The following is a 72,089-nucleotide window of genomic DNA, read 5'->3' as shown; positions in this document are numbered from 1 at the left end:
AAAACGTAAACCTACGTGATGTATGGCAAAGGAAGGAGGGTAAACATAGAAATGATATGGTCCATAGCAAGAAGATATAGCCACTTCTTTATGTTTGTGAGGATTGGGATGCAATCAATCAATCAATCAATCAAGCATTTTTTAAGCACAACTTCTCACCCATAAGGGTCTCAAGGCGCTGGGAGGGTTGGGGTGGGTTAGCAGACCCCAGTCCATCAAGGAGGCGGGGGTCTGTCGAGGAGCCAGGTTTTGAGGTCTCTTGCGAAGATGGGAAGCAATGTTATCTGTCTGAGGTGGGCCAGAAGGGCGTTCCAGGCTCGGGCCGCGAGGAAGGAGAAGGAGTGGCCTCCCGATCTGGTCTTTCTGGTGCGGGGGACCACAGAGTAGGAGAGCTGGGCTGATCGTAGGGTCCTCTGGGGTGCGTGGAATTTGAGGTTGCTGTTCAGGTATGCTGGTCCGGTGTCGTGAAGGGCCTTGTGGGCATGGGTGAGCATCTTGAAGGTGACTCTAGCTTCAATGGGGAGCCAGTGGAGTGTGTGCAGGTGCTGAGAGATGTGTCAGTGTCTTGGCAGGTCAAGGACCAGTCTTGCGATGGCGTTCTGGATGTTCTGTACCTTGCGGTGAGTTTTTTGTTAATTCTGGCATAGAGTGCACTGCCGTAGTCGAGTCTGCTGGTGACCAGGGAGTTTTTCTGTGTTCTAGGGGGGTCCATTTGAAGTTCTTACATAGGAGGTGGAGGGTGTGGAAGCAGGAGGGCGAGATGGAGTTGATCTGGTGGTCCATTTTGAGTTCTGAGTCCAGGATGATTCCCAGGTTGCGTGCATGGTCCGTGGGGGTGGGTGGGCTTCCAAGGGCTAGGGGCCACCAGGTATCGTTCCATGCATTGGGGTGTAGGCTCATGATGAATACTTATGTTTTGTTGGTGTTTAGTTGTAGGCAGCTGTTTTTCATCCATTTGGCGATGGCTTCCATGCCTTCTCAAAAATGGTGTCTGGCGGTGTTGAGTTCATTGGATAGGGAGAGGATGAGTTGGGTGTCATCTGCGTATGACACTGTAGGTTCTGACGATGGGGGCGAGCTGTGCCATGTAGACGTTGAAGAGTGTAGGGCTGAGGGAGGACCCCTGGGGGACTCCGCAGGTGGTAGGTGTAGGGTCCGAGAGGAAAGGGGGAAGTCTGACACACTGCATTCTGCCAGAGAGGAATGAGTGGATCCAGTTGAGGGCCTTGTCTTGGATCCCTGCGCCGTGCAGTCTGCGTATAAGGGTGCGGTGAGAGACTGTGTTGAACGCCTCTGAGAGGTCAAGCAGGATGGGGACTGATGTTTCTCCTTTGTCCAGTAGTGTGCAAATGTCATCTGTTGCAGCGAGGAGGGCGGTTTCCGTACTGTGGTTTTTGCTGAAGCTGGATTGGAAGGAGTCGAGGATGTTGTGCTCTTCGATGAATGTGACGAGTGGGCTATTGATGGCTTTCTCAATGACTTTCACTGGGAACAGGAGCAGGGAGATGGGTCTGTAGTTTTTGAGGTCGGTGGGGTCCGCCGAGGGTTTCTTCAGGAGGGGGTTGACCTCGGCGTGTTTCAAGTCATCGAGGAACTTGGCAGTTGCCAGGGAGAAGTTGATGATGTGGCAGAGCATGGGTGCAATGGTGTCAGCGGCTCCGTTAAAAATGTGGTGGGGGAGGGGTCCATGGGGGTACCGGATTGGATTGACTTCATTGTCTTCAGTGTGTCTTCAGTGGTGAGGGCTGTCCAATTTTTATAATAACTACTTTGACAGACAGAGACCACAGATAGCAGAAGCCCTGGATATATCCATCCAGACTCAGTACTACGCATTTTAAACCTCTGGGGATGTTTTTAGTAGGTGATCTCATTGCCCACCACTGTTCTTTGTATGTAAATCAGTATGTGGGATGTTGGACTCAATGGGGGATACCCTGGTCCATTTCTGATACAATGATTATGGAAATGTTTAAATAATGTATTTCTTCAAATTTAATCTTAGGATGCTAAATGGCTCTGGGGATGATGAGGCAGATTTAGCTTCCACTTTATGAGAAATGCATGTACTTCAACAAAAGATTATATAATGATTTCAGTTATTTTAAGTACTGTTGAGGTCTTAGAGACTCAATTTACAGGGTACAGTGACCATGGGACCTTAATATGTAGGTTGGTTATTTGGAAACAAATTAAAAGTTGTCCAAAAATAGGTTTTAAGCCAGTTTCAGCTACAAAAAATGGGTACTCTATTAAATTGGATAAGGTGCACCAGTCAAGCTTGCTTTCTTTTACTATGTACTGTGCCGAAAAGGACAAGAGGTGGCATTGTTTTTAGACCTGCAAGCTGAGGCTGCAGAGATTAGTATGGCATTTGCTGCTATCACGACCAATATTAGGAAGTCTTTGTGGTGTAATTGTCGTCTAGTCAGTACCCAAATTAGGAGCTGCACCAAAGCTCAGGCAGAGCTACATAAAGGCTTGCACACCAAGCCTGGAGTGCCGTCATTAATTAAGATTGCACAAATACATTATATGTCAACACTTGAAGCCATAAAGGAAGAGATCAAGGAGGCAGCATTGGAAGCACTTTACCAGGCTAGCATTGAAGATATACATGAAAATAAGTGGATTGAATACTTTTCTGCTATATTTATCAACCAGATTTTGTTTCAGCCCAAAAGTGATAGTGAACTGAGGGAGTTGGAGGGTCAGAGTAAACCCTTAGTAGTCCAATTAAGGGAGGTGCAAAGGGCCTGAAAGAGAGCAGTAAGGGAAAGGCACCGGGCCCGGATGGGTTCCCCCTCAATTTTTTTTGCAATTGTCAAGAGTTATGGTGCCACTAATTACCAATGCAATTGCAAGGGTTAGCCCAGCCCCCTCGTGGAAGGTCTCTGTGACAATCCCGATATTCGAAAAAGGAGAAAAATCTAGAGGACTATTTCACTCCTAGAATTTACAGTGAAGGTTATAGAGTGAATTCCATTACATAGATTAAAGGAATGGGGCAATTCAGACAATTTATTTATTTATTTATTTGTTTGTTTATATAGCGCTAGAATCGACTCCCGAAGGAATATCTCTGCGCTTAAGTGGACTCTGAGGGGAGGTTGAGGATCCTGACGTACTTAATAGGTACAGAACAAGAAGGTCTTTAACAATTTCCTGAATTTTGCATGTTCTGGGCACTGTCTGAGAGAAACAGGAAGTTTGTTCCAGAGGCGCGGGCCAAGGTAGGAAAGGGCCTTCCCTCCCAATCTTGCCCTCTTTATGATTGGTACTTCAAGAAGATATTTACTACTGGAGCGGAGAGCACGTGATGTTGTATAGGGTATGAATTTCTCCACCAAGTAGGAGGTGCCCAGGTTCTGTAGTGCCTTATGAATAACGCAACAAGTTTTAAACTTGATCCGTTGGCGAATGGGCAGCCAGTGGAGCTTCGCCAACAGGGGGAGTGAAGGCGACCTAGGTGGCGCATTCAGGACCAACCGTGCAGCTGTATTTTGGACTACTTGTAGTCTGCTGAGTAAGGTGTTATTAGCTGAAATCAGCAGCCCATTACAGTAGTCCAAACGGCTGAGTACTAGAGCCTGGAATAGGGTTTTACGGGTGGAATCCGGGAGTAACGGAAAAACTCTACGGTGTAGTCCTATTACATGGAAGCAGGAGCCAGCTGTCTGAGTAACATGCTCTTTTAGGCTAAGGGCTTGATCTAACCGGATACCCAGGTTTTTTACTACATGCTTGAGGACAGGGTTGGGGCCCAGATCTGATGGCCACCATTTAGGAGTCCACAGAAGGGGGGCCTCGCCAAAGAACATCACCTCTGTTTTTCCCACATTGCATTGTGAAAAGTTATTTACCATCCACTGCGATACAGCTCGCATTCCATTAGAGAAGGCCAACTGGACCGCAGTTGTAAGTTTGCTGAATGTTATGTTATGTTATGTTATGTTATTTATTCATTTTTATAGCGCACGGCTACTCAAAAAGAGTGTCCCGGCGCTTTTCTTGGAGAAGGCAAACAAGCTGTAACATAATAACATAACACCAAATGAAAGACTAAAAGAACAGTAAGCCAGGAGTTCAAGAGAGAGCGGCTACTGAATAAAAAGCCACGTTTTAAGGCCTTTCCTAAAAGCCAGCAAGCTAGTGGCTCCCCGCAGGGCCAGCGGCAAGGAGTTCCATAGCTGAGATGCCAGCAATCCAAAAGAGCGCCCGCCAAGGCGCGCTTTCTTTACCCGAGGGACAACAGCAAGGTGCAGGGCTTCTGACCTCAGAGACCTGGTCGGATGATAGAAGACCAGTCTCTTTTGGAGGTACTTAGCTCCCCCCTTGTGAAGAGCTTTATAGACCAAGGTAAGAGCCTTAAAGGCGATCCTCTTGCGGATGGGCAGCCAATGTAACGTTGCCAGCAAGCCCGAGGCACTGGAGCGCCTACTAAGGCCGAAGATTGCCCTGGCCGCGGCGTTCTGCACCACTTGAAGGCGCTGCAGCAAGTACTCTGGAAGGCCCAGGTAGAGAATGTTGGAATAATCCAACCTGGACCCAATCAGAGCCTGAACTGTCAGCGTCCTATGTTCCACGGATAACAAAGGAAGGAACCTCCGCAGCATCCTGAGGATGCCAAAGCACATACCCGACACCCCCAGGATCTGAGATTTCAGGGTTAACCTGTTATCCAACTTCACCCCTAAATTCTTTGCAACCTGAGAGGAGCAGGATGGAGGGAACATATCCCGTGGCCACCAAGTCTGCCAGTCAGGTTCGATGTCACACCCAAAGAAAAGTACTTCGGACTTGTCGGAATTGCACTTAAGGCTGTTTAGATGGAACCAATGAAAAACAGCCCCAAGGCAATCCCGAATACTCTCCCCATCAAAGTCGCCTCCTCTCGTACAAGAGAAGAGGAGCTGGGTGTCATCCGCATAAGATACGATCTGGGCACCATGCGACTCCACCAGTGCCGCCAACGGGGTCATAATGATGTTAAAGAGGGTCGGGCTCAAAATAGAGCCCTGAGGGACCCCGACTCCCAGAGGCGGCATCACGGCGGAATCAGGCGGGGCCCAGATCGTTTGCCGGCGGTCGGCAAGAAAGGAGGAAAACCAGTCGAACACCGTCCCCCGTATGCCTATCTCGCGAAGTCTTGCGAGAAGACCATCATGGGGAACGGAATGGAAAGAGGAGCTGCATATCATTGGCATATGAAATGGGAATAAGCCCGTATGTCCTCAAGAGATTGGCCAAGGGGGCGAAGTAAATGTTAAATAGTGTTGGGCTCAGGCAAGAGCCCAGTGGCACTCCCTTGGTCAATTCTGGGGAAGCCCAACGATACGAGCCTAGGTTGACACTCTGCGAGCGACCAGACAAAAAAATTCTCATCCTATCATATTCCCAAATTAGCTTAAAAAAAGGTCTTGTCACAATTAACCAATGCCTGAACTTGAGCTTGTTGATAGGCAAAAACACTGCAGTTTACAAGAGTTCAATTTTCCTCTCCTTTATGGACCTATCTGCAGCTTTTGACTGCGCATCTCACTCAAAACTATTGTCTATTATAGTGGAGTTAGGAGTAGAAGAAAGCATTGTCAATTTTATTAGACAACTATATAGTGACGCTAATGCTTGTGTTCCATATAGCAGAAATAGCAAATGTACTAAATGTTTCAGAATCAGAAGAGGTGTCAGACAAGGGTGCATACTAGCGCCTTCACTATTTTCTTTGTATACAGAGTGGAGATTGCTTTAAAGATGAGAGCAAGGGATGCCAAATATATTGGAACATGCCCTCTCTCTATTCTATTATATATGGATGATGCAGTGTTGATTGCTTGAACAGGGAGAGAGCGGCAAGGGTAATCGATGATTATGTAGCTTTTATGCTGGATTTGGACCCAAAATTTAATGAGACCAAAACTTATACTATGATTTGTGGGGCAAGCCCAAGGAAAAGGCCTGCTTGTTTTATTAACAACATTAAAATAAGTGAAGTTGTTTCATTTTCTTACCTGGGTGTCCAGCTCGGTAGTAAAAATGCATGGAAATCTATGCTGTTAAACAGGCTTTCGATGTTTGCGAAGTCAATTAATGGTCCTTATAGCTTCGTAAAAAAAAGTGAGATCTAAACCAGTGAGGGAACTTTCAAGTATGTACGCTAGCAAAATGTGTGGGGACTGCAACTTATTGAGCAACTTTTTGGGGCATGGCGAATGCTCAAGGAATCTAATGTGTAAAATAGTTTCCTGAAAAATGTATTGGAGGTTCATTTAAGATGCTCTAACAGCATCTGCAACAATGAACTTCAGTGCCCACTACTTTTTGGACAAAATTAATTTGTCCCCCCTCATACACTGACAATCCATTTGTATTCGAGAGGCAACCATTCTAAATAAAGTAGTCTTAAAGGACTGTCAGGATTTGCATACAGCTTTATAAATTCCGTGGTTAGCCTAACACTGTGAGGAGATCAGGCTCCTGGATTCATTCACAACACCAAAAACATATCTGAATATCGATAAGGACACTTTAAAACACTGCCTGGAACAGACTAGGGCTAGAAGATGGGAGGTGGACAGTGCTAAGCCCTCAGTGATTGCTTATAAGTTGCTGCATTTCCAAGAGGGCCCTCAGTCTTATTTATCCCTTATTCAGAATGTTCAGCAACATTTTGTTTTAACTAGATTTTGTTTTAATATTTTACCTGTATTTTTGGGCTATTTCAATAAATGTTACACACTGCTGGATTTAAATGTTTGCCCTTGCCATGGAGTATACCCCTAATCTAATTTGCATATTGTATTCTTTTTAATTTTTGATGACAATCCAAGAAGAAAATTTGTATCACCGCTTTGAATTATTTTTACACTTAGACAGTGCAAACCAGCTTTGCTGCTTCTGCAACAGTTACACTGCCCCAGACATGTATTGCAATGGCCTCCTTTATTTGGCAGATCCTAAAGATCTGGAAATGTGCAAGATTATACCATTGATATAGTTTGATATAGTTGTGTTTATAATTATATGATTTTAATAATGTATTATGGGTATCTGTTTTTATATGTATTGACAGATTGTTTCTTAAAGCAGACATCCGTGAGGTGCGAAGTTTGTATTTTTATGATCCTCCTGTGCTTTTCTGCAACAGATATGTATCAAGTAAAGAACTTTTGAATTGAATTGATTGATTAAGGAACATGGAAGATAATGGAGATCAGGACAAGGAGCCTGGGAGTGTTGTGAGCATAGGTGGTAGGACAGCGGTTGGGAATGTCACAGTCTATTTGCCCCCAACCTCTTATGGTAATTTGGTTTTATTCTCTTGCTGTACAAGATCCTGGTGATGAAGAAACCCTAGGTCCAGAAGCAGAGAGTAGTGTGCAGGAGTCAGCTGAAACTAAGTGTGACAGAAGTGGAGGGTCTAAAAGCTATCAGCAAATATTAAAAACTGGTTTTCCATTTCTGAGACAAACGAAAAGGAATAATATGGGGTCTGCATTAAGTTGTAGGAAAAAATAGACAGCCTAACCCGACCAACGTACCGAAGTGTTGGAAAAAACAGTTCAAGAGCTAGTACAGAGGCTAGCTCCAACACTAAAGAGATTCACTGATTAAAGAAGAAAGGAAAAGTGCCCTTGGATAAGATTGAAAAGCTTGAAAATAATGCAAGATGTAACAACATCAGAATTTTAAATATTGCAGAGGGGGTAGAAGGAAACGACTTGAAGCTCTTTATAGTGAATCTCCTAAAAGAAGCTCTGCTGCAGACAGCCTCCACAGAGGACCTTATGCATGAGATTCAGAGGATACATTGGTAAAATGTTTGTCATATTCTGTAAAGGAAAGGTTCCCAGCATCTAAGAATCTCCTGATTTGAGATAATACCTTTTCTATGAGATCTGATAGCTCATGCTACACTAAAGATGGATAGTGGGATTTGTATAAGCGCATAGAGGAGTTGAGGAAACATGGAGCTAATGAGCAACTTAGATTCCCAGTGATGCTTAAAGTCGTGTGTGACAATAGAATGCACAACTTTGCCGAACAAGAAGAGGTTGAAATGTTTATACAGTACATTAGATGGTTGTATGATTTTACAACACATTCCGTTGTAACGCATGCCTTTACCACGCATGCGTTACAACGGAATGCAGTCACCACGCACATCCTTTACTACGAAAATACCTTTTACATGCATACTTTTACAACGATTTTTGTTGTAAAAGTATGCATATAAATGGTATTTTCATGTTAACGGATTTTCACCCTAAAAATTAACTTTTTTATTTTTACTCTCCGCTACACCACCCGCTCATTCCTCCTTACCTCTCCTCTCCTTGTTTTGCCGTGGTGACGTTGTACGTCATTAAGAGGAAGCAGAAGTGTTTTTCCGTTTCCTCTTAAGACGCTGTTCTCCTTCACATCTTTTTCTTTCACAAACCGGTGCGTCTTTTTCTTTTTAAACCCATGCTTTTATTTTGTGGGGGGGAGACCCCCAAACCCCCCCCTATTTTTTTTTTACTTTAGCACACATGCCTTTACTATGTTTTTCGTAGTAAAGGTATGCGTGGTAAAGGCTTTTCATTGTAACCACGCATGCGTTGTAAAGCATGCGTGGTTATGGTGTGCGTGGAAACAGCTGCGTTGTAGTGGTCGTTTCCCACATTAGATCAGGTGGGGGAAAGCATTCAGAATACATGTTTAAAATTATGATAAGTCCAGGGAGAGAGTACAAAAAGGCATAGTCTATGAATGAATGAATTCTTTATTTGTGTGGTTACTTAAAACCATTACAAAATACAACGTTAAAAAAAATACTTTTGGGGTGAAAGAATAAATATATGTGCAGGACATTAATAAAGTCACTAAATTACCTACTGGCGGTCGCCAGTAGGTATATATAGTTAGGATTTTTTCTCTATGGGTTTTTTGAAAATTCTATGTCTAATAACTTTGGCGTTTGTGGACGGAATTGGCTGAAATTTTCAGGAAAATGGCACATTTTGTTTCTGAGCAGCCCTTGAAAATTTGGGGGGGGTTCGTCAAGGGGGGGCCGAGAAAAAAGGGGGGTCCCAAAACGTGTTTTTAACATTGAGTTTTCCATAGGGCGGTTGGCCTCACTTTTAGCCCGAACGGCTGAATGGATTTGCACGAAACTTGGCAAAATTGTAGGGACTGGTAGCCCGATGTGCCTTTTGTAGGTCTCAATATATGTGCTCCAGTGGATTTTGAGAAATTAACGTTTAAAAAAAGATATATATCTGTAACAGCGGACCGGGCAGCGCTCTGGTTCGCGGACTTTTCGCGCAACGGAGCTTTGTGAAGCGAAGCTGATTGGTTCTCCGGCGTCTGTCAACATTCCAAACAGTCCGTAGCGGCCGCCATCTTGTCTCTCGGTAGGATCGAGAGACAAGAGGAGGTCAAAACAAAGGGGGAAATAACTATAAGGGGGCATAGTAGATCCTCGCTGACCCCCTAGGTTTGATGTGGAGGTTTTAAAAGGGCCCCGCGGGGCAAAAAAAAAACAAAATAATAATAATCGAACGGCTGAATGGATTTGCACGAAACTTGGCAAAATATTAGGGACTGGTAGCCCGATGTGCCTTTGCTAGGTCTCAATATATGTGCTCCAGTGGATTTTGAGAAATTAACGTTCAAAAAAAGATATATATCTGTAACAGCGCTCCGCTTCGCGTACTTTTCGCGTTACGGAGCTTTGCGAAGCTGATTGGTTCTCCGGCGTCTGTCAACATTCCAAACAGTCCGTAGCGGCCGCCATCTTGTCCCTCGGTAGGATTGAGAGACAAGAGGAGGCCAATGCGAAGGGGGAAATGACCATAAGGGGGCATAGTAGATCCTTCCTGACCTCTTAGGTTTGATGTACCATTTTGCCAAGTTTGGTGTAATTCCGTTCAGCCATTCAGGCTGTAGACGTATGTAAATGTCCTATGGAAAATTGCATGGGGAAAACACATTTGAAAGTGTTGAAATTTAGAACCAATTAAAATGTTACTTTGGTTTTGTATTTGTGTGTGATGAAAGTTAATTGGTTATGTATATATGTCAAATGAGAGGAAACCACAGCCATTTTGTGATACTACTGTCTGAGGTACATTTGTGAGGAATTTTTGGTGGTGAATTTCTGGTGTTTGATTTACACAGTACTAACACTTCTGCTACTTTTAAAAAGGTGAGTTGTTAATTTGTAAGGGGAACTATGTTGTACACTTGAAGATAATTTGAAAAATGTTTTCTGTTATTTATTTGCAGTCCTTCTGTTATAATAAATACTTGATAAAGTTAGTTTTATATTATGTATTACTAAAAACGATAAATGAAAGTGATTATTTTTTTCTGCAATTTACAGCAAGCAATTTCAAAATAAAATGGCTCACAATGAAGAGACCGTGGCAATTTCTTTTGAATTGTCCAACACATTGATTGAAATTGAGAGCACCAATAATGAAATATTGTCACAAGGAGGACATGACTTGTATGATTCCATTAGATTGATTGAAATGGACAGCACCAAGAATGAAATATTGTCACAAGGAGATGACTTGAATGATTCCACTACATTGATTGAAATTGAGAGCACCAATAATGAAATATTGTCACAAGGAGGAGATGGCTTGTATGATTCCATTAGATTGATTGAAATGGACAGCACCAATAATGAAATATTGTCACAAGGAGGAGATGACTTGAATGATTCCACTACATTGATTGAAATTGAGAGCACCAATAATGAAATATTGTCACGAGGAGATGACTTGAATGATTCCACTACATTGATTGAAATTGACAGCACCAATAATGAAATATTGTCACAAGGAGGAGATGACTTGAATGATTTTTTTGATCAATCTCTTGATGGCGAATTTATCGAGTGTTTGGAGACCATAGAGTTACAAGAATCATCATTGGAGACTTTTAATGAGGACATTGCTGATGAGGACATGTTACTAGTTCTTTCAAATTCAGAAAATTCTGAAGAATAAATTTATATTTAGAATTCAAAAATTGTTTGAGACATTATTCATTTTTATTTTTAATTTATGAGGTTGTAGCGAAGTGATTGTAGTATAAAATGAGACTTATAGTATAGAGTGCAACATTTTTATGTTACATGGTAAGTTTACTCATATTTACTTCCCTTCTGCCACTATATTATCTCCAATGTGTATTTGACATGTCTTCTTCATCTCCGGCCTCCTTTCTCTCACTGTGTGTCTCCGATGCATCTTATCGCTGCTATTTTGTGTAATTACAGAAGAGAGTAAAATAAAATAGTTCGGAACGTGAAAAGGGGGCAAAGTAGAGTACTCCTCACCCCCTAGGCCTTTTTAGGCGGTCCCAAAAGGATCAGTTTCTGCTTTCCTGAGAGATTATGGTATGAGTTCCATATACCACAATAACTTGCATTACAACATGCAAGATATCTATCTCCTATTACCAACTTTTGGAGATATTCGCGCTAAGCGCGAATATCTCCAAAAAGTAACACCTGCCCTGAGCAGTTCTTAGCCATGTTATCCAATGGGAGGTGGATAACATGGCTAAGAGCATTAGCTCGGTAATGCATGAATATCGCTGAGTTTTTAGCGATATTCATGCATTGCGGCCGTTTATTATCGCATTTGCGATAAACCTTGATAATAGTAAGGTTTATCTTCGATAATTTCTGACGATGCTTAGTGGTAAAAAATTGGTTGGTAAGCATCGTTAGCGATAAATATCGCTTAACTTTGGTAATATGCCCCAACGTCTGTTAACGTTCGATTCGAAGGAAATGAGGAAGTGTTGAAAAACATTGTCTGCGCCATCTTGCCTTTTTTGAAATGCCACACTTTTGTCGTGCACGGCAGCCATTTTAGATGTCTTGACCAGACCCACTCTCTGCACGCTGTCGATTCGTAGCATGGCTCCTCACCCACGCAAGCATCTTCCCTAGGCACTGGTCACCACCGCTCTCTGTCTTATGCATGGGCAATAAATCTCCCCCCATCTGCGCTGCTCTTCCCTGAGAATCACACTCTGTGCCCGCCCGACACCTCCCTTTCGCCCTATTCACTACCGCACCCTCTGACACTCCTCTTTCTCTGTGTCCGATTGTCCAGGCTATCAGCTAGCCCTGCAGATGTAGTTTATGGCCCCAGCTGTAAAGAATCACCCCTCTTCAAAGGAGTTATAGTAGATCAAGGCCCACACCCGATGAGATCCGTCACACCACACGTGTTCCTACTATCTGAAAACCAGCCTGTATTGTGATTGGGGAGGGGACCGAGCCTGAAGCGGAAGATTCCAGGAATGACTCTTTGTACATCAAAGTTTTTACAATTATGTGTCACATTAAAAATATATAGCACTCCAACAAAGTAGTAGGAATATAAAACTTTAATAACATATAAATATATACAACAAAACAAAAACAGTAAAAACATTTAAACAACGAAGAGACCGTGGCAATTTCTTTTTAATTATCCAATAGATTTATTGAAATTGACAGCACCAATAATGAAATATTCTTGTCAGTAGCGGTCTGTTGTGCGAATAGTTCCAAGGCAGCAGAACGCGCTGAAATCTAGATGGCACGAAAGTGATGTCTAGTAAGTTGCCGCCCAGCAAAAAACGGCGTGGGGCGCCGCGGGGGTGAGTGAGTCCAGTAGGCACCACAGCTATTCTTACCGGCATTGCAGAATTACTGCTGGGGACAATGCCTGTGCTGTAGCAGGGTCACAGCAGAAACAAAAAGGATTCTGTTGAAGATGTTGTTGGTTTTCAATTTGAAAACAGTTCTGGTGTCAACTGCTATGCTAATGTAGTGGTTAATGTTTTGTTTTCTCTAGAAAATGTAAAAGAGGGGGAGGCAGTCCAAAGTTCCGTTAAAAGGGCAAAGGAAAGGATCGGTGGTTTGAACTATCAGTCAAAAAGGGGAGGGGGTGCAATAATTTTTCCTACCGGGTCACACTGTGCTTTCACCGGAAGTGAGGTCTGCAGGATGCTAGTAATTCAAAGTGAGGCTGGCGCCAGCATGGGAGCGCCGACGTCCCGCGGATACAGTTTCGTCACTCCACGGGCGATCATGGCAGTCATTCCCCATCGTCGGAGACTCCCGCGGCTCCTCTAGAATCTTCAAGGTCGTGGAGGACTACGGTGGTGGAGTCAACCAGTGACCGGGCCATTTCTTTATGCTGGGCCCGCTCTTGCCAGGTCGACCGCCATTTTGAGAGTTCGGCAGCTACCGGCGATCGCGGGGTCACATGAGCGGACGGGCTCCACCCTGCCGGGCGAGACGTTGCAGCATGGCCACAGTGGAAGAACCGTTTTCCGGGCGCCTGGAGCGCTGAGGGTGCAGCTGGGAAGTCTCCACCTGGGGAGGCGGGAGAGGCCTGTTCGCACCGTCTCTCCCTCCCAGTGCACCCCACGGCGTCTCGCTTGAGATTTGTTATGGCCGGACCAGGCGATGAGGACGAGGGGGGGGTCGGAGGCATGTGCAAGACATCCCCCCCCAGTGTTGTCGCAGCCATTATAAAAGAAAGAAGTGTCCCGTCCGTCTTCGGGCCGGGCTTCCGGTGGATGTCGGCCGGACGCCCCTGGCTCTGGCCCCATGAACGGGTTTCTTGGTTTATCGGCTGCAGCCGGATCCCGTCGGCCTCGGCCCCCCGACCGTTGGTGGTCGGACCGGAAGAGCATGTGGCGGGACTACCTGCAACTCTCAAGGGCCACCGCGGCCGGACTGGGAGAGAGAGGGGAGGGTCGAGGAGACATTCCCCCCCCCTGCAACTGTTCAGCGTTGTAAAGGCAATCCCCTGGCCGGGTCCCGCTGGCCTCGGCCTCTCCTTCGGCTACACCCTACGTTAGGATCTCCTGGCCGAGGTGTGGCAGCAGGACCTGCCTTATATGGGCTGCTCCCGGCTGGGCGTAGCCGGAACCCTGCCCCACCTTGGAAGTTTCCAGAGTGGGGGTGGATGTTCTACTGACTTGCATTTTCCCTAGTCTATCGATTTTTTTGGCGTGGCAGGCGGTGGGACAGCGAGGGGTGATTTGGTTTCTCTTACTGTTTTTCTGGTCTCTCACCACTGGCATATTTTAACGTTTTCTTGTTTCTAGGACATTAATAGGTTTTATCATTACGTTATGTTATCGTTTCTTTGTTCGTTGTTTAATAAAAGTTCATGTTCATCAGTGGCCTACTGATTTTCGTTTTCCTATTTTTTTCTTTCCAGGTTGTTTCATGGTAAAGTTTCTGTTAACAGGATACAGTGATCACTTCGTTATTATTGCATATGTCCTTTTCACTAGGGGTGCTCTCTGGTCGGGCCAGATGACGTATCTCTAGTAAATGGTCCGGGTGAAAAAGGTGCATCAATCAGTGGGGAGTAGATAGGCATGACAGATTACAACGGGGGAGAACGGTCCGCATTACGTACCCTTTCACTACTTGCAAAGATTTTCCTACGTTTATTTGCAAACAGGGAATACCTCCAAAAAGAACTAATTCCCAAACAGTCAATGTTCGGACAATCAATCAATCAATGAGGAATGAAATAGGTACGACGTGTTAAAGGCTTGCGTTACCTACCCTTCACTATCTGCAAAGGGAGATAGAATATTCCTATTCTTCCTCGTTTGCAGGTAGAGAAGATCCTTAAGAGAATTAACTTCGAACAATTCAATGCTCGATTGAAACAATCAACAAGGGGTACTGTGAACACAAATGAACGCCGCTTATATACATACGCATTGCTATTTTCAACAGGTTGTTCCTAATGTTTCTATTTTAGCGAGGTCAAAAGAGATCCCATTAGTGGCCTACTGATTTTGCTCGATTCCTTTTGTTTTTTTACACGATTTTTCGCTATCTGCAAAGACTAAACAGAGTATTGCGACTCTGTGCTTGTTTGTAAATAGAGAATGAACCAAAGAGAACAAACAATCAAATGGAGAGAGAAGCAGGCACGACGGATTACAAAGGGGGCAAAGGGCTGCGTTAACTACCCTTCACTATCTGCAAAGAGAGAGTACTCCTAATAGAAATGAGGGGTGGGGGGCAGCAATCAAAGCAGATCAGTGTGCATAAACACGAAAATGTTTTTACTTACCACGTACTTGACATTCGACAGCTTATGATATTTGCTATTAAAAAACCATTGAAATTCACTGAAAAAACCATAGGTTATAGACCATATATAGTTAGGAATTAGCATTTACAAAACCTCGAAAATTCACTGAAAAAACCATAGGTTATAGACCATATATAGTTAGGAATTAGCATTTACAAAACCTTGAAAATTCACTGAAAAAACCATAGGTTATAGACCATATATAGTTAGGAATTAGCATTTACAAAACCTTATTTTACTCACACAAAACCATTGAAATTCCATATATAGTTAGTTGCACTAACTATATATCGCGCACCCGCAATCCACTGCTGATGATGTCACATATTACATCATTCATGACATGGTCAGTGACATCACTGATGACATCACTGATGACATCTCAAATGACATCACTGATGACATCTCACTTGACATCAATGATCACATCACTGATGATATCATTCATGTGATAATACAATGCATCTCCTCACACTCTAATATAACCTCTATTACACCCAGTGTTAAATAGAGAGTATAATTTTTGAAACCATTGACACACCAATACTAGTTACTACATACGCACTCACTGATTCCTATGTCTACACACACATTCACTCATACAATCATTCATACATACAATCACTCATCTTTACAACACTATCATATGCACTCATACACCTATACAGACACTCACACTCTGCCACTCATCCATGGAGTTACTCACACACCTAGTCAGTCCTGAAAAGAATCAATCACACTTCCATTTTCTCATCTATACAGTTAAACACAGAACACCTTACATTTTTGAAACATATACTAACACATACTTACTCTCTTATAGAATCACTGATACAAGTACACATTGATCTGCACAGAGTCACACACCTCCCAGCCAGCCATACACACACTCAGTCTCCCATACAAATACTTGTGCAACCAATCAATAACCCATATAGCTACTTATATAGCTACTGATCAACACATGCAGCAGCTTGCACAACAACAGACATACTGATGCACACTTTCAGACAGTTTAGTCACTAACCCGTGCATTCAGTAAGACGCATTTAATCACTCACTCATACAGTCAATCACGCACCTACTAAAACCTTCATTCAGACACTTATACATCCACTCATTCTTCAATATGTAAAACATATTTAAACTTTACAGAAACACATAATCACTGGATGTTGTCATCAGTGATGTCATCAGTGATGTCACTGACCATGTCATGAATGATGTAATATGTGACATCATCAGCAGTGGATTGCGGGTGCGCGATATATAGTTAGTGCAACTAACTATATATGGAATTTCAATGGTTTTGTGTGAGTAAAATAAGGTTTTGTAAATGCTAATTCCTAACTATATATGGTCTATAACCTATGGTTTTTTCAGTGAATTTTCAAGGTTTTGTAAATGCTAATTCCTAACTATATATGGTCTATAACCTATGGTTTTTTCAGTGAATATATATATATATATATATATATGTGTATATATATATATTATATATTATATATATATATATATAATATATATATATATATATATATATCAGTTTAGTTTTTTTAACGTCTTTATTTCGAAGTTTTTCTTCATAAAAGACAAGCATATAAAATACATACTCAAAACACACAACCAATATATACAGGTTTATAAAAACAATTTAAAAAAATTCCCCAAGAATCTTGTTTTAAAAAAAAAAACTATTAAATAAATAACATAAAAAGACGTTTTATATCAATGTTATTACAGGTATAAAGAGTCAATCCAGGAATGCTTCCCAAGAAAAATAAGTTAACAAGTTTGACACTCAGCTATTGGCTCTTCATAATTACACATAATATAAGTTGAAAGAGACATATGCCCAATCTATAGGAGCCTTTTCCTTGCTTAAAAACATACTACGTAGAGACCACATTACTGGTTAAGTTAAAATGTAAACTTGACCCTTAATAACAGCTATTCAAGCATTGCAGTGTTTATAAAATAAGTCATATCTACGGAGGGCTGGTGAGCTAATACCAACCCCTTCAAGCAGATAATTGTGTGCTGCATTAGTTTTTAGTAAGGGAATGTATGGGGTACACGGATAAAAATCATACAAATCCCAAATGGAGATGGGGCCGTCGCCTTCGTGTGGCTGGGAGGATCGTAAGTAAGGGACGATGTTCCTATTCCTAAATTTAACAAGGATTATGTCCCCAGGAATGTCCTTTGGTAGTGACCCTAACCAGCCCACCCTTCTGACACTCAGGATACCACCATCCATATTGGGTGGCAGGGGTCTATTTTCGGCTAACCAGAAAATGACCTTATATAATAGGTCCTGATAACTCTCGGGTTTCCTGTGAGCGGGAGCTGGTACTCCTGAAAGAACTAAGACAAAGGGGGCGGCTTCCGGAGGTAGGTCTATACGTGCTGTTCTGCTTGGCTTTGCTCTAATAGCAGAGCGATTTGTTAACAAAGGTTTGGGGGCAATTTTAGTAACCAGTAGGGGTTGACTCTTAGGAGGCTGTCTTTCAATCAGGACATTTTTTGTAATAAGCAAAGGTTTATGCATAGTTTTAGTAGCAGTTGGAGGTAACATACTGGGAGCTGAGACAGTTTTTGTTGTGTCGGTTAACGTGAGTATTTCAGGTATAGTTAGTGGAGGGGAGCAATTGGGTGCTGCCACGTTAATAACATGTGAAGAGTTGGCTTTAATAGCAGACTATATACTTGTCAGCCTATCCCCTAAAGCAGTGATTCGTTCTAGCAAGGGTGCTAATACAGAATTTAACAACAGTTCGAGCTGGGGCAGTAGTTGCAATTGAGGCGATGTTACTTTATCATCCAAACATTCATAAGCCCCCCTGGGTGTGATGGAGTTTTTAGCAAGCGATGGGGGTTCGATACAGCGTTTTTGTATTTTGGGTTGGAGTTCGTAATCATTAACCCCTTCGTGTTTCCTTTTCATCCTTTGGCCCAGCGACAGAGCAGTTGCCTGGATGTTGTCCTCATTGAGTGGTAGGGAAAGATCACCGGGTCTGTCAGGGGGAGTGTTAATGCTAAGGCCTTTTGCGGGGGAGGGGGATATTACTGGAATAAACTTAGTCCCGCACAGAGCATTTAGTTCCTCCCAGTAGGGCAAGTTAGGCAAACTAACGGGGGTATGTGACGGGGATAGCATTTGGCGACGATCATCAATATTTATTTCGCAGATAGAGGTTGGTGATGTATAGCTCAGGATAAGCTTTTCCATTCTCTGGCTGTAGTATAGAAGGTTGGTATGCCCCCTTATGTATCGCTAATAGTAAAGTCTGTTCAGAATTAGTGACAGTGAAGGAGAAGCCCGGAAGTCCGTGAACAGTCTTGTGAAAGGTATGCAGTACTATACCTTCTTTAGCTATGAAGCCAAGAGAGCTGGCCAGTCCCGGCCACCTCGTGCCTCAGAGGGCCACAGAGGGCCCGGGCGCTCACCCGCGCGCGATCCTGCGACGCGGGGGCTCGCGCTGTCCTTTAGCGCACCTCCGGGGGGCGAGACCGGAAGCACGCCTTCCAAGGCGCTAGGGGTGTTGGGGGATGAAGTCCCCGATCAGCCCTCTGCCGTCACGTCGCGTCCAGGTAGCAGGGAGCCTGGGGAGTGCTGGAGGAGGGCAGCGCTGAGGCTGCGGAAATCTGGAGCCCTGCCTGGATGACCCCCCACAGGTCAGTGAGCGTCTGGCCAAAGTATATATATATTACCTACTGGCGGTCGCCAGTAGGTAGTTATAGTTAGGATCTACTTTCCATAGGAAATCAGCAACATTCTATTGGGAATAACTTTGGCGCCCGTGGACGAATCTTCACGAATTTCTCAAAGAAGATGGCCTGCTCCGCTCCGCTCCTTCCCTGAAAGTTTGGGGGGGATTCGTTAAGCGGGGGCCGAGATAAAAGGGGGGTCCCAAAACATGTTTCCCCATGTTAATTTCCATAGGGCGGTTGGACTCACTTTTAGCCCGAACGGCTGAATGGATTTCAACCAAACTTGGCAAAATTGTAGGGACTGGTAGCCCGATGTGCCTTTGCTATGTCTCAAGATATGCCCTCCAGTGGATATATATATATCTATAAGCGCGCCCCGGTACGCGCACCGGGGAGCGTACCAGCGCGCTACGCGAGTACGCGAGCAGAAAGCTGATTGGCTCTCGGGTGTCTTGTCAACATTCCAAACATTCCGGAGCGGCTGCCATCTTGTGTCTCGGTAGGACACAAGAGGTGGCAAAAACAAAGGGGGAAATGACTAAAAGGGTGTAGGGTAGACCCCCCCTGACCCCCTAGGTTTGATGTGGGGGCCATAAAAGAGCTCCGCGGGACAACATTTAAAAAAAAAAAAACTCGATTCTCGGGGGGGAGCGCCCGGTACGCGCACCTGGGAGCGTACCACAGGGAAACCAAGTGAAACAGTAAAATAATAATTGAAAGTGCTTAGAGGTAGGGTAGCTCTGCATAGAGTTGTTGTGTTGTGTGGGTGATATAAGTACCAGCATGTAGGTACCAATGTAGAGTCTTAAATTCAATGTAGACTGTCTCCTCTGTAGATAATTTGCATGTTGTTACAGAAGCTATTGTGGTATATGGAATCTATACTATAGTCTGTCAGGAAAGCAGAAATAACATGGAGGCAGGAGATGAAAAAGAGATTCAAATACACATTGGAGATAATAAAGTGGGAGAAAGGAAGTAACTATGAGCAAAATTACTATGTAACACAAAAAAGTTGCACAGTATACTATAAGTCTCACTTTATTATATAATCATTTTGGTACTACTTCATGAATTACATATAAAAATGAATAATGTCTCGAACAATTTTTAATTATTAAATATAAATTTATTTTTCTGATTCTTTTTCAAAATTTAATAAAACTTCTAACAATATATTGTCTGGAATGTCCTCATTTTCATTCCATGATTCTATTGCTTCCACACAATCAAGTAATTCATGGTCCAGAGACTCATCCATAAAGTCAAAGTCATCATTCTCAGCAATATTTTCTTCAGGGTTGTTCTCCACAACAATTTCGAAAGAAATATTAATTTTATTCTGTTCTCCTTCCATTTTCTTGCTGTAAATTGCATAAAAAATAAATATATCAGTAGAGATAGGGCACTGTTGGGTTTAAGTTCAGACAGGTAGTTTTGATGTTTTAATAGTGAAGTTATCTTTGGGCAGTGTATGGTATCAGGCTGGAAGTAGAAATATAAAAAAGTGTATGTCATAAAGCCTAAGTAAATTCATAATTATACAAGAGAAGCCTAACTCAATCCATAACTATAACAGAGAAGCCTATCTCAATCTATAACTATTACAGAGGGATAGTATATAACTATCAGAAAATGTTTTCCCAAATTAACTTAAAGTGCACAACATACTTCACTTTCCAAAATAACAACTTACCTTTGTGAAAGCAGTTGAAGTTCTCAGTGAAAATTCTTTTCAAATGTACTTCAGGAAGTAGTAGTCAAAATGGCTGTGTTTCTCTCTCTTTTTTTTATATATATTCATGTACATAACCAATCAAATGTCAGGAAATAATAGTAGAAAATGAAAGTAACATTTTAATTGGTTTTAAATTCTAACTCTTCAGATGTGTTTTTGTCATGTAATTTACCTCAGGATATTTAGACAGGGCTACTGGCCAAATGGCTCAATGAAATTCCACCAAATTTGGGAAAATGGTAGGGACTGGTATGTAGTATTGCCTATTCTATATTTGGTGAACTTCTCTACAGAGGTTTTTATATAAATTAACTTTTAATTTTTTTTGGGAGCGCTTACCGGTGAGCGCCCCGGTACGCGTACCGGTAAGCGCAACGGGAGTCCTCCATCTTGTGTTTCGGAAGAATTGAGACACAAGATGGAGAAAAAAAAAAAAATAATAATAATAATAATTTACAACAAGGGGTGGTGATGGACAGAGTCTCTGAATTAAGCAGAGTACTCTCACCCAGTCAAGAGATCAGGGCTATATCCAACACCGTTTTTTAGCTCATTGCACCATCCCAGTTTCAGAACCTGGCTGTATGCAAATTAGTCTGTCCCTGGCCCAGTGCATCATGGGAACAGGGCAGACCAGACTACAAAAGCCAATTCTTACACTGGGAAGGAAACAAGCTTCCGGGGACCGGTTTCTGCCATTTCAGGCGTCTTCGGCCCGGCTTGCTTGAATCCTGATGGTGCAATGAGCAAGGGACTCACATCTGAGTATACCCTTCCACGCTTTGGGTGGACAAAATAATTTACAACAAGGGGTGGTGATGGAGGACAAACAACGTTGGGAATGGGTAAAAGGGGGCACGGTAGACACCCCCTGACCTCCTAGGTTTTCTGAGGGGAGTTTAGGAGGTACATATATGCCCATAAAAAAAATCTAATTTTTCACGGGGTGAGCGCCCGGTACGCGCACCGGGGAGCGTACCGGGGAGCGTACTTTGGTGAAAAATAGTGAAAAAAGTTAGAAAAAGATAATCATTTGGAGTGATCAGAGGTAGGGTAGCCCTGAAAAGAGCTTTTGGGTTGTGTGGCTGATTTAGGTACCTACAAGTAGGTACCAATGCACAGTCTTAAATTCAGGAGGAATATTCTATTCCCCTCATCTGAGAAGTGCACACCATCTCCTCTGTAGATATCTTGCATGTTGTAACGCAAGTTATTGTTGTATATTGAACCCATTCCAAAGTCTCTCATGTAAGCAGAAACAGATTTATTCACATGTTTCCGTGCTTTCTCAAATTGTGGACAAAATTGGTTGGACCACTTCCATTTCTGTCTTTGGCATATATTGGAATATACCAAGGCAGTTTGAGGAAAAAGTGTCATCAATTGCCCAAAGGTGTCCTTTAAAACCATTTCCAGACCTACCCCAGTCAAAGTGCCTAGGTCATTTCCACCACAGTGCAAAATTATAAGGTCAGGGTGTGGCAGATGGTGAAAGGTTTTCACCAATGGTATCAATTGATGACATCTCAATCCTCTTTGGCCAATCCATTTGATGTGCACATTTGGTAAATCAAGGTTGTGAAAATTTCTGAGAGCTGCATACCTTTGAGCCCAGTGGATATAGCTATGTCCAATAATCCAGACAAAATACATGGTGAGAGGAGGTTCTGGTGCAGTCAGATGAAGTGTAGGAATAAAATGGCAGTTGGCACAGTAGGAGTTTGCAAAACAAAAACTGTGGAGTTTCAGTGCTCTTGAATCATAAGCAATGATTGGTGGATTCAGAAAGTTGAAAACTGAAAGTTAGGGTGCATGGTTCTGTTCTGTGAAAGAAGTAATTTGAATGGTTAAGAAAAAGTCAATTAAAGAAACATTGCACCTCATAAGCTGGTTTATTGAGATGTCAAACATCCTTGTTGAGTTCATTTGCAACATTGTAGAATAAACTTTTAACCCTGAGAGCTCAGTGAGGAGGGAGTTGCTGTGGTAACAGGTAGAAAAGGCTATGGGGGGGGGGGGAAGGGTGTTGGTTTGAAAATAGAGAAGGAAGAGTTTTAATTGGTTAACAAAAAGGAATATGTGTGTAGAATTAGAGGTTTTCTGTGCCATTAATGGTTGCAGTGCCTGGAGAACATACCTTTTGCTCTGCTAAAGAAATATTGGTGTGTGTATCTGACACTGTTCTCAATCTCCAAAAGCATTTGTAAAGGTGAGTTATGATTCATTCGATATAGATAGAGAGTTCAGATTAAGAAGCACATTGATTTTCTTTGCTGTTGATTTGTGTGATGCTTTTTGAAAATGCATGGTTTCAATATTTGCAAGATAGAGGATTTGTATTTTGTGAAATAGTGAGGTTTCAGTAGTGAAGTTGAATGGTTGTACATAGGACCTGCGCTCTGTATCTAAAATGTTATTTAAAAAACAATTTTAGGGCAAATCAATGGGTTTGAGTAGTCAAATTGAATGCTTGTACATAGGACTTGTGCTCTGTTCCTAAAATGTTAATTGAAACACGATTTTAGGGTAAATCAATGTGTTTCAGTAGTGAAAATGAATGCGTGTACATAGGACCTGTGCTCTGTTCCTAAAATGTTCATTAAAAAACGATTTTAGTGCTAATCAATGGGTTTCAGTAGTGAAAATGAAGGTTTGTACATAGGACCTGTGCTCTGTTCCTAAAATGTTAATTGAAAAACGATTTTAGTGCAAATCAATGGGTTTCAGTAGTGAAAATGAATGCTTGTAAATAGGATCTGTGCTCTGTTCCTAAAATATTAATTAAAAAACGATTTTAGGGCAAATCAATGGGTTTCAGTAGTGAAAATGAATGCTTGTACATAGGACCTGTGTTCTGTTCCTAAAATGGTAATTGAAAAACGATTTTAGTGCAAATCAATGGGTTTCAGTAGTGAAAATTAATGCTTATACATAGGACCTGTGCTCTGTTCCTAAAATGTTAATTGAAAAACGCTTTTAGTGCAAATCAATGGGTTTCAGTAGTGAAAAAGAATGCTTGTACATAGGACCTGTGCTCTGTTCCTAAAATGTTAATTAAAAAATGATTTTAGGGCAAATCAATGGGTTTCAGTAGTGAAATTGAATGATTGTACACAGGACCTACGCTCTGTTTCTAAAATGTTATTCAAAAATCGATTTTCGGGCAAATCAATGGCTTTCACATTTTTTAGATGGAATAAATAGTGTGTGCATGATTACATTAAAAAATGTGAACCTTTCATAATCATGTCACCTGTGTTACCTCAGATTAGGAGGCAGACTGAGTTTCTTTGCTGTTGGTTTGTGTCATTTTTTGGGTAATGCTTGGTAGGAATGTTTGCAAGAGAGAGGAAATGTATTTTGTAAAATAGTGAGTTTTCAGTACTGAAATGGGCCTTATTTATGAAAACAGCGATGCGTCACTTTTCACTGCGTACTCCTTGCGACACGAATGATGCGTTATATTTAATGTATGACGTATCATGTCGCAAGGACTTACAGATAAGTCAGTATTTCTGACGTATCTGTAAGCGCAAAAGTGACGCATTGCTGGAGTGTGTCACAAAAGTGACGCTACTCCAGCAATGCATCCTTTCACATGGGGAAAGCCCCATGTGAAAGGGCTTGCGTCAGTCTTACGCCTGCTGTGAGGCAGGCGCAAGATTTTGACGTTACAGCGTCCTAAAAGTGACGCAGTGAAATCTCATAGATTTCACTGCGTCACTATTACGAGGCTTTTTGCGGGGGAACGCCCCCTCTGCATACATTATACCTGATGCAGGTATAATGTGGCGCAGAGGTTTAAAAAGTGACACATCTACCTAGATGCGTCACTTTTTAAATATGGCGCAACAAGGCACATGTTTCATGCCGCCAATGCGACACAAAAAGTGACGCATCAGCTGCGCAAAACTGACGCAGGGTGTCATAATTGAGGCCCTGAGCTTCTTTGCTGTTGCTTTGTGTCATGCTTTTTGATAATGCTTGGTATCTACGTTTGCAAGATAGAGGATTTTTATTTTGTGAAATACTGAGGTTTCAGTAGTGAAGTTGAATGGTTGTACATAGGACCTGCGCTCTGTATCTAAAATGTTATTGAAAAAACGATTTTGAGGCCAATCAATGGGTTTCAGTAGTGAAATTGAATGCTTGTACATAGGGCCTGTGCTCTGTTTCTAAAATGTTATTTAAAAAACGATTTTGGGGCAAAGCAATTGGTTTTAGATTTTTGAGAAGGAATAAATAGTGTGTACATGATTACATAAAAATATTTGAACCTTTCACAATCATGTCACCTGTGTTACCTCAGATTAGGAAGCAGACTGAGTTTCTTTGTTGTTGGTTTGTGTCATTTTTTGGGTAATGCTTGGTAGGAATGTTTGGAAGAGATAGGAAATGTATTTTGTAAAAAGTGAGTTTTCAGTACTGAAATGGAATGCTTGTACATAGGACCTGCACTCTGTTTCTAAAATGTTATTCAAAAATCGATTTTGGGGCAAATCAATGGCTTTTACATTTTTGAGAAAGAATAATTAGTGTGTGCATGTTTACATAAAAAATTGAACCTTTCACAATCTTGTCACCTGTGTTACCTGAGATTAGGAAGCACACCGAGAGCCTTATTTATGAAAACAGCGATGCGTCACTTTTCACTGCGCACTCCTTGCGACACCAATGATGCGTTATATTTAATGTATGACGCATCATGTCGCAAGGACCTACAGATAAGTCAATATTTCTGATGTATCTGTAAGCGCAAAAGTGACGCATTGCTGGAGTGTGTCACAAAAGTGACGCAACTCCAGCAATGCATCGTTTCACATGGGGAAAGTCCCATGTGAAAGCGTTTGCCTCAGTCTTACACCTGCTGTGAGGCAGGCGCAAGATTTTGACGTAACAGTGTCCTAAAAGTGACGCAGTGAAATCTCATAGATTTCACTGCGTCACTATTACGAGGCTTTTTGCGGGGGAACGCCCCCTCTGCATACATTATACCTGGCGCAGGTATAATGTGGCGCAGAGGTTTAAAAAGTGACACATCTACATACATGTGTCACTTTTTAAATATGGCGCAACAAGGCACATGTTTTATGCCGCCGATGCGTCACAAAAAGTGACGCATCAGCAGCGCAAAACTGACGCAAGGCCTCATAAATGAGGCCCATCGTTTTTTGCACAGTACTCCAGTTTAGTCCTGTCCACTGCACTCTTGGACACAAGCCTCACCTTTTGTGCTCCTCTGGACAGGCTTCATCTCATCTGCACTCCTGCTTAGGCCTCACAATCTTTTTTTAGAATAACATTTCAAAAACAGAGAAAAGGTCATATGTATAAGCTTTTCATTACAGTACTGAAACATCGCTCATTTATAAAATACAATTCCTTTATGCACCAAGGTTTCTTTACCAATTATTATGAAGAATGTATAAGTCTCTGTTATATTCTGTTCCTGACTTACTGTATTTTTCCATTAGTCCCCTTCTAACATCCTTTCTGTGACTCATTCCTTTTTACATCCTGATTCTGTGTTATACTCTCTTATACTTTCTCTTTAACTTACTTTCTCTTACACCCTGTCTCTGATTTATTCCCTTTCTCTCATTACTCCTTGTTACATCCTCTCTCTGATTTAGTTCCTCTTACACCCTGTCTCAAACTTAGTCTCTCTGTCTACCTTTTACAGCCTCTCTGTGTTTTAGTCTCTTTTACATCCTGTCTACTTCTAACACCGTCTCTCTGTCTTACATCCTCTTACACCCTCTCTCTGTCTTACACCCTGTTATATCCTTTTTCTAACTTATTCCCTATGTCCATTTCTTTGACTGACTCTCTCTCCTTATTACATCCTTTTTCTGTCTTATAACATATTATACACTCTTTCTGTCTTACTCCTTCTCTATGTTTTTCTTCCTCTATCTGTTTCTTTGTCTGACTCTCTCTGTCTTTTTGTGTTAGTTCCTCTAGATCTTTTTCTCTGTCTTAATCCTAGTTACATAGTTGTTGTGATATAAACTTAGATATGTTGTAAAGTAGTGTTTATATAGTTTGTTTATTGTCATTTGTTTGTTCTTTGGTAATAGTGGTCTAAAATGTGTTATCTTTTTTCTTTATGACAGATTGAAATCAAGATTTGCATAGTAAGGAAATATGCCCTCAAGGCAAAGGAAAAAAAAAGATGTGAAGCGGAAAAAATCAAAAACAGCAACGGAATTAAAGCACTCCTCTACAACAAATACTTCAAAAGACAGGAAAAAAGCTACTGGTAAGACAACTAAGTCTTTCTTTCGGAACATATGTAGATACAAAAAAAATGTTGATGAGAATGCCAATAAACAGAAGGAGAGAGCAAATTTGAAGAGGAAGGAGAGGTCCCCTAAAAATGTTAATACTGCAGGAGCAGAGAATAATATGTATAGGAATAGAAGGCAAAACCAATTTAGGGACATTCGTAAACGAATGTTTCGCAATAGGGTAGTTTTAAATTTGTTAAAAAACATTAAGAAAGGTAAACAGAGAGCTGCTTTTTACAAGAAAAAGAAAAATGTAGAGAAAATTGTTGATAAGGCTTTTGAAGTTAAGAAAAAATTATTTATTTTAGTAATCAATAGAATTAGGACACTTAACAAGACAATTGATGTTTTCAAATCAAAGAGTAGATGCAAAAGAGTAATCAATCGGACTAATTTTTGTAAAGTTTTTTCTGGAGAATGGATGCATAGTTCAAGTTGTGAGCCATTTCTTAATGAGGAGAGTTACTTTCAGGTGAATGATTTGGTGCATGCAGTTGACACCAGTGGTCGAGCATATGAGGTGAAAGATGGTTGTCCGATTGAAAAAGAGAAACTTGTGTCTAGAGATGCAGAAGAGGTGTTGACTGATGAAGTTTTAGGGAGATGTACTAAGGGTCCAGTGTACACTTGGAAGTGTAGTAGTATTTGTAGTGTGCGACAGGAATCAATCGATTTGCTTCATAATTTCTTACGTACATATAGTAAGAAAAGTCTAAAACAGAAAATGAAAATGTTTCAAGACTTAGATCCTTGCAGAGTTAGAGAAAAGACAGGTTTGCAAGGCCATTCACTGGCTTGTCTTTCAAGAAAAGTATGTCAGAGTCTTTTTCATCATTTTAGGATGTTAGCAGTGCATCATAACAAAATGAGGAAATTAGTGAGAAGGTTGTATTATGCAAAAAGTCCAGCACTTAAGCTTAAACAGTTAAACAGTGCTCTTTTGCATGGAACTGAATTAGATGTGAAGATGATATGTGAAGACATTGAGTTTTGTTATTTTAGTGAAAAAGAGGACAGTGTAGAAATTGACACAGTAATAGAAGGTAATGTGGAAGACAATGTACAGATTTCAAGTACAGAAAAGTTTGACCAGGAAATTGCTAAGTTTAAGGTAAAATCAAGTGAAAGGCCTAATTTTACTTGTGTGTGTTGTCGACGGACTCATTATAAGATTCAGACTAGGTTAGTTGATTTATATGCAAAAAGTGAAATGGAAAATAATAGTGAATGGAAGAATTTTGCAACTTATTTGTTGGTGGAGAATTCTTTTGATTTGAGTTCTGATCAGCATATTTGTAAATATTGTTATAATAAATTAAATGAAAAAAGAATGCCTGCTAGAGCTGTTCATAATAATCTTGAGTTGGTAGACATTCCTGCTGAATTGATGGATTTAAATACATATGAATCTATTCTGATTCAATGCGTCCATCCTTTTCAGGCTATTGTTCACATGGAGCCTAAGATAGGGAATTTGCCTCCTTCAGATTTGCAGAGAGGATTAAAGGGAAGAGTTGTTTATTTGCCTCTAGATTTCAAGAAAAATATTGATACAATTGGTGTAGAGAAAGTGGAAAAGGAACCTTTAGTTATTCTAGTTAATGGGGTTCCGACAAAGAGTAAGAAAATCTGGCAAGATTTAGCGGATGTTAGGAAAGTAAAAAAGGCAACGTTGTATTTAGTCAAAAACAAAGAGTACTACAAACATGTATGTGTTGCAGCAGAGGAAATAGCTGCAGAAGAAGACAGTGATTGTTCAGCCGGCCAAATTGAAAAAGTTGATGTGTCTAGAAATGAAGAAATATATGAACATTATGCTGTTCATTCCAAAGAAGTAATGGGGAATGCAATTGAATTGTTTCAAATGAAATCAGCAAAAGGAAGTCCCATTAGTGTATGGGAAGAAAGTTTGGAAGCTCTTTGTTTTCCACATTTATTTCCAACAGGTCGAGGTGGACGATATGACGATCGACCACTTCAAATTCCTGCATCTGAATACCGGACTTTAAGATTATATGCTGAAGATCCAAGGTTTCGTCAATGCATCCCATATTTGTTTCATCTACTGTATGAAAGTGACTTGTCTGGGCTTTCTTATGCAGTAAACCATATACTGAAAAGTGGAGCACATCTGCAAAATGTTTCGGCGAGGGACTTTATGGAGAAAGTCAATCTGCAAGATAATATTTTGGAATCTCATCTAATCAATCTCATGGCATGTCAGCGTGGTACAAACGAGTATTGGTACCGTCGTCATGGGGAATTGAAATGTATGCTAAGAAACTTAGGAACTCCTACATGGTTCCTTACTCTTAGCTGTGCCGAGTATGCATGGGACGACTTACTTCAATTTATACGCGAGGCAAATGCAAATATACAAAATATAGAATTCAAAACACCTGGAGAACTGTGTTCTTTGGATCCAGTGAATGTATGCAGATATTTCAATCATAGATTTGACGCTCTGATGTCTTTCATTACCAACAAAAAAATCCTCCCCTTGGAGAGGTTTTGGATTTCTTTTGGAGAAAGGAGTATCAAGCGAGAGGTGCTCCTCACATACATATGTTGTTGTGGATTAAAGATGCACCCAAATTTGGAACAGATTCTGATGAAACAGTGATGAGTTTCATTGAAGAGTATTTAACATGTGCTGTTCCGAAAACTACCGAGGAAAACAGTTTAAGGCAACAAGTTTTACGCTTTCAATCCCATCGTTGTGGGAAGTATTGTCGTCGAAAATTCAAAAACAAGGAAAAGTTCTACACAAAATGTCGTTTCGGCTTTCCACGACCAGTGATTTCTAAAGGAAGAGTAAATAATTTGATGTCTTCTCTACGACATACTGTGACGAGGAAATCACCAAAAAATACATACAATTTAAAAAGCAATGAAGAGTCCAAGTTTATCAACGACTACAACCCAGTGATTTTGTCCATGTGGAATGCTAACATGGATATTCAGTTCGTTGCTGACAACTCTATTGCTGTGGCTCGATATGTGACGTCTTACATCACAAAAAAAGAAAAGACAGAACTGAAGGAAATGTGGGAGGACATTTCAAATGAAAAGAGTCTGAGCAAGAAATTATACAGTTACAGTCTGAAGATGTTGTCACATCGAGAAATTGGAGCATATGAATGTCCTGATCGATTGTCATCAGCAAGTCCATATGCCAAATCTAGAACCATAATTTGGGTGAGTCTAGGTCTTGCTGCAACACGAAACCGAGTTTTGAAATCTGTAGAAGAAATAGAGTATTTGGCGGAGAAAGAACCAGAAAGTACAGATATTTTGAAGACAAACATGTGGGATACATACTATCCAAATAGAAGTCCTCATCTTGAGAACGCTTGTCTCTATGAAGTTCTGCAAAGCTATATTTATAAGAGAAACATCAGAGAAGATATCAATAATGGAATATATCCTGTCATTGGATGTGAAGGATGTCTAGTGAAACAGAGAAAAAGTCATTTGATTAATCTTCGAAAATTGAGTTGCGAAAATCCAGACAAAAGGGAATTTAATATTTGGCTCTTTTGCAACTCTTTAAACCACGGCGTACAGAAGAGGAACTACTTGGAGATTTTCTCTGTTACGAAGATTCTTTTAATGCAACCAAGAATACCATAGAATGTCCTGTTTTTCCAAATTATCTGCAAATGTTGAACGAAGAAATAGAGCAAGAAGCCACAATTGCTGCAGAGATTGCTAGAGACAGTTCTCAAGGCAGTCAGAGTTCTACTTCTTTGAGTCAGGATCCACTAGGAGGACCAATTATTCAAAATGGGGCTGCCACTGCCATGGATGAGGTGGAAAGAGCTATGGAACAAGCTGAAGAGGATGTAATTAACTTAGAAGATTTGGTGAAACAACTAAACATTGAGCAGAAACAGATATATGATGAAGTCACAGAACAGATTGAACATGGATTCAGTCATGAGAAAAAAGAGTGCTCATGTACATCATTTAAGCCTGTCCGACTGTACGTGAGTGGAGAAGCCGGAACTGGAAAAAAAATTCTGATTAAAGCAATGGCAACTTATTTGCAGAAAAGGACTGAATCACCGCTGTCTTGTGTTGTAACCGCTCCAACTGGGCTGGCAGCACATAACATCAAAGGGATTACATTACATATGATGCTACCAGTTGAGCATAATAATAAATTGCAATACCACAAGTTATCTGGAGATGCGTGTTCTGAAGTTTCGAGAATCCTGAAGAAAATGAAACTTCTTATCATTGATGAAGTAAGCATGGTCTCAAATCTAATGCTTGCTTTTGTGCATTTGAGAATGCAAGACATTCTTAGAACAGACTATGATGTCTTATTTGGAGGAAAACACATTATTGTTTTTGGAGATCTACTGCAGTTGACTCCAGTAAAAGGACAACCTGTGTTTAAAATGCTCACGCATGAAGATACCATGAAGTGCCTAGGAAGCATTGGAAACGTTAATATATGGTTAAACTTCAAATATGCAGAACTGCTTCAAAATATGCGACAGGAAAAGGATGAAGATTATAAAAATATTCTACAAGATGTAAGAATCGGAAAACTAAGTGAGCATGGGAAGGAAGCTTTAAATGCACGATTAATTTCAAACTTGTATCCAGATGAAAACCTTCTTCCAGAGGATATTTTTAAGAAAATTACTGACAACAAATCTGGGATATGTTTGATGCCAACTGTGAAAGAATGTTCTATGTTCAACACCAAAATGTTAAAGTTAGAAAATGAAGAGATTGTGAAACTGGAAGCTGTAGATAAAATAGAGCATATGGGAGCAACAATTATTTTGTCTGAAAATTTTAAATCAAAATTGGATTCATTAGAGAAGAGTATATCTAAAACTGCTGGTTTTGAAAAGACTCTGAATGTGTGTTTAAATTGTCGTATCATTTTGAGAAGGAATTTACATGTTGAAAGAGGTCTGGTAAATGGAGCAATGGGTCATGTTGTTGATTTTGTGAATTACAGAAATAGAGATGGAATTGAATTTCTAAAAATTAAATTTGATGGCATTCAGGAAGTACAACAAATCAGTCGTTGTTCTGCTAGATTTTTGCTTGTGAAAGACTTATATGTTCGCCGAAAACAGTTCCCTATTTGTCTGGCATATGCGGTGACAATTCATAAATCTCAAGGTTTAAGTGTAGATAGTGCTCTGGTGAACATTGGAACTTCTGTGTTTAAAGAAGGTATGGCATATGTGGCATTATCACGAGTCAGAACTTTATCAGGATTGTACTTGGTTGAGTATGATGAGACAAAGATTTGTGCAGATCTAGATTGTGTTAAAGAATACAATAGGTTAAGAAGAGAATATGCTCCACATTTGCCTCAATATCCTCTGTTTGAAAAACGTGTGGTAGGCCGAAAAAGAAGAAATAAGAATAATTGCAGTGAGGTACTAGCAAAAAGACAAAAAGTAGATGAAACTGTAATTGTAAGCAGAAAGAAAAAGGATTCTGTTGAAGATGTTGTGGATTTCAGTTTGAAAACAGTTCCGGTGTCAACTGCTATGCTAATGTAGTGCTTAATGTTGGGTTTTTTCTTCAAATTTTACAAGAACAGATTGTTGAAAATCGGGATGAAACATTCTGCTGTTTATTGAATTCTGTGTTTCAGAAATGTAGCAGTGATAGAGCAAAAATAGAAAGTGTTTCAGAAATTCGAAATCTTCTAGACATATGTTCTGGTCAAAATCAATTTTCACAGAATATTCAGCAGGATTGTCAGGAATTTTTAATGTATATGTTTGATGTATTGGAAGATGAAGGAGTAGATATAAAAAATATTTTTAGTCTTTCTTATCAATGGTTTATATATTTGACTTTACCAGACTGCAAATCAGTGTCTTTTAATAATCTAGTTAAAGCAGCTGATCACAATATGGTGTGTACTCAATGTAAGTCTGCAATGCTGTCTACATTATTTTTACAAAATTATGGTAAATTTGTCATTTTAATGTTCCAACGATGTAGACCTGATGGAAGTAAATTGACAACTTCTATTAATAATGTTGTGGCTTCTCAGTTATCAATTACAGGAAGAACTTTTACAACTGTAGCTATTATTTATCATGACGGTCCTTCAACAACATCAGGGCATTACACATGCTATTTAAAATGTTGTAAAGGTTGGACCCACTGTAATGACACTGATTTGACTTTCAAACAACGTTTGCCTTTTGACTTAAAAAATTCTTACCTAGTGTTTTTAGAACCAAAATTTAAGTAAAGGTAATTGGCCTAGGAAGACGGGAGCAGTTAATAAAAGTTAGTTTACTGTTTAAAATTATATTCTGAGTAAAAGTGATCCAGATAATATAAATAATTGAGTTGTCATATAGGTACTGTAAGTGGATGTCATAGTAAGTGATATCAGTATCATACAAAATGATGAACATGAGTGAGTCAGAGATGAAATTACGAATACTTAAATATTGTGAAAATGTTGTATGAGCCTTTCTTTCAGAACGTCGGAAAAACGGGAATTTCAGAGTTTCTCATGATTAATTTAAAAATATACTCATACATCTGACACTATTTGGCCTAAAGGAAAAGTAAAGGAATGAGTGAAGAGTCATGACTGATAAAAAGGAGTATATGAAAATAATGAAAATATTTCAGATATTCTTGGAGCTTTTCTTCTAGAAAGTCGATGAAATTGATTTTTTAGTGAACAGCAGAGTACTTTCCAACGAAAAAAGGACCTTCATGATATACTATTTGGCCTAAAGGAAAAGTAAGTGAATCAAAGATTAGTGTACATTTGTCATTTGTAAGTATCTAAGGTTTTTTTTAAAACACAATCTTTTAGATTGTGTTCTTTTTTCCCGCTGTCATATGATAAGTAATTTGAACTCACTGTTTTAAGTGAAATTCAATATATTCTGAGAACAGCAAAAAAAAACTATGTAACATGTTATACAAGTTATTCTATACTTTGTATTGTGTAATTTAAATTGTATTCCCATTGTCTGACACTCACTTTCCTTTTTCCACCCTCTTTCAGCTCTCTTTACTCACTTATAATGTCTTTCTCTCACTCTCTCTCACCCCCGTTCCTTTACTCCACTTCTTTCACAACCCCTCAGTCTCATTTCAACTGTCTGCATCCCCTCTCTCCCTTCCATAACTTTTCAGCTTTCAGTCTCTCTGCTTTACTTCCCTTTCCGTATTTTCCTCCTTTGCTCTTTTAGTAATTCCTCTTTACTCACTCAGCAGTATTGTCGCACTCTATCACTATAAATCACCCACTCTCCCTCGCTTATCTTTGTTTGCTCCTTTCTTTTGACCTCTTCTCTCTATTTTTCATTCACTACCTCTATGTCCTCAGTGCCTCACTCTCCTTGTGTTATGTTCACTTGTGTTTATCAAAATTAACAAAGGAGGGAGGTAGAGCAATTGAAGTAGGATTCTTACTCCACAGACTTATACGCATAAACAAAAGGAATCCTACTAGCAGGAAAGTGTTGCCCAACTGGGTATGGGAGCACTTAGTGTTTTGTAAAATACCCCTCACACACCAAAAGGCCCCGTGGTGTCATGCTTCATCATTGGGGTCTTCGCACCCCTCTAACGGGATGCGGCGTGCTGAGACCTGCGACTACGCGGGAGCACTGATAACGATGGCTATGTGTGGTGTGTGTGGTGTAAGTGATAGGGATGTTAATGTGAGTGGTGGGCTTTAGTGTAGAGTTAAAAAGTACCTGGCTCGTGGGTGTCTTGGAATTTTTTTTTTATTCACAACCCCGAGCTGGCACTACTAAAAGAGGTGAAGTGCGAGGTAAAATCTGTCGTGATTATGGACAGTACCTCATGTGTGCGTCGACATGTTTCGGAGCATGTGCTCCTTCTTCAGGACGGGAGCACAACTTCCCCACCTTACTCACGTTTCACTAGTTTGTAACTCAAAAGTTTTGTGATGGTTAACAAAAAGTGAAAAAAAATGTAAGTGTTTAAAAAGGCTATAATGTGCCTACAGCGGTTTTTGGCTCAGGATACATGCAATTGCATGACCTGAAAAAAGAAAAAGAAATGGTCACCCTCGTTATGGGTAGTTCAGACAGGTGCAGTCACCTGGAACGAACCATTAGCACAGTTGGCCCTGTAAAAGAAAAAACTCACAAGACATACAACATAGAGAACACACATGATTGTCTTAAAATTGAATATCAAGGAAGTTTGGGTCATACTTAATAGATACGAGTTACTTGCTTCATGAGCACTCAAGAACGTCTGGGGGGTGATTGCTACTTTGTGCAATCTAAGTAGAAAAAATAAATAAAAATAAAAATAAACAAGTTTTTAATGATCATTTCTTACTCACTTTGTCATAAGGAAAGCCTTGGTTTAGCCTGCGGTATACTCACAAACTGGGGACCAGTTGTCCACCATCTTACCCCACACGCTGCTCCGTTCGTATGGTTATCAGAGGCTACTGTGGGTGGTATTTATACCAGGTGATCTTAATTAGTATGGCCGATAATACTAATCCGGCGGGTGCGGTGTTATGCCCAAATAAGGGCTATCCGCCTTTGCAATCACCGGTTAAGGGGCTAATTGTAAGTCCTTATAAGGCAGATCCGCTCGGACCGGTTTGTGTAGTGGCCCCGTGTATGTGCGAGCGCTGCCGCCTATCTTCTCTCCTTAGCGCATGCTCTCTAAGCGTTTAATGTAGCGCGCATGTGCGCTGGGTAGACGCTAGAACAGGCGCATGCGTGCTCATGTCTGTTATCCCCCTAGGTATAGGGGGGCAGTCTCATAGGTCGGGGAGTTTATTATTTATGTAATTCTAGTGCCGATCGCGGTATAATAGTATTGGGTCTGCTTCACTGTGATATTTACAATAGTGCTGAATTAAGTATTGGTAAGAGGATGACTATGGGCTCAGCTAGACATAGTCAGTAAATGGGGTGTTGTATGTTTTTTAACAGCGAACGTGAGCCAATAATGATATTTCAAAATGAGACATACCGCTCATGGAATTTTGGGCATACTTGGTAGGCATGAGTATTGTTCTCCAATAAGCATGGAGTGCTGTGGTGTTAATCAACTATGTTCAGTAACATGGTCGTTTATAGACACGGTCGTTTAGGTCTATGTTATTAGTTTTTCATAACTCCTTGTTTATCTGGTGATCATGGATATCGCAGTCCGTGAATGTTTTGCACACATGGTTCGTGTTGGCATCATTATTAGTGGGATAGCTGTGCCCAGGGGACGTCATCATTGAGTCCATGGGTGTGTGTGCCAAGACGAAAAACCCATCTTTGTTCCTTTTGGAAAAGGCCCTTTTCAGATGGCAATGATTCAATAATTGTCCACCTCAGGTCTCGTTTTGACAGCTCTGGTGGTCATTCCCACGTGGAATACGTGGGAATGACCACCAGAGCTGTCAAAACGAGGCTGAATGAGCATAAAAGTAATGTCCGATGCAGGAAAAGCACTACTAAGATGGCAACACACTACCTCGAGACACAACATTGTGTCAATGACCTGAGGTGGACAATTATTGAATCATTGCCATCTGAAAAGGGCCTTTTCCAAAAGGAAGAAAGATGGGTTTTTCGTCTGGGCACACACACCCATGGACTCAATGATGATGTCCCCTGGGCACAGCTATCCCACTAATAATGATGCCAACACGAACCATGTGTGCAAAACATTCACGGACTGCGATATCCATGATCACCAGATAAACAAGGGGTTATGAAAAACTAATAACATAGACCTAAACGACCGTGTCTATAAACGACCATGTTACTGAACATAGTTGATTAACACCACAGCACTCCATGCTTATTGGAGAACAATACTCATGCCTACCAAGTATGCCCAAAATTCCATGAGCGGTATGTCTCATTTTGAAATATCATTATTGGCTCACGTTCGCTGTTAAAAAACATACAACACCCCATTTACTGACTATGTCTAGCTGAGCCCATAGTCATCCTCTTACCAATACTTACTTCAGCACTATTGTAAATATCACAGTGAAGCAGACCCAATACTATTATACCACGATCGGCACTAGAATTACATAAATAATAAACTCCCCAACCTATGAGACCACCCCCGTATACCTAGGGGGATAACAGACATGAGCACGCATGCGCCTGTTCTAGCGTCTACCCAGCGCACATGCGCGCTACATTAAACGCTTAGAGAGCATGCGCTAAGGAGAGAAGATAGGCGGCAGCGCGCGCACATACACGGGGCCACTACACAAACCGGTCCGAGCAGATCTGCCTTATAAGGACTTACAACTAGCCCCTTAACCGGTGATTGAATAGGCGGATAGCCCTTATTTGGGCATAACACCGCACCCGCCTGATTGGTATTATCGGCCATACTAATTAAGATCACCTGGTATAAATACCACCCACAGTATCCTCTGACAACCATACGAACGGAGCAGCGTGTGGGGTAAGACGGTGGACAACTGGTCCCCAGTTTGTGAGTATACCGCAGGCTAAACCAAGGCTTTCCTTATGACAAAGTGAGTAAGAAATGATCATTAAAAACTCGTTTGTTTTTATTTTTATTTATTTTTTCTACTTAGATTGCACAAAGTAGCAATCACCCCCCAGACGTTCTTGAGTGCTCATGAAGCAAGCAACTCGTATCTATTAAGTATGACCCAAAATTCCTTGATATTCAATTTTAAGACAATCATGTGTGTTCTCTATGTTGTATGTCTTGTGAGTTTTTTCTTTTACAGGGCCAACTGTGCTAATGGTTCGTTCCAGGTGACTGCACCTGTCTGAACTACCCATAACGAGGGTGACCATTTCTTTTTCTTTTTTCAGGTCATGCAATTGCATGTATCCTGAGCCAAAAACCGCTGTAGGCACATTATAGCCTTTTTAACCCCTTCAGCGCGGATGACAAAGCCAGCTCGTCATCAGCGTTACCTGCGCTGCGCGGATGACGAGCTGGCTTTGTCACGATCAAGCCATTTTTAAAATTTCAGCGCACGGCGGGAATTCGCGGTAGCGCGGAAGCGGTTAAACACTTACATTTTTTTTCACTTTTTGTTAACCATCACAAAACTTTTGAGTTACAAACTAGTGAAACGTGAGTAAGGTGGGGAAGTTGTGCTCCCGTCCTGAAGAAGGAGCACATGCTCCGAAACATGTCGACGCACACATGTAAATGTAAATGTAAATGTACAGGAATTTAAATAGCGCAAATCACCGAGCGGTTTCTAAGCGCTTGCTTAAGGAACCCATCCTGGTATTCCCCTGTGAGATAACCCCGGCAGGGTATCCGCAAGGTGAAAGCCAGGCATCCCGCCGTGAGGGGCCGTTGTGGAGATTAAGCAAGCTATTGCCCAGAGTCGCAGAGGGTGAACCCGTGAATCGAGTAGGCACCGGAGCGAGAATTGTCGAGTCCATGGACATTTTAGGACTCAAGACCCCGCTGAGCCGGGAATTGAACCCTGGTCCCGGGCTGACCTCTGCTTCCAGGTCTTTCTCCTCTAACCAGTGAGCCACACTTCTCCACTACACATGAGGTACTGTCCATAATCACGACAGATTTTACCTCGCACTTCACCTCTTTTAGTAGTGCCAGCTCGGGGTTGTGAATAAAAAAAAATTTCCAAGACACCCACGAGCCAGGTACTTTTTGACTCTTCACTAAAACCCACCACTCACATTAATATCCCTATCACTTGCACCACACACACCACACATAGTCATCGTTATCAGTGCTCCCGCGTAGTCGCAGCACGCCGCATCCCGTTAGAGGGGTGCAAAGACCCCAATGATGAAGCATGACACCAAGGGGCCTTTTGGTGTGTGAGGGGTATTTTACAAAACACTAAGTGCTCCCATACCCGGTTGGGCAACACTTTCCTGCTAGTAGGATTCCTTTTGTTTATGCACTTGTGTTTATCTACCTTCTATCATTTCTTTTACAACAACTTCACTGCTCCTCTCTCATCGTTCTTCATCCCATTTCTTTTACTCTGGTTCCATTACTATCCCTCATTTCCTTTCTTTCAGTGTCATTCTCTTTACTTTCATCACCAAATCATTTTCTCTCAGTACCACTGTTTTAGTCCTCTTCTCCTCTCTTTCCTTTTTTTGCTCCCTTACTCATTTCCTTTGCTCACTCATTGTACTCCACTTCACTCAGTTTTTCTCTTAGTCTGTCTGTCTACTAACTTCCTCCCTCCTTTTCCCTCAATCCTTCTATATTATCCTCTCTCCCTTCATCCCTTCACTCTATGACTGTTCTTCACTTACTCTCAGTTATCTTCCATTCCTAATTCTTCTAAATGCATCCTTAATTAGACTCTTTTCCGTCTCAGTCATTATCTTTTTACTTACTACTGTTTCCTGATTTAGTTTTGCTAACTCACATTGTTTTAGTATCTTTCTTACCTTCAGTTCATTTCTCTGTTCTTCTCTTCCTCTCTGTCAGTGAATCTATATGCCTTACTCTTAGTATTTGCTCTCCTTCTATTTCTTTTTCTCTCTTTTTGTCCTTCTACCTTACTTTATTTCCCTTTCTGTGTCCTTCACTCTTACTTTATTTCTAAATACACTGTTATGATTTTTAACCTCTTCATTTGTATCTTTTAATTTAAAATACATATTTTACTAATTATAACTTATTTTTTCTTCACTCTTTCACAGATACAAAGCGTAGTAAAAAATGTAATTAAAGTTACATTTATTATATGGTAAGTGTGACTAAAAAAATGTAGTTTGTCATCACCCTTTGCTTTAACCAACCTCACTCCTGCTTCTTTACTCTGCTTCCCTCACTTATTCTTATTCTCCATGTTTACTCCCCTTTCCCTATTTCCCCTCTCATATTCAACTTCTTTCAGTCCCCATTCTTTACTTCACTTACCCTCTGTTCCCTTCCTTTGCTTCTTCTCTCATTCTCTTTTTCTTAATTATTGACTTCACTCCTACACACACCTCATCCCCCTCCCAACACATACACACACCTCTGACATACACCCCACACACACACCACACACACACCTCACACACACACACACCCACACACACTCCTCACACACACACACATTCCACACACACACACACACATCCCACACACATACCCCCCACACCCACACACCCCTCACACATATCTCACATACCCACACCTCCACCCACACCGAAACACCCCACACACCCACAGCCACAGACACACCTTACACATCCACCCCCCACCTACACCCACTGACTCCCTATAAGTCACCCACACTGCCTTACTTACCTTTCTTTGCTGTTTCACTCAGACCCTTTCAGGCACTGTTTCCTTTACTCTCTCTGTCCTTTCTCTCTGTCACTCCCCATGTCTTATCCTAATTCAATTTTTTCACCCTCTTTCACCCCTCTTTACTTACACTCACTGCTCTTTTCTCACCCTCCCTCACTGTTGTTCATTTATCCTGGTTCCGTCACTACCCTTCATTCCCCATTTTTTACTGTCCTTTGTTTTTCTTTCAACACCCACTCACATTCTCCCACTACCTCTACTTTAGTCTTCTTCCTCTCTCTTCCCTTCTTTCGCTCCCTTATTCATTTTACTTTTCTCACTTTCACCCTATTACACCTTCTCTGTTTTTTACTATGTAATAAACAATCCCTCTGTGTTGCTCCCTCTAGCTCTCTTTCTCTTAACATTACTCTCTCTGTGTTCTTCCCTCATGCTAACTCCTTCATTAATTTTTTTTTCTTTTTTTCGGGATGCGCGCCCCGGTGCGCATACCCTAAGGAAAAAAGATTGACAGAGATTCTTTAAAAATATAGGTTTCTTTTTATAAATTAAAGGTAGTTCTAAAAAGAACTGTTTTTTATTCTTTTTGTTGTTTTATATATTTTTTTCGAATATTTTTTACTTTTTTTGGCTTTTTTGAACAGTTTTATATTTTTGTTGTATTTTTTATGGGGAGAAACAAAAAACAGGGAATTGTAAATGGCTCAACTGGAGCAAAAAAAAATCAGGACAAAATTAGGTGTTTTTCGGGCACTTGTGGTTATCACCAGCACAGAGGATACGTTTTAGACTTTGCTCACCATAGCAAAGTGTCTTCCCACAAAATTTGCACACGATTTTAAAATCAGCAAACTTGGGTTGAATTACAGACATTGTCTCTCTTGCCTCTGGATCCGATGAAGTGGGTTGCTTTCTTTGGGAGGTGCTTGGTGAAGATCGAGAAGGGTTCCTGGCCATTTCTCGGACCTCTGCCCTAGCATAGTTGTTGGGATGCTTCCGCTCCATATGGCGAATCATTGTGTAATTACCAAATGAATATTTCCTATTAGGGTTCCCCCTTGAAAGTTCCATACCACAGATTAGGCAAATCATGAGAGCAGCCCGGGGGCCCACTGGAGGGCTAACAAAAAGTATAAAACAATGGGGTTTTTTAATAACGGTATGGCAAAGGTAACGGACCCTACTGGAAGGGAATGAATTTGGACTACAAATCCCGGCATACAGCTTATTGAGAAGCGATGTAAAGTGGGTAAAAAGGTCTTTAAAACAACTGCCGTGTCTTTGCCGGTGTTTCCCCTATCCCTAAGAATAAGTTGCAGGAGCAACGAAACGCATCAGGGATTCAAATCAGCTGGGACTGTTAGCGTTATTTGGTGCAATAAAGGATTGTTATCCATCATCGCGGAGTGGCGTTTCCTTTGCCCTGGAGCACCTTTTGGAATAGTTTAAAGCGGCAGGCTCCGTGCCGCGGGAAATGCACCGTCTGAAAATCAGGTCTGCGAGGCTGTGAAGGTTTACAGCCGGCCGGCGCGATGGAGTGCCAATACTGAAATCATGAGAGCAGCCCGGGGGCCCACTGGAGGGCTAACAAAAAGTATAAAACAATGGGGTTTTTTAATAACGGTATGGCAAAGGTAACGGACCCTACTGGAAGGGAATGAATTTGGACTACAAATCCCGGCATACAGCTTATTGAGAAGCGATGTAATTTGGGTAAAAAGGTCTTTAAAACAACTGCCGTGTCTTTGCCTGTGTTTCCCCTATCCCTATGAATAAGTTGCAGGAGCAACGAAACGCGTCAGGGATTCAAATCAGCTGGGACTGTTAGCGTGATTTGGTGCAATAAAGGATTGTTATCCATCATCGCGGAGTGGCGTTTCCTTTGCCCTGGAGCACCTTTTGGAATATATATATATATATATATATATATATATATATTCATTGAAAAAACCATAGGTTATAGACCATATATAGTTAGGAATTTGCATTTACAAAACCTTGAAAATTCACTGAAAAAAACATAGGTTATACACCATATATAGTTAGGAATTAGCATTTAAAAAACCTTATTTTACTCACACAAAACCAATGAAATTCCATATATAGTTAGTTGTACTAACTATATATCACGCACCCGCAATCCACTGCTGATCATGTCACATATGACATCATTCATGACATGGTCAGTGACATCACTGATGACATCACTGATGACATCTCAAATGACATCACTGATGACATCACTGATGACATCTCAAATGACATCACTGATGACATCACTGATGACAACATCCAGTGACTGTATTTTTCTGTAAAGTTAAAATATGTCTTACATATTTAAGAATGAGTGGATGTATAAGTGTCTGGATGAAGGATTTAGTAGGTGCATGACTGACTGTATGAGTGAGTGGTTAAATGTGTCTCACTGAGTGCATGGGTTAGTGACTAAACTGTCTTAATTTGTGCATCATTATGTCTGTTGTTCTGTAAACTGCTGCATTTGTTGATCATTAGCTATATGAGTAACTATATGGGTTATTGATTGGTTGCCCAAGCATTTGTATGGGAGACTGAGAGTGTGTGTGGGTGGCTGGGAGGTGTATGACTCTGTGCATAGATGTATGGGTTCAAAAGTGCATGTGGAAACAGCTGTATGGGTGGTTGACTGTGTGCATGACTGTATTGGTGAGTGAATAGATATCTCAGTGCTACATGTCAAAGTAAGTACATATGTAAAATACAGTACATGTGAGAGTTGACATATATAAATAACTGTGCATAAGAGCCAGTGAATGTGTGAGTGGCTGTATGGATCATTGTGCTCTTGTATCCAGGATTGTATAAGTGAGTAAATATGTTTTAGTATATGTTTGAATAAGTAAGGTGTGTATAACTGTATAGTTGTGAAAATGGAGGTGTGATTGATTCTTTGCATGACTGACTAGGTGTGTAAGTAACTCCATGGATGAGTGACAGTCTGTGAGTGTCTGTTTACACTGAGTGTATCTAAGGTTATATTAGAGTCTGAAGAGGTTCATCGTATTATCACATGAATGATGTCATCAGTGATGTGATCATTAATGTCAAATGAGATTTTATCAGTGATGTCATCAGTGATGTCATTTGAGATGTCATCAGTGATGTCATCAGTGATGTCATTTGAGATGTCATCAGTGATGTCATCAGTGATGTCACTGACCATGTCATGAATGATGTCATATGTGACATGATCAGCAGTGGATTGCGGGTGCGTGATATATAGTTAGTACAACTAACTATATATGGAATTTCATTGGTTTTGTGTGAGTAAAATAAGGTTTTTTAAATGCTAATTCCTAACTATATATGGTGTATAACCTATGGTTTTTTCAGTGAATTTTCAAGGTTTTGTAAATGCAAATTCCTAACTATATATGGTCTATAACCTATGGTTTTTTCAATGAATTTCATTGGTTTTTTAAAAGCTAATATCTATAGCTGTAAAATGTATTCTTCTTTAAATACAAAAATATATTTTATATGTTTATTAATAATTTTTTTAAAATATTTTTTTTGTTTCGCTCCCGGTCCGCGAACCGGGAAGCTTTCCGTTAGCTCAAATAGATGCCGCGACCGGGTCCGCGAACCGATAAGAAATCAACAGTGACGGTATCGCGTTGCCGCGAAATGCGTCTTGTGACGTATCGCGTTAGCGCACCCGGAAGTGTCCCGGGGCGCGGACCGAGGCGCGAAGCGCAGCGACCCGGAAGCGATCCGCGTTGCCGCGTAATGCGTCTTGTGACGTATCGCGTTAGCGCACCCGGAAGTGTCCCGGGGCGCGGACCGAGGCGCGAAGCTGAGCGACCCGGAAGCTAACCGGGGAGCGTTCCGCAGCGCGTAACATGAGCGTGAGAGGTCATGTGACTTGGTAATAAAACTTTTCATTGGTTCATTTCACTTTTGGTTTCATAATGATGGAAGGCTAGGTCAGGTGACCTAAAAATAACACTTTTCATTGGTTGAGAACTTTTGCTTTTCCCAAATGATGAAAACCCCTCCTTCTTTCCTCACTCTGACTTTCATCTTGGTGAGAGAAAGACCCTTTTACATTATAGAGAAATGGCTTCCATTGTTGCTTCAGCTAGTGTTCCCCCACCACCACCCCCACCTCCTCAAGGGAAGAAAGGACCACCTGCTCAACCAATATTTGAAGAAGAGGAAGATCAAGAAGAGGAGGAAGAGGAGGAAGAGCCTGAGTTTTTGCCAGAGGAGCCCAGGAGGTACAATAGAAAAGAAAACTACATCTGGCAATTTTTTAAATTTCCAGCAGGGCAAAAAAAAGTCAATGCCAGATATGTGTTTTGTCGTATTTGCAACGATCGACTTTCAAGGGGCACTGACAAGAAATACAGCTTTGGAAATTATACGATGCACAGGCATATGAGTAGGTGGCACCCAAATAATTATAGTGCTGCCCAGCTTCGTGATGAACAGCAAAATCCCCTGGCAATGGTGAGAAGATCTGCTGTCAAAGAAGTATCGGGACCAGAGGCGAGGGAGGTGATCCCGAACATTCAAATGGACATGGGGGAAGTAAAACAAGTGTGCGTGTGGTGCAGCCAAACACTTTGCTACCGAGAAAGTAGCATTACTCTTATAATGAGAGCTATCAAAAATCATGTTTGCCCGAAACGCCCCAAAAAATAAATTCTTCTTTTTTTCGTTGCTCCTGTTGAGCCCTTCTCAATGAATCATTTTTGTTTCCCCCCTACCCCCAAAAAACAAAAAAATTACAAAATGTTCAGAAAAAACAAAAAAAAATATAAAAAATGTTCAGAAAAATAATAAAAAAATTTTAAAACAACAAAAACCAAAAAAAAAAGTTCTTTTCAGAACTACCTCCCCATTATAAAAAAAATTGGTAGAATTTTTGAAATTCTGCCAACCTCTATTTCTTTTAGTTCGCTTCCAGTTCGCACTCCGGTACGCGAACCAGGAGCGAACCCCAAAAATTTTTTTAAAAAAAGAACAGTAAGTATAAGGGAAGGAAACAGACAGTTATGTTACAAGAAAGACAGCTACAGGGAGTAAAGAAAACATACTGTTACCCGCAATCCACTTCTGATCATGTCACATATTATATCATTCTTGACATGGTCAGTGACATCATCAGCAGTGGATTGCGAGTAACAGTATCTTTTGTTTACTTCCTATAGCTGTCTTTCTTGTAACATAAATGTCTGTTTCCTATCCTTATACTTACTGTTCTTATTTTAAAATTTTTTTGAGATCATTCAGAAACAGTAACATTAATAGAGACAGAATGAGTGAATAATAATGAAGAAGTATGAGAAGAGAGGGACTGAGAAAAATACTGGAAGGAGTAGAATAATTAAGTAATAGAGAAAGGAATGAGAGAAGTAGCAAACGCAGGAAAGTAAGGATTAAAGAAATGACGCAGTAGAACTAATAGATGTTAAATGTCATAGATTAAATGATTGATTCAGGATGACGATAAGGTGTGTCCTCTCCAAAAGTTTGTTTAAGATGAGGCCTACTCAGGGTTGCATATCAAATTTATGCTTGTTGAAGAATACAGAGGAGATAATACATGTGAAGGCCTACCATTGAAGTAAAACATGTCCACTTCACTCTTGAACAACGGCCAGACCTCTTCTGTGTCCATAGACAGACCTAAAGTTCATCTGCACAATGTCATCAGTAAACGTAGAAAACACAAGTAATGTAATTGAAAAACGTGGAGTTTCTTTTGCTCATTTCAAAATCACATCACCTGTGTTGCCTTTGCTTAGGTATCTCATAGTGCAGATGTAGTTCAGCATATGAAACAGTACGCAGAAGTGCAGCAGTGTATGCATTAATACATGTGAAGGCCTACCAATGAAGTAAGTCATGTCCACTTATTACATCATTCATGACATAGTCAATGACATCATCAGCAGTGGATTGCGGGTTAAAAGAGTAGAAAACATTTACCTTATAATTCTTGTTAACTTTTTCAAATATTTTTTCATACTTTCAATCTGTAAAAGAGAGAAGAAACATTTCAAAAATATTAAAACATGTATTTAATAATTTGAAAAGACAAGGGAAAAGGTTCAAGAAGAAACAGTTTTTCAAAAACTTTGAGATTTACAGAAGCCTCTGCTGCTATACGTCCCCTACACAATCCTAAAGATATATATTTTAAACAAACAGTATCTTGATGCTGATGAAGTGAGGCCTATTTTGGAACATGGTGCATCTTTTGCACTGCTGATGTCTCACAATAGTGATGCAATAGCAGCGCAAAAAAGATGTAAAGCCATCATAAAATTGTGTCTAACATTTTAAATGATTCTTTCAGGATACAAATAAGATGTGTCCTTTCAAGAGGTTTCTTTAAGGTGAGGCCTATTCAGTTTTAAAAAAAAAACAGTACCCAGAAGTGCAGCACTGTAAGCATTAACTTTGACACTTACAGAAGCCTCAGTTTCTCCATATCTACCTCACATTTCTAAATGTATATCATAAGTACAAAAAGTAGAACATTAATTATACATGTTAAATGGTTTATTTTTGCTGTTCTCAGAATGTATCAAATTTCACTAAAAACAGTGACTTGAAGGTATTCATCATGTAACAGCGGGGAAAAAAAAACACAATCAAAATGATTGTGTTTAAAAAACCCATACAACATCAGAAATCAAAATTCAGAACTCCTTAAAGTTAACTTACTTTCCATGACGTCCAAGGATGTCCTATGAACAGCTTACACTCTTTTGTGCTGTTATTACTTTCAGCCCGCCACTTTCTGAAAGAAAATCTCCATCGTTTTTAAAAACACGTTACATGCAATAATTGACTTCTTGCTCTCTACCACAATTTTCCACAAGGCCAAATCTGGTCAGAGCCATTTATAACTCTTGGATTTCTTGTAAGCCAATCCCGTCATTTGGCATTTCCGCAACTTTCAGAATTAAAATGTTGAAGATCATTTTCACAATCCTGGAATAGTAATATCTTCCCCTTCTTGCACAGTCATGTTCTACATTTCCTATGACACTGATACTGCTTACTATGAAGCAGACTTACACTACCTCTATGACTACTACAATTATTTAATTCTCTACATCACTTTTAATCACAAAGCAATGTAAAACAGTAGACAGCATTGCAGACTTACATTCCCTCTACTCCATGTTTTGATTGGCTGCTTCAATTAGCTTATAAAAAGAAACAGTTTTTCTGAACTCATTCAAAGTGCACGTATTTCTCCATGACGTCCAGTCCTATGGTTAGAAGTTATGTCTCTGAACTACACTTATCCTCAAGGCCAAATTGTGTAGGAGCCATTAGAACGTGTTGAAATTCCACAGAGCACATCCCGAGATTATTTCCCTAAAATGTTGGTTTTAAAAACACCAGGTAAGAGTTTTTAAGGTCATACGGCAATTTTTTTTTGAAAATTAAAACAGAATCATTACAGAATTACCAGCCATTTCTACACTTTAAATAAGCTGTGTAATGTCCTGATGTTATTGAAGGGCCGTCATGATATATAATTGCTGCAGTTACAAAAGTCCTTCCTGATATTGACAACTGCGAAGCTACAAAATTTTTAATTAAAGTTGTCAATTTTGTTCCATCAGGCCTACATCGTTGGAACATTAAAATGACATACTGGCCATATGTTCGTATAAATAATGTGGACATCATTTCAGATTTACATTGGCTACACTCCATGTTGTGATCAGCTGCTTTTACTAGCTTATTAAAGGAGACTGATTTACTGTCTGGCAAAGTTAAATATATAAATCTTTCTGAGTCTACACTAGTAGTACTTGATACCATACAGTTCTCGCAGTCATGCTGCCATTGATAAGAAAGCCCAAACAGCTGATCTACATCTACACCTTCAGCATGTAATACATCAAGCATATACATTAAAAACTCCTGACAATCTTGCTGAATATTTTGAGAGAATTGTGTTTGGCCTGAACATCTGTCTAACAGATTTCGAATTTCAGACACACTTTCTATGTTTCTTCTATCAGTGCTACATTTCTCTAACACAGAATTTAACAAACTGCAAAATCTTTGATCAGAATTGACCACAATCTCTTCTTTTACATTTTTTAGAGAAAACAAAACATTAACCACTACATTAGCATAGCAGTTGACACCAGAACTGTTTTCAAACTGAAAACCAACAACATCTTCAACAGAATCCTTTTTGTTTCTGCTTGTAATTTTAGGTTCATTGACTTTTTGTCTTTTTGCTACAACCTCCCCAGTATTGTTCTCATTTCTTCGTTTCCGGCCTACCACACGTTTCTCAAACAAAGATACTGAGGCAAATGTGGCGCATACTCTCTTCTTAACCTATTGTATTCCTTAACACAATCTAGATCCGCACAAATGTTTGTGACATCACACTCAATCAAGTACAATCCCGATAAAGTTCTAACTCGTGACAATGCCACATATGCCATACCCTCCTTGAACACAGAACTGCCAATATTCACCAATGCACTGTCTACACTTAAACCTTGCGATTTATGAATTGTCACCGCATATGCCAAGCAAACAGGAAACTGCTTACGGCGAACATATAAGTCTTTTACAAGCAAAAATCTAGCAGAACAACGACCAATTAGCTGTACTTCCTCAATGCCATCAAATTTAATTTTTAAAAATTCAATTCCATCTCTATTTCTGTATTTCACAAAATCAACAACATTACCCATTGATCCATTTACCAGACCTCTTTCAACATGTAAATTCCTTCTTAAAATTATACGGCAGTTCAAGCACACATTCAGAGTCTTTTCAAAACCTGCAGTTTTAGATATACTCTTCTCTAATGAATCCAATTTTGTTTTCAGATTCTCAGACAAAATAATTGTTGATCCCATATGCTCTACTCTATCAATAGCTTCCAGTTTCACAATCTCTTGCTTTTCTAAATGCAACATTTTGTTGTTAAATTTGGCACATTCTGCAAGAGTTGGCATCAAACATATTCCAGATTTCTTCTCAGTAATTTTCTGAAAAATATTCTCAGGCACAACATCTTGTTCTGGATATAAATTTGACAGTAATCGTGCATGTAAAGCTTCTTTCCCATGCTCGGTCACTTTTCCAATTCTAACATCTTGTAGAATAGTCTTGTAAACTTCATCCTTCGCCTGACGCATATTTTCATGCAGTTCAGCATAATTGAAGTTTAACCATATATTGACGTTGCCAATGCTGCCTAGGCACTTCCTGGTATCTTCATGCGTGAGCATTTTGAACACAGGTTGCCCTTTCACTGGTGTCAGCTGCAGAAGATCTCCGAAAACAATGATGTGTTTGCCACCAAATAACACATCATACTCTGTTTTGAGAACTTCTTGCATCCTCAAATGCACAAAGGCAAGCATGACATTGGAAACCATGCTTACTTCGTCAATGATAAGAAGTTTCATTTTCCTCAAGATTCTTGAAACTTCAAAACAAGCATCTCCAGATAGCTTGTGATATTGTAATTTGTTGTCATGCTCCACTGGCAGCATCAGTAAACGATGTAAAGTAATCCCTTTAATATTATGTGCTGCCAGTCCAGTTGGAGCAGTGACAACACAAGACAGCGATGACTCTGTCCTTTCCTGCAAATAGCATGAAATTGCTTTAATGAGGAAACTTTTTCCAGTTCCCGCTTCTCCACTCACGTACAGTCGGACAGGCTTCAACGACGTACATGAGCACTCTTTCTTATCATGACTTAATCCATGATCAATTTGCATGGTAACTTCGTCATATATTTTCCTCTGCTCAACGTTGAGTTGTCTTTCCAACTCTTCTAAGTTAACCGCATCCTCTTGAGCATGTGCCATGGCTCTTTCCACTTCATTCATAGCAGTGGCAGCTTCATTTTCAATAACAGGTCCTCCTAGTGGATCCTGACTCAATGAAGCAGAACTCTGACTGTCCTGAGAACTGTCTCTGGCAATCTCGGCTGCAATCGTTGCTTCCTGCTCAATTTCCGCATTCAACATTTCTACATATTTGGGAAAAGCAGGACATTCTATGGTCTCCTTGGCGGCATTGAAAGAGTCTTCGTAACAGAGGAAATCTCCAAGCAGTTCCTCTTCTGCACGCCAAGGCTTGAAAAGTTGCAAAAGTGCTAAATAGAAAAACTCCTTTTTTTCAGGAGATTCGCCACTCAATTTTCGATGGTTTACCAAGTGGCATTTTCTTTGCTTGACCAGACATCCCTCACTTCCTATTACAGCATACACTCCTTTCTCAGTATCTTCTTTGATGTTCCTCTTGAATATGTAATTTTGAAGAACCTCATACAGACAAACATTCTCGAGGTGAATGCTTCGATTTGGATAATATGTATCCAACATGTTGGTCTTCAAAATGTCGGTACTGTTTGGCTCCTTTTCCGCCAAATACTCAATTTCCCGCACAGGTTTGAGAACTCGATTACGCGTTGCAGCAAGACCAAGACTCGCCCAAACGATACTCCTGGACTTGGCATAGAGACTTGCTGAAGACAACCGGTCAGAACATTCGTACGCTCCGATTTCTCGATGCGACAACATCTTCAGACTGAAACTGTACAACTTCTTGCTGAGGCTCTTTTCATGGGAAATGTCCTCCCACATATCCTTCAATTCTGTCTTCTCTTTTTTGGTGATGTAAGACATCACATACCGAGCCACAGCCATACAGTTATCAGCCACAAACTGTATATCCATGTTAGCATTCCACATGGACAAAATCACCGGGTTGTAGTCGTTGATGTACTTGGACTCTTCGTTCCTCTTCAAATTGTAAGTGTTTTTAGGTGATTTCTTCATGACATTGTGTCGCAGCGAAGACATCAAACTGTTTACTCTTCCTTTAGAAATCACCGGTCGTGGAAAGCCGAAACGACATTTAGTGTAGAACTTGTCCTTGTTTCGGAATTTACGACGGCAGTACTTTCCACATCGATGGCTTTGGAAACGCAGAACTTTTTCTCTTAGACTTTTCTTCTCCTTTGCGTTTGGAACAGCACACGTAGAATACTGTTGGATGAAACTCATCACTGAGTCTTCTGGATCCGTTCCAAATTTAGGTGCATCCTTGATCCACAGCAACATATGTATATGAGGAGCACCTCTTGCTTGGTACTCCTTTCTCCAGAAGAAATCCAACACCTCTCCAAGAGGTGGATTCTTCTTATTCATGATGAAAGACATCATAGCTTCAAATCTATGATTGAAGTACCTACATACATTGACTGGATCCAAAGAGCACAGTTCTCCGGGTGTCTTGAATTCGATGTTATCTACGTTAGCATTTGCCTCTCGTAGAAATTCAAGTAAGTCTTCACAGCCATACTCGGCACAGCTCAGAGTGAGGAACCATGTGGGAGTACCTAAGTTCCTCAGCATACATTTTAAATCACCATGACGACGGTACCAGTACTCATTAGTACCACGCTGACACGCCATGAGATTAATCAGGTGAGAATCCAAAATACTGTCTTGGACATTGACTTTATCCATAAAGTCACTTGCCGAGATGTTTTGCATGTGTATACCACTTTTCAAGATGTGGTTCACTGCATATGACAGTCCAGACAGATCGCTTTCAAACAGGAGATGAAACAAATAAGGAATGCATTGTCGAAACCTAGCATCTCCTGCATACAATCGCAAAGTCCGGTATTCAGAAGCAGGAATTTGATGAGGTCGCTCATCATATCTTCCTCCCTGACCTGTTGGAAAAAGCTGTGGGAAACACCGAGCTTCCAAACTTTCCTCCCAAACACTAATGGGACTCCCTTTGGCTTGTTTCATTTGAAACAACTCAATAGCATTCCCCATGACTTCCTTGGAATGCAAAGGATGAACACTATAATGTTCATATATTTCTTCACTAGTAGAGGGTTCTACTTTCTTAATTTGACCAGCACAGAAATCGCTATCCTCTTCCTCACTTACTTCCTCTTCTGCAACATATACATTCTTATAGTATTTATTATTTTTTTTCAAATACAATGTTGCCTTTTTAACTTTCCTAACATCTACTAAATCTTGCCATATTTTCTTATTCTTTGTCGGAACCCCATTAACTAAGATAACCAGAGGTTCCTCTTCCACTTTTTCTACTCCAATTGTGTTAATGTTTTTCTTCAAATCTAGAGGCAAATAAACAACTCTTCCCTTTAATCCTCTCTGTAAATCTGATGGAGGCAATTTCCCTGTCTTTGGCTCCATTCTTACAATAGCCTGAAAGGGATGGATACTTTGAATCAAAATAGATTCATAAGTATTTAAATCCTTCAATTCAGAAGGAATCTCAATCAATTCCAGATTATTATGAACTGCTCTAGCAGGCATCTGGTTTTGATTTAATTTGCAACAACAATAACTACACACACGTTGATCCAATCCCAAATCAAAACAATTTTCTACCATCAAGTATGTTGCGAAATCCTTCCATTCACTATTATTTTCCCTTTCACTTTTTGCATATAAATCCACTAACTTAGTCTGATTCTTATAATAAGTGCGTCGACAACACACACAAGTGAAATTAGGCCTCTCACTTGATTTCACCTCAAACGTCGCAATTTCCCTCTGGAAATTATCTGTACTGGAAACCTGTACACTATCTTCCACATGACCCTCTTCTTCTTGCTCAATTTCAACATTCTCCTCTTTACTTCCAAAGTAACAAAACTCAATTTCTTCACATATATTCTTCACATCTATTTCAGAACCATGCAAAAGAGCAGCGCATAATTGTTTAAGCATAATTGCTGGACTCTTAGCATAATACAACATTCTAACTAATTTCCTCACTTTATTATGCTGCACTGCTAGCATCCTGAAATGATGAAAAACACTCTGGCATACTCTCCTGGAAAGACAAGCCAGTGAATGACCATGCAAACCTGTCACTTCTCTTACTCTGCAAGGATCTAATTCTTGCAACAACCTTATTTTCTGCTTCAAACTTTTCTTATTAAATGACCGTACAAAATCACAAAGCAAATTGATGGAATCCTGTCGCACACTGCAAATACTACTACACTTCCAGGTGTACACAGGACCCTTAGCACGTCTTCCTAAAACCTCATTACCTAACACCTCTTCTGCCTCTGTTGTCACAAGTTTTTCTTTTTTAACTGGACAACCATCTTTCACTTCATAAGCACGACCACTGGTGTCAACTGCATGCACCAAATCATTATCCTGGAAATAACTCTCCTCATTAAAAAATGCCTCACAGCTTGAACTATGCATCCATTCTCCAGAAAAAACTTCACAAAAATTACTACGATTAACTATTCTCTTCCATCTACTATTTCTTTTGAAATCATAAATTGCCTTGTTTAGCTTCCTAATTCTATTGATTATCAAAATAAATAACTTACGTTTAATTTCAAATGCCTGATCAATAACTTTCTCAACTTTTTTTTTCTCTTATAAAAAACCAATTTCTGTTGACCTTTCTTAATATTTTTTAACAAATTGCCAATTATCCTGTTGCGGAACATTCGTTTACGAATCTCCCTAAACTGTTGTTTCCTTCTACTATCATGCACAGAGTTATCTCTTGCTCTAGCAGTAACATTTTTGATTGGCCTTTCCTTTCCATTTGAATTCCTTCTCGTTTTATGGACTGAAACATTTTCTGTAGTAATATTTTTTTTACTACACATATTTCTTATGAAATATTTTGTGCTCTTACCCGGTGCTTTCTTCGTGACTTGACAAATCTTTTTGTTAGAGGACTGCTGCTTATTTTCTTTCACCTGCTGTCTTTGACGTTTTGCAGCCTTTCTCTGTCTTTCTATTTTTGGCATGGTGAAATCTTGAAATGATCTGCAGTTGAATCTGTGGTAAAATATAATAAAAAATGTTATTAACCATTATTACCAAACAGTAAAACAATAACAGTGATCAAAAACTTAACACACTACTTGACATTTTATTTTATTTTATTATTTTTTTATTTTTTTTATTGGCAAATTCGAATCATAAAACATACATATACAGAATAGGCGACGTGAAGTGATGTGGTATATATGGATAACGAGGTACATACACAGATATCTATAAACAGAACACTACCACAGGGAAAAATATAACAATTAAGAGAAAAAGAATACTGAAAAGAGAAAAAAAAAGAAGAAACAAAAAAAATAAAAAAAAATAAAAAAAAAATAAAAAATAGAAAATAAGATCAGAATCAATCAGGGGTCCTATGTCTGGTTTCCCCTTACATCATTATACCACCTAGTTATAGGTTCCCAAATCTGTGTACCGATTGCTCTCATTTTCCTACCTCTTGTGGCGTATATTGATATTTCTTGTTTATAAATAGCTATAAAGCGGCTAAGCCACATATTAAAGGTAGGGGGCTCTGTATCTTTCCACCTAGCTGCTAGAATTATCCGTAGTACAGCATAGCCCAGAAATAGTACCGCTTGTTCTTCTCTATTGTGTTTCAGAGAGTCATCATGACCCAAAAGGAGCAACGTTATAGAATCATGTATTTGGTGCCCAAAAATTTTGGTCCAAAATTCCAACATCATAGTTTTAATTGTAACCAATGTGGGGCATTCAGCAAACATGTGTAGGAGATTTGCAAGTGGTTGTTTGCATCTGGGACATTTATCATCCATCCTAAGGCCCCATGAAAACAATTTAGCTGGCGTAAAATATAAGTTATAAATGATTCTATAATATTGAGCCATTAGGTTAGAGGCTATAAAGTATCTTGTTGAGAGGGCTAATGAGAGATCTAGATCTACATTTGGATTTGCCAATTTTAAGGCCCAGGATTGTTCCGTGCGCTCTAGATCATCTGGGGTGTCGGCCAAAAGTAACTGATATAGGGCCCCGATTCTGGTAGATTTTCTGCCTATAATATCGAATAGTGGGATATTATCTGGCAAAATTTTTGGTTTGGTATTGTAGATACTAGCTGATATTTGATAAAATTTTAGGAAATCACTCGTAGGGACATTATATCTCGATTGAAAAAGCTCAAAAGAAAGTGGGAGATTGTTACCAAAAAAATCACCGATTGTTTTAATTCCTAGGAGTTCCCACCTCTGGGATCTGTTATCATTAGGGATATTAGGGAAAATATTACATTGCCATAAAGGTGTATATTTTGTATATGTAGGAAGCCCTAGATGTTTACAGATGGCTTTCCAGACTGAAAGGGCATCTAAAACAGTTTTTAATTTAATTTTTTTATAATAAGATGTTTCAGCCTGCCTTAGAAAAAGTCCCTTATGTTTTTTTCCTAGACTGAGCTCGTATATTGATGGTATATGAGAGATTACAGAGGTTGGGCCTCTAAGTTTAGAAGTCAAAAGAGGATCCATGTTTTGCAATAAAGATGCCCAAAAATATAGTCTTAAATTTGGTAGGGCTAAGCCACCTCTACTTTGAGGGAGTGCTAGAAGGGGAAGAGCCCGCCTTATTTTTCCGTAGCTCCACATAAACTTTGCTATGAGGGAATCTATAGTCTTTATAACGTGCTTTGCCGGTAAAAGGGGGATTGCTCTAAACAAATATAGAACCCGCGGGAATACGTTCATTTTTACGTAATTGGCCCTACCTATAATAGAGAGGTGTAGGCTATCTACCCTTCTTAGATCGCTTTTAATTTTATCAATGAGGGGAGAATAGTTAATATCGCTGATGTTACTTATCTCTGCCGAGAGCACTATACCTAAATAAGTAGCCTGTTTGACCCTGAGAGTGCTTTCATATTGAGTATTGCTAGTGGCTAAGACCATCGTTTTATCTCTATTCAAGGAGTACCCTGAGTATTTCCCAAATGCTTGGGTAATTGTTTCGATTTCGTAAACTGCTTCAGACGGTTTAGTGGTTATTACGGCAATGTCATCCGCATATGCCATGACTTTGGTGGAAAAGGATCCTATAAGGACTGGGTATATGGAGGTTGAGGTTAGTAGCTTTTGAATGAGGGGATCTATATAGAGCGCAAATAGGACCGGGGAGCAAGGGCAGCCCTGCCTTGTGCCTCTTTGCACCGTGATGGCGTCCGACTCATTCCCTGCGATACAGATTTTTGCCGTGGGATTGGTATAAATAGCTTTAATCGCGTTAATAAAAGTATTTCCGAAGTTTTTACTTTCCAGAATGTTCCAAAGAAACTGCCATTGTACTCGGTCGAATGCCTTTTCGGCATCGAGGAAGATCATCGACATCTCGCCCCCCGTGGCGCCCATGATGTTAAGTAGGGTTATGGCTCTACGAGTGTGGTCTGTAGTGCCTTTGCCGGGTATAAAACCGTGTTGCCACGGGGATACAAGGCGTTCGATGACCCCGCTCAGACGATTTGCAAATATCTTAGCGTATAACTTCGAATCGGCGTTGATCAGGGATATGGGCCTATATGAGGAAGGCAGGTGGGGTGGTTTACCTTTCTTATGAAAAATTATTATGTTTGTTTGTTTCCAAGACTCAGGGGGAATTGCATGATATTGCACTCCAAGAAACAGATCAAACAGAAAGGGAGTTATCTGATTTCTGAGGATTTTATATAGATCCATTGGGATTTTATCCGGTCCGGCCGCCTTACCGTTGGCCATCTCAGCTAATGCAATCTCTACCTCAATGGCCGTAATCTCTCTGTCAAGGTAAATCTTATTTTCCGCATTGATGTTTTTATGATTAGTATGATCTGGGAGCCAGTTATTTAAGAATGTTGTAATTTCATTATCAGGATATGAAATATCACTGCTATATAATTTTTGGTAATATTGTTGAAATACCTTAACAATGTCTTTGGGGGTAGTATATTCATTTCCCTCAAATTCTATCTTTTTAATGTTGCTCAGTGATTGCTTTTGTCGTGTGCGTAGTGCTAACTGCTTCCCCACATTTTCCCCTGATTCGTACAGCCTATCCTTATTAACCTGATAGGTTTCTGCGGCTTTTTGAATTAACGTACTATTAATCTCATTTTTTAAGATCATTATTTTATTTAAGGTTTTCCCCGGATCTAGGGTAAGATCAGCTTGCCCTCTACGAGACAGATTTAACTGGGTGGCATGATGGGCCTCAAGATTGGACAACTCCTGCATCATTTCCATATTGAATTGTTTTTCTAGCTTTCGTTTATTAGCAACAAAGGAGATGGTCTCTCCTCTCAGTGCGGCTTTAAAACAGTCCCATACTATTATGCGGGGTGCACTAAACTGGTTACAGTCAAAAAAGGACTGGGTCCACGATTTCATATGCGCTATATATTCTGGATTAACCAGTAGCCTTCTATCAAAAGTCCACTGTATTGTCGGTTTAACTAAATTAGCCGTGTCAAAGGTAAAGGTCAATGCATTGTGGTCAGATAGGGTCTTCGGGGATTTCATTATTTCAATGATATCTTTCTGATTTATACTCGACATAATATAGTCGATTCTAACATATTTGCTGTGGGGGAAAGAAAAATATGTATAGCCATCCACATTTGGCCCCCGGAGTAAGCCCCAAACGTCAGCCAAATTATGACTTTTCATCATCTGACCCAATGCTGTATACGACTTTGGTTTTCGCCCTTTATAGTATTGAGGTAAGAGACTCCCAGAGGATTGCCCTATGTCGATATTAAAGTCTCCACAAAGGACCAGGGGACTTGACCATGAGGCCAATTCGATTTCGAGCTCTCGAAAAACAGCGGGGTCATCTAAATTTGAGCCATAGATTGCACAGATAGTGATATCTTGTTGAAGCTGAATTATGACCCATCTGCCATATTTGTCGGCTAATTTACGAATTGGGAGGCCAATTATAGGTTTAGCGAAGATGGCTACCCCTCTGGTTTTAGTTGTTTGGGATGTAGCCGCCATTAGGTTATAACCTGGTAGTTTAAGTAGGTTCCTGTCGGAGTATGCGATATGTGTCTCTTGGAGACATAATATATCAACCGGATTTTGTTGTATTGATTGGGATAACTGGGCCCTTTTATCTTTATGATTAAGGCCTGCCACGTTCCAAGTACAAAGGCTTATCCTCCCCATGTATTAGCTTGAAAGACTAGCCTGATAAGCTTTAGACACCCATTCTCACCAAAATAAATAAAACGGTCTGCTTTTCTTTAACATTTCTGTGGCTTTTACTCCTGATACTTTTAATACAACATAGTCTGTGACCGAATTTGCCAGTTTTTCTTTTTTGATTTTCCCCCTCCCCCACCCTCCTCAGCCCCCTCCCCAAGGCCTTCCCCGAGGCCTTCCCCCCCCCACCTCCCCCCATACTCCACCCTATGAGGCATGAAGACTCTCACTAGAGTCTATGATGATGGAGAGACACCCTGTGGCCATGCCTTAGTCAAATATTCTATATGCATCAGATAACACATGTGTAGGCTAGTGAAAGGATATGCACAAAAAAAAAATAAAAGGAAACATGCAAAACCATGAAAGAATAAACATCCTAGAACCACACGGGACCCAATAGGACATGCGAAATAAGCCATACATGTTGAGGGAGAAAATTAACTTCTAGCTATGATAGATTATACTGCATTTTCTACTCCTATTCTGAGTGATTTGGCCCATAAAAAACACATTAGAGTTGGTGTTAAACTTAGGACTTAGGACTTTGAAATATGCATTATTCTTACGATGAGCTTATTCCTCCTAAATTGTGAGACATCGCCCTCCAACCGGGGGCTATACTGTAATCAGGATGACCTTAACCAATTTGGGGTACATATAGAAACATATTAACTCAGAAAAAGTTAGGTCAGGCTATCTAAAAAAGCCTTGGCTTTGATCTCGGATGAAAAGAATTTTACCTGACCATTATACAACACCTTGAGTATGGCAGGGTTATTCAAATAAACCTTAGCTTTTTTGTCCAAAAAAGGTTTGATTAGTTGACGGAGACGCCATCTCCGCTCCACAGTTGTGTGGCAGAAGTCCGGCCTGACAAAGTATGAAATGTCGCCTCGGATCCGATGGGCCTCAGGCCTCGCTTTCTCTGCAACACTTTGACGAAGCAAAAAGTTACCAAAGTAAACGAGTATTGCCCTAGGATATTTGCTTTGCGAGTTGGTAGGCCGCAATGTGGCAGGGGTTCTGTGGACCCGTTGGACTTCCAGATCCCAGTTCCATGAAGAAAGCTCAGGAAAGGTGTCTTTAAAGAGTTGGATCATAAAGTTGCGTATATCATCTCCTTCACTTTTTTCGGGTACGCCCAGTACTCGGAGATTATTGCGACGCATGCGATTTTCCATCTGCTCAAGCTTCCATCTTACGTCAGTCATTTCAGCGTCGTGGGCATCGACCTGTTCTTTCACCACAGTTGCTTCCGCCTCAATACCCACAATACGATCTTCCATATCTGTCATTCTAGCATTAGATGCAGCTACTGTTTTTGAAAGTTTTCGCACCACCCCCTGTACCTTCTGTAGGGCTTGCTGAGCTTTCCGACCATCCTTAGACGTTTGTTCTCTGTGTGATGCGATTGCCTGCAACACTGTGTCCATTACCGCAGTTAAGGTTGTGCCTTGTTCCTTTGAAGAGAAGGAGGCTCCTTGGGCACTAGGGACTAATGCGGGAGTGTCTTCCCGATGAGGACCTGCTGAGATATGGCGGCTTCTCTTTTTTTTTATTACTGTGTTTCTTCCGGTTATGGCTTCTCCCAATAGCTCGTCTGTATTGCTATCTTGATTACTGGAACTGGAGCCGGTATGCAGGTCAGATAAAGAGTCTAAGTCAGAGTCTAAGTCTAAGTCCTGGTGCCAGCCTGGGTCCTCACGACCTTCGGAGATAGTGTAGAATTCAAGAGGTTCCAAGTCTGTATCAGACGTGATTCCTGCTCCGTCCTCGTCGGTTACTGGCCCAGGGAGTGTTGGTTCTTCAGCCTTTCTTTCCTCTATTGGTGCAGAGGTGCCTTCGATATGAGCAAAAGTATGTGCTGGCGAGGGTGATATTGATTTATCCTCCGCGCTAACAGAGCTTGGCAATGTTGAATGTATTTCTGGCAGAGGAACAGTGGATGTATTTGTTATACCTCTTGTACCATTTACATTTATGACTATCTCAGATGTGGTTGTAATACACTCTTCAGTCAAACGTATTGCCTCTGGTGCTTGTGGTTGCGCAATAATTACTGTGGCGCTTGCTGGTGAGTCTACTGTAGCATTTAGATCCTGTGGCGGTAATACCGGTAGCGGTGATAATAGTGGGTCAGTTATGGGTACGAGAGCAATTGACTGTGTAGCACTTACCAAGGAGCTTAGGTCCGCTAGTAATGCAGACGCTGCTGACACAGACGCTGCTGCCGCCGCTGACGAATCCGACCTGAGGAGCGCCGTTGGAGTGGCCGGCGGGGCTGCAATCACCATCCCGCTTCTTGCGTGGTGATTAGGAGAGGAGGGAGCAGCTCCGGCCGGCGTTTTGCGAAGCAGGTCTACAACTGAGGGACCCGGCCCCGGTCCCGGTGCCGGAGTGTTAGTATTCCTCGCAGTTCTCTGCTTCGGCTGGAGTTGGTGTTGGGCATGGCCCCCGTCTGACCCGGCAGCCTCATCCGTTACTGACCCAGCGCGCCTGGCAGCGAGCTTCTGATCGCGTAGCGCTTGTTTGGCGGCTCGAGTCTTCAGGGCAGCTGCGGCCGCCGCTGCATTTTTAGGGGCCATCTGCGTCTTCGTATGGGGGCAGTCGATGTCTGAGGCACAACAAGACTGTTGGCGGAACTGAAATAAGAGTCTAAGCACCGTGAGGCCGACTGCTGATGCGATGAGAGGAAGTCTTGAGCGTGGTCGCTCAGGTAAGAGCAATATATCCCCAGATGGTTTGAAACAGGCACCGCTCATTCTGCATTCATCATCCTGCTAAATGTTATTAGTAGCTTTGTACTTTTCTGCGCCAGTTGATCACTCTTCTCACGATGTCTTCCTGGGTATCTCGGGATCCTAGCCTTCCACTAACCCATTCGGTTGACTAAGGCATAGGAGAGTGTCTCACAGCGGACTAGTGAGCCGCCGCCATCTTGCCTACTTGACATTTTAAATAGAAGATTTTTTAGTCCTTGCAAATTTACAATACAGAAATAGCAGAAAAGAAATGACATTTATATTTATGTTACCTATGCTATTTTATATGTGAATGTGATCTAATTTTATGAGCATATTTTAATATTTTATTGAAGACACTACACATAACCTGCTTTTGAAGGTGTCTTTATTTTTAAATTAAACGGTTTACCTTTTTACTTTTTATTAATTATAAATTTTAAAAATAAATGTTTATATTTCCATAGGCTCAAGCAGGTCAGCTTCCCATCCTATGTCATATAATTCGGACAAATCTGCATCCTCATCACGCTCTTCTTCATCCTCAGGATTTAAATCATCCAAGGGATCAACATCCACTGATGTTTCAATTACAAGTTCAATGATGAGGTCAAAATCAACTGATTGCAGATTGTCGCTCATGTTGAGGTTGTCTTTATCTTTAAAGAAAGATAACAACAATGAGATGTTGCAGAGTAAGAGACAAATCTCAGAGATTATAATAGTAAAATTGTTTAACAAGAGTAATATTTTGCAGCTATTATTTAGCCATGTCCAACAATGCTGAGCAGGTGAAGACTATGTCTAAATTTTCAGTGAACAGGACTCATCTCTTCTTAACCTTGGATAAGCCTCACCGACTCTGTGTGTCCTGCACATACTTAAATGTAAAGGGGCAGATTTATGTTAAATGGCACATCCCCAGGCATGCACCAGTTAACGTGCACCACTACTCTGCCACCCATGGTGTGCCGTATTTACAATCAGATAGGAGAAAGCTTCGTCAAAACCCTGCGCCTGCTTTAAGCAGGCATAGGTCTTGACGCAACATTGTGGAGATGGGGCACCCCTGAGCCTTGCTTGAGCTGCATCGCACTTGCGATACAACTCCAGCAATCACTACCTTTACAGCACAGATACGTCACGCATCTGTGCCATTTTTGCCCCATGATGCCCCGCATTCTAAATGCAGCACACCATGGGTGGCGGAACAGCGGCGCAGGATGACTGACACATCCCTGGTGATGCACCAGTCATCATAAATCTATCCCTAAGCTTCTTATCTTGTTACAGATGAACCGCCATATGTAGCATGAAATTATTTTGCATTTCCTAAATAGCAAATTTTAAGGAATAAATAGCAATTCTTTACCATTCCTAATTTGCAATGAGCAAATTGCTAATTGCAAATTACCCATTCATTTCCATGGGCTAGGAGGCTCATAGGAATGAAGGTTGCAATCGTGCAGGGGTATCTCAAGAACACCCTGCTGCACCCCTGAAAAAGAAATTTGGGGGCATATGGCACACATACATGCCCTAAGGGCATGTATGGGCGTCATATGGGACCTTTTGTTTTTTGGAAAAAAATGCTTTTTGAAAAGAATTCGCAAATTACCACAAACTAGAAGTTGGTGGTAGTTTCCAAATCCTTAATATCATTTTTTACATATTTTTTGTTTGATACATTGCATTTAAGGAATCGCAAAATTTGCAAATCCTTCAGTGCAATCGCAAAATAAGGAATAGCAAATTTTGAATTAAGGACATTTTAAGTCATTTCCACATGTGCAGTGTTTTCAAATTATGATTTGAAAATCGTTTTTGGGGAAAAGTAATGGTTTGCAAATTTATGACAAGGACATAATGGTGTATGCTTCTCTATAAGGCATTTCAGTGTCTCTGATGTCATTTTTCCCATATTACATTATAAGACCTTTCCCCATGGAGCACATTCCTTGTAAATATGCTCCCACCTGTGCATGGCGAATTTAGATTTTGACTGTTTGAGTCACATAGCCATGTTAAAAGTGACCCAAAAAAATTGCAAACGTTTTAAAAAAACACATTCATGTGTCTTAAGGACATTTTAAGTCATTTCCCCATGGACAGTGTTTTCTAAGTGGCGCAAAAGAGGCATACACCTATCATAAATCTGTCCCTAGCATTTTAAATGATTAATTCAGGATGACAATAAGATGTGGCCTATCCAGAGGTTTGTTTAAGGTGAGGCCTACTCAGGATTGCAGATTAAAGTTACGCTTGATGAAGAATACAGAGGACATAATACATGTCAAGCTCTACCAATGAAGTAAGTGATGTCCACTTCATTGCGCCAGTCATCATAAATGTATCCCTAAGCTTCTTATCTTGTTAGACATCAACCGCCATATGTATCATATAACTATTTTGCATTTCCAAAATAGCGAATTTTAAGGAATAAATAGCGATTCTTTACCATTCCAAATTTGCGATGAGCAAATTGCTAATTGCAAATTACCCATTCATTTCCATGGGCTAGGAGGCTCATATAAATGAAGGTGCAATTTGCGATTAACAATTTGCTCATCGCAAATTAGGAATTTTTCCAAAGGTGCAGGGGTGTCTCAATAACACCCTGCTGCACCCCTGAAAAAGAAATTTGGGGGCATATGGCGCACATAAATTTTAACAACATTCATTTACCTCAAAAACGATTTTCAAATCATAATTTCAAAACACTGCACATGGGAAAATTACTTAAAATGTCCTTAAGACACATAAAAGCGTTTTTTGATTGCCTTTGCAGCATGTTTGTATCACTTTTAACATGGCTATGTAACACAAACATTCAAAATCTAAATTTGCCATGCACAGGTGGGAGCATATTTACAAGCAATTTGCGCCACAGTGAAAGGTCTTACATTAAAATGGGAAAAATAACATCAGGGACAGTCAATTGCCTTATAAAGAAGAATACACCATTATGTCCTTGCCATAAATTTAAAAACAATTCCTTTTCCCCAAAAACGATTTTCAAATCATAATTTCAAAACACTGCACATGGGAAAATGACTTAAAATGTCCTTAAGACACATGAAAGCGTTTTTTGATTGCCTTTCCAGCATGGTTGGGTCACTTTTAACATGGCTATGTAACACAAACATTTAAAATCTAAATTTACCATGCACAAGTGGGAGCATATTTACAAGCAATTTGCGCCACAGAGAAAGGTCTTACATTAAAATGGGAAAAATAACATCAGGGACAGTCAATTGCCTTATAAAAAAGCATACACCATTATGTCCTTGTCATAAATTTAAAAACAATTCCTTTTCCCCAAAAACGATTTTCAAATCATAATTTCAAAACACTGCACATGGGAAAATTACTTAAAATGTCCTTAAGACACATAAAAGCGTTTTTTGATTGCCTTTGCAGCATGTTTGTATCACTTTTAACATGGCTATGTAACACAAACATTCAAAATCTAAATTTTCCATGCACAGGTGGGAGCATATTTACAAGCAATTTGCGCCACATAATTCATAATTTTCTCCTTAAAGCACACTATTCTCTATCTAAATTAAAGAAATATTTTCTCACCTTAGCAAATACTTTGAGTTTGAAAACAGTCTCAGAAACACACCAATTTGTCTTCAGCAGAGCAAAAGGTATGCACTCCAGAGTCTGCAGCTATCAAAAGCACAGAAATGCTGTAATTCTTCACACATATCTCTCATGTCACCCAATCAAAACTCTTCCCTCATTTTTTTTCAAATGAAAACCCATCCCCCCTCTCCCCTTTCTGCCTTTTCTGCATGGCAACCACCTCTTGGAAGACCTCTGTTGTTTGCAAGTTCACACAACAATGTTGCAATTGAACTCTGAACTCTCAGTGCACCTGCATATCCAGTGCATTCTTTCATTTAATGATTTTTTATTGACCACTCAAAATACATCTTTCAAAGAACACATCCGTGCACCCTAACTTTCTGTTTTCAGCAATCAAAATCCACCAATCACTGTTACTGCTTCATGAACACAGAAACTCCACAGTTTTTTTTCATTTTACACTCTCATTTTTTTCAACTGCCATTTCATTGCCACACTTCATCTGGCTGCAGGAGAACCTTCTCTCAACATGTTTTCTGTCTGGATTGTTGGACATAGTTATATTCACTGGGCTCAAAGGTACGTTGAAAACAGGAATTTACCTAACCTCAATTTACAAGATGTGGAAATTAAGTGGTTTGGCCACAGAGGATTAAAATGTCACCAATTGATACCATTGGTGAAAACCTTTATGCATTTGCCCAAACCTGACCTGTTAATTGTGCACTGTGGAGGTAATGACTTGGGTACTTTGACTGGTGTAGGTCTGGAAATGCTTTTAAAGGACACCTTTGAGCAATTAATGGCACTTTTTCCTCAGACTGCCTTGGTATATTCAAATATATGCCAAAGACAGAAATGGAGGTGGTCAAACCAATTTTGTCCACAAATTGAGAAGTCGAGGAAGCATGTAAACAAATCTGTTTCAGCTTACATGAGAGACCATGGAATGGGCTCCCTGTACAACAATAACTTGCGTTACTACATGCAAGATATCTACAGAGGAGATGGAGTTCACTTCTCAGATGAGGGCAACAGAATTTTCACTCTGAATTTAAGAATGTGCATTGGTACCTACTTATAAGTACCTAAATGTACCATAAACCCAAAAGCTCTTCTCAGAGCTACCCTACATTCTAATCACTCACAATTATTATTTTACTCTAACATTTTTCACTAATTTTCAACAAAGTACGCTCCCTGGGGCGCTACCCGGTACGCGAACCGGGAGCTAACCTCGCGAAATTTAAAAAAAAAAAAAAATGTTCTCGCACATATAAGCCTCCTCAGCCACCCTCACAAAACCTAGGGGGTCAAGATAACTCTACCGTGCCCCCTTCTACCCATTCTGAACATTATTTGCCCTCCATCTTGTATCTTAATTCGACCGAAACACAAAATGGTGGACTCCCGGAACGCTTAAGGTCCGCGAACCGAGGCGCTCAACGGTTCGCGTACCGGGTCGCTCCCTGGGAAGCGCACCATCAAAAAAGGTGGGAAAGTAGTTCACAGAAAAGCCACTGGAGACAATTTCACCAAATATAGATTAGCTCATACTACATACCAATCCCTACCATTTTCACAAAATTTATTGGAATTCCATTTAGTCATTTAGCCTGTAGACCTCTCTAAATACCCTGAGGTAAATTACTTCACAAAACACATCTGAAGTGTTGGAATTGACAACCAATGAAAATGTTACTTTCATTTTCTACTTTTTTTACCTGACATTTCATTGGTTATATACCTGAATATATATAAAGGAAGAGAAGAAAACACAGCCATTTTGACTACTACTTCTTGCTGTACATTTCAATAGTATTTTCACTAATTCCTTCAACTTCTTTCTAAAGGTAAGTTTTTATTTTTAAAACTGAAGTATATTGTACACTATAAGTTAATATGGTAAACTTTTTCTGATAGATATATACTATCCCTCTGTAGTAGTTATAGATTTAGAGAGACTTCTCTGTTATAGTTATGGATGGAGTTAGGCTTCTCTTGTATAATTATGAATTTACTTACGTTAAATCACATACACTTTTTTATATTCCTACTTCCACTCTGATACTATACACTGCCCAAAGATAAATTCACTGATAAAAAATACCTATCTAAAATTATTCCCAACATTGCCCTATCTCTACTAATATATATTTTTGTAATCCAAATTTCAGGCAAAATGGAAGGCGAAAACCAAGTTTCTTTTGAAATGGACCTGCAAGAGAGCAGCCAAGAATTGATTGATACAATTGATCAAATTGACATTGAATTTTTCGATGAAACTTGGGACAATGAACTACTTCAATGTGTACAAGCAGTAGATAACCTCCTTGCAAATGAGGACATTTTACACCCTCAGAGACTACAATGTATATTCCATGATAATTATGAAATTTCTGACAATGAAATGTGAGAAAGTTTAATAAATTATGAAACACAATCACAATAAAAAAAATGCTTAAAAAATAAAGAAAATAAAAAATAATCAACAAAACCAACAGTCAATTAACATACAGCATTTGAAAAGTCTATCATTCATTTTTCATTGCAGTACGCTGCCCAGAACGCTTCCCGGTTCGCGGACCGGGCGCTCCCCACGCAAAAAAAACAAAAAAATGTTTTTGTTTTTTTTGCCCCGCGGGGCCCTTTTAAAACCTCCACATTAAACCTAGGGGGTCAGGGAGGATCTACTATGCCCCCTTATGGTTATTTCCACCTTTGTTTTGGCCTCCTCTTGTCTCTCAATCCTACCGAGAGACAAGATGGCGGCCGCTCCGGACTGTTTAGAATGTTGACAGACACCGGAGAGCCAATCAGCTTCGCTACGCGAAGTTCCGTTACGCGAAAAGTACGCGAACCGGGGCGCTAACCGGTCCGCTGTTACAGATATATATCTTTTTTTAAACGTTAATTTCTCAAAATCCACTGAAGCACATATATTGAGACCTACAAAAGGCACATCGGGCTACCAGTCCCTACAATTTTGCCAAGTTTCGTGCAAATCCATTCAGCCGTTCGGGCTAAAAGTGAGGCCAACCGCCCTATGGAAAACTCAATGTTAAAAACACGTTTTGGGACCCCCCTTTTTTCTCGGCCCCCCCTGGACGAACCCCCCCAAATTTTCAGGGGCTGCTCAGAAACAAAAAGTTCCATTTTCCAGAAAATTTCAGCCAATTCCGTCCACAAACGCCAAAGTTATTAGACATAGAATTTTCAAAAATCCCATAGGGAAAAAATCCTAACTATATATACCTACTGGCGACCGCCAGTAGGATATATATATATATATATATATATATATATATATATATATATATATATATATATATCCTACTGGCGGTAGTTATAGTTAGAACCTATTATCCATAGGAAATCCGCAGCATTCTATTTGGAATAACTTTGGCGCCGATTGACGAATCTTCACAACATTTTCAAACATTTTGGCCAGCTCCGGTCCGCTCCTGAAAGTTTCACGATGATTCATGAAGCGGGGGCCGAGAAAAAAGGGGGTCCCAAAACTTGTTTTCCCCATGCAATTTCCCATAGGTCCTTTAGCCGCACCTACAGCCCGAACTGCTGAATGGAATTTCCCCACATTTGGCAAAGAGGTAGTCCTTGGTTCAGACTCGTGTCTTTTGCCTATTTGGTGTAAATCCGTTCAGTAGTTCCTGAGAGAATGACAGTTAAAGTTATATATCTATGGGCGCGGTGGATCTGCGTACCTATCCGCGTACCCTAAGCACAGCCTACGAGCACCGCGCTGTGCACGAGCTGTATTTTTATTGGCTGTCAACAGTCAAAATCAGGAAGTGTTGGCGGCCATCTTGTGCTCGGTAGAACCGAGGCATAAGAAACCCCCTCAAAAAACACCGCAAAACGTGAAAAGGGTGCAGAGTAGAGACACTCTGACCCCCTAGGCCTGCTCAGGGGGTCCCACAAGGACTCTCAAGGCCCAAAAATGATTATTATTTTTTTAAATCGCTGGATGCACGTAGGATCCGCGCATCCTGCTGCCGAAAAAAAAACCAAAGCGTGGGCTCCCGCACTTTAAAGGTTATTAGCCCCTGGGGGGGGTAAATCCCAGGGGCATTTTTAAAAAATAGTGTGGGGGGTTAAAATCCCCCCACACTGCCCCAGGGACTGCCACCCCTGGGGCTCTAAGTTAATATATGCGGGGGGCTCAGGGGCCCCCCCGCAGCCCGGGGACCACCACCCCCCAGGCTTCAAAAGATTAAGTGAGGGGGGCTCCGAGGCCCCCCCAGCACCGGGGACTACCACCCCCGGGGCTTCTTGAAAGTTTGGGAGGAGGGCCCACCCTGTCATTGCAAACTGCTTTTCTATTTGGAAGAGAGAGCAGGAAACCTGCTCTCTCTTCCAAATAGGAAAGCATATTGCGTTTCCTCAGGGGGAGCAGCATGTTACCTGCTCTCCATGTGGAAAAGCAATGCCGGCTCCCGCTGGACGTGGGGAGCTGGCAGGGACCATGGGAGCATTGGGGCTCCCCCCATTGTCCCCAACGTTTGATATAAGCCCCCGGTGATGGGGTCCCCGGGGATAATTAAAATTAGTGATAGGGGCTATTTTTTTTTTACAGTAAAATCAGGAGTCACGCACCCAGTGCGGCACTCAGGGCGGCCTCTGATGTGCATGTGTTGGATGCACGGCTTCTAACCCGTAGGGTGCGTGACTCCAGCACGTGTGGTGCACGACTTGTACGCTAGGCTGCACAACTTTGGTGCGTTGGGTGCGCGACTTCAAGGCAAAAAACAAATAATATTTTTCAGATAGACATGAAGTTTACATGTTTAGTTCTTAGGTGGCTCTAAAAAGAGCCCTTGTTATTATTGAGAGATTTTAGTACCTACAAGTAAGTACCTATGCAGAGTCTAAAGTTCAAGAGGAAGACTCTGTTCCCCTCATCAGTAAAATGTATACCATCTCTTCTATAGATGCCATGCATATTGAAATGCAGATTGTTGTGTAAATGGACCCCATTCTATAGTCTTGGAGAAAAGCAGAAACCGATTTATTCACATGTTTCGTAGCTTTCTCAATCTGTGGGCAAAAGTGATTGGACCAGTTCCATTTCTGCCTTTGGCATATGTTAGAATAGACAAAGGCAGTTTGGGGGAAAAGTGACATAAATTCTCCAAATGTGTCCTTCATAAGCATTGCTAGACATACCCCAGTCAAAGTGCCTAGGTCATTGCCACCACAGTGCACAATTATGAGGTCAGGGTGTTGGAGATGCAAAAAGGATTTAACCAATGGCATCAATTGGTGGCACTTTAACCCTCTGTGTCCAATACATTTCATGTCTACATTTGGTAAACCTAGGTCTTTGTGAATTTCTGCGTACCTTTGGCTCCGGGAAAAAATAGCTGTGTCCCACAATCCACACTCTAAGCATCTTGAAGGGAGGTCTGGATGCAGTCAGATGGTCTCTGTAAATGAAATGCAGTTTCAAAACTAAGATTTTTCCAAAATGGTGGATAAGATGCAGTTTTGAAAAAAGAAAAGAAATGATTGGTTGTTTGACAACATTCTACACTGAAAACTAGGGTGCATGTTTCTGTTTTTTAAAAGCCTTTTTCTTATTGGTTAACAAAAACTGATTGAAAGGAATGTTACATAGGATAAGCTGTAATGTGGAAAAGTCAAGCACACTTGCTGTTTGGATTAGCAACATTGTGTGATGAACTTTTGACCTGTGTGCTCAGTTAAGTGTTCCATGAACTGTTTCTATGGTAACAGGGAAAAGGCAGATTGGGGGTAGAGTTTAAATGTATGTAATTTGGAAAGGGTTGAAATGTGTAACCAATAGAAATGTGTGTTTGCTTTTGAATTAATGTGGGAAGCAATGTCATTTGATGTTCAGGTGTATATGTGCTCAAAATGAGAGGGAAACTGTGCCATTCTTTGGTTCTGGTTATAATTATTTTGGCCATCACAAGTGTGGAAGGGTATGCTCAGACATGAGTCCCTTGCTCACTGCACCATCAGGATTCAAGCAAGCCGGGCCGAAGACGGCTGTAATGCCAGAAACCGGTCCCCGGAAGCTTGTTTACTTTCCAGTGAAGAATTGGCTTGGTAGTTTGGTCTGCCCTGTTCCCATGATGCACTGGGCCAGGGACAGACTCATTTGCATATAGCCAGGTTCTGAACTGGGATGGTGCAGTGAGCTAAAAAACGGTGATGGATCAAGCCCTGATCTGTTAACTGGGTAGGAGTGTTCTGATTAACTCAGATACTCTGTCCATCACCACCCCCTTTTGAAATTATTTTGGCCACCACAAGTGTGGAAGGGTATGCTCAGACATGAGTCCCTTGCTCACTGCACCATCAGGATTCAAGCAAGCCGGGCCGAAGACGGCTGTAATGCCAGAAACCGGTCCCCGGAAGCTTGTTTCCTTTCCAGTGAAGAATTGGCTTGGTAGTTTGGTCTGCCCTGTTCCCATGATGCACTGGGCCAGGGACAGACTAATTTGCATATAGCCAGGTTCTGAACTGGGATGGTGCAGTGAGCTAAAAAACGGTGATGGATCAAGCCCTGATCTGTTGACTGGGTAGGAGTGTTCTGATTAACTCAGATACTCTGTCCATCACCACCCCCTTTTGAAATTATTTTGGCCACCACAAGTGTGGAAGGGTATGCTCAGACATGAGTCCCTTGCTCACTGCACCATCAGGATTCAAGCAAGCCGGGCCGAAGATGGCTGTAATGCCAGAAACCGGTCCCCGGAAGCTTGTTTCCTTTCCAGTGAAGAATTGGCTTGGTAGTTTGGTCTGCCCTGTTCCCATGATGCACTGGGCCAGGGACAGACTAATTTGCATATAACCAGGTTCTGAACTGGGATGGTGCAGTGAGCTAAAAAACGGTGATGGATCAAGCCCTGATCTGTTGACTGGGTAGGAGTGTTCTGATTAACTCAGATACTCTGTCCATCACCACCCCCTTTTGAAATTATTTTGGCCACCACAAGTGTGGAAGGGTATGCTCAGACATGAGTCCCTTGCTCACTGCACCATCAGGATTCAAGCAAGCCGGGCCGAAGATGTCTGTAATGCCAGAAACCGGTCCCCGGAAGCTTGTTTCCTTTCCAGTGAAGAATTGGCTTGGTAGTTTGGTCTGCCCTATTCCCATGATGCACTGGGCCAGGGACAGACTAATTTGCATATAGCCAGGTTCTGAACTGGGATGGTGCAGTGAGCTAAAAAACGGTGATGGATCAAGCCCTGATCTGTTGACTGGGTAGGAGTGTTCTGATTAACTCAGATACTCTGTCCATCACCACCCCCTTTTGAAATTATTCTTTGGTTCTGGTGACAGGTGTACAAAACAGAGATTCTGTGTGCATTTAGAAAACATTCTGAGATAAGCCTATGTGTATTTCATGTTTATGCAGACAGATAACTGTGCTGTTCTTATGTTTTGGTAGAATTAGAAACTAGTAATTTTTGTATGTATTTGCAAAAAGATTCAATTTACTACATTAAAATGCAGTACTCCTTGTAGACTATGCAATGTGTTTTGGTAAAATGCAAGGGATAGTGTTG

This window comes from Lissotriton helveticus, chromosome 8, assembly GCF_964261635.1.
Source record: "Lissotriton helveticus chromosome 8, aLisHel1.1, whole genome shotgun sequence".
NCBI classification, from domain to species: Eukaryota; Metazoa; Chordata; class Amphibia; order Caudata; family Salamandridae; genus Lissotriton; species Lissotriton helveticus.
Note: the sequence above shows the minus strand (reverse complement) of the source record.